Consider the following 72,089-nt stretch of genomic DNA (forward strand, 5'->3'; position numbering starts at 1 on the left):
CACACAGTTTATTTCCCAGAAGTGTGACTCAAAGTTACAGCCGCACTATATCAGATATGTTGGTGCTTTCAGGGTTTGAAAAGTGAAAACAAATTTCCTTTAAAAATAGATAAATAAACAAACAAAAATTAAATCCCAAACTCTTTTTTTTTTTTTTTTTTTTTTTTTTAAGAGTACCATAAATATAGGCTTTCCAGTCTCACCATGTACACCTCACTTAGAAAATTGTCCTTTAAGAGCTGTCAGAGCTAATCAGTTCCTTTATCTCTAAGGGCAATTCCCCAAGGGATTTAACCCACTAGTTCTTTAGAAAACTGGAGGTTTACTCTTCTAAAATGTAAGGTCATGACTTTTTTGCCAGGTCTACTTTCTTCAAGAACATGAACTTCACCAGGGTGTGATCACTGAAGGGTGTGATTGCCTCCATTTGTAACATCATTTGTCTCTCTGCACAGGAGAGAAACAAGTCCAGTAACACTTCACAGAATCACAGAATCACAGAATTGTAGGGGTTGGAAGGGACCTCTAGAGATCATCGAGACCAACCCCCCTGCCAAAGCAGGTTCCCTACACCAGGTCGCACAGGTAGGCGTCCAGGCGAGACTTGAATATCTCCAGAGAAGGAGACTCCACAACCTCCCTGGGCAGCCTGTTCCAGTGCTCCGTCACCCTCACCGTGAAGAAGTTCTTACGCACATTCATGCAAAATTTCCTATGCTGCAGCTTATGTCCGTTTCCCCTCGTCCTGTCTCCACGTACCACTGAAAAGAGACTGGCCTCACCACTATGGCCGCCACACCTCAGATATTTATAAACCTGGATCAGGTCCCCTCTCAGTCGTCTTTTCTCAAGGCTAAATAGACCCAGTTCACTTAGCCTTTCTTCATAGGGGAGATACTCCAGGCCTTTCACCATCTTTGTGGCCCTCTGCTGGACTCTTTCCAAGAGATCCCTGCCTTTTTTGTACTGGGGAGCCCAGAACTGGACACAGTACTCCAAATGAGGCCTTACCAGAGCAGAGTAGAGGGGGAGGACCACCTCCCTCCACCTGCTGGACACGCTCTTCTTAATGCACCCCAGAATGCCATTGGCCTTCTTGGCCACGAGAGCACACTGCTGGCTCATGGCCAACCTGTTATCCACCAGGACGCCCAGGTGCCTCTCTGCAGAGCTCCTCTCCAGCAGCTCATCCCCCAGCCTGTATTGGTGCATGCAATTATTCCTCCCTAGGTGTAAGACCCTACACTTGCTTTTGTTGAACCTCATCCGGTTTCTTACTGCCCAGCTCTCCAGCCTGTCCAGGTCTCGCTGAATGGCAGCACAGCCTTCAGGCATGTCAGCCAATCCTCCCAGCTTCGTATCATCAGCAAACTTGCTGAGGGTGGCCACTATCCCCTCATCAAGGTCATTGATGAAGATGTTGAACAAGACCGGACCCAGCACAGACCCCTGGGGGACACCACCAGTTACAGGTCTCCAGCCAGACTCTGCACCACCAACGACGACCCTCTGCGCTCTGCCAGTCAGCCAGTTCTCAACCCACCTCACTGTCCACTCGTCTATCCCACACTTCCTCAGCTTTGTTATAAGAATGTCGTGGGAGACAGTATCAAATGCCTTTCTAAAATCAAGGTAGACTACATCTACTGCTCTTCCCCCATCCACCCAGCATGTGACAGCATCATAGAAGGCCACCTGGTTGGTCGAGCACGACCTCCCCTTGGTGAACCCATGCTGACTACTCCTTATAACCTCCTTTTCTCCCAGTTGTCTGGAGATGGTATCCAGCACAAGCTGTTCCATCACCTTTCCAGGGACAGAGGTGAGGCTGACAGGCCTATAATTACCCGGGTCTTCCTTCTTGCCCTTTTTGAAGACCGGAGTGACAGTGGCTATCCTCCAGTCTTCAGGGACCTCCCCTGTAATCCAAGACCTCTCAAAAATGATGGAGAGCGGTTCGGCAATGACCTCCGCCAGCTCCCTCAGCACACGTGGATGCACCCCATCAGGTCCTAGTGGGGTTGTGGACCTTAGTACTGCTTTGGTGCTCACGCACGTCCTCTTTCCTGACTAAAGGGAAGTCTCCCATTCCCCAGACCCTCTCACTAACCTCCAGGGTGTGGGATTCCTGTGGGAGAGCCTTTTCACTGAAGACGAAAGTAAAGAAGGCATTCAGTATCTCTGCCTTCTCAGCATCCCCCATTACCAGAACCCCCCCCTCACTTAGTAAGGGGCCCACATTCTCTCTAGTTTTCCTTTTGCTGTTAACATACTTGAAGAAGCCTTTTTTATTATCCTTTATCACTTTAGCCAGATTCAATTCCAGACGGGCTTTAGCCTTCCTCGTTGCATCCCTGCAGGCCCTGACTACATTCCTATATTCTTCCCAGGTGGTCAGACCCTTTTTCCACATTTCATGGACCTTCTTCTTTCCTTTGAGCTTGCGCATGAGCTCCTTGCTCATCCACACAGGTCTCCTGCCACCTTTTCCCGATTTCTTGCTCACAGGGACGCACCGATCCTGAGCTTGGAAGAAGAGCTGTTTAAATGCTGACCAGCTCTCAGAGGCCCCCTTACCTTCTAACAGCCGAGCCCATGGGATAGGTCCAAGTAGGTCCCAGAAGAGATCGAAGTTGGCTCTCCTAAAGTCCCGGGTAGCAATCCTACTTATTGCTTTGCTTCTTCCAGTCAGGATCTTGAACTCCACCATCTCATGATCGCTACAACCCAAACTGCCCCCAGCCTTTACTTCCTTAACAAGTCCATCCCTGTTGGTGAGAATAAGGTCCAGTAACACCCCTCCCTGCGTCGGTTCCTCCACCACCTGCATCAGAAAGTTGTCTTCAACACACTGCAAGAACCGTCTGGACCGTGCGTGCCTGGCCATGTTGGTCGTCCAGCAAATATCTGGATAATTGAAGTCCCCCATAAACACCAGTGCCTGGGAACGTGACGCTACATCCAGTTGCTTATGGAAGGCCTCATCAGCCTCCTCATCCTGAGCAGGGGGCCTGTAGTACACACCCATAGCAGTGTCACCCTTACCAGCCTGCCCCTTGATTCTCACCCATAAACTCTCCACTGCTACATCACTCTTCCCCAAGTGAAGTTCAATACATTCTAGCTGCTCTCTCACATAAAGAGCAACTCCACCACCCCGCAAAAAAAATTTTTTTACCCGTGCCCAAAAATCCGTTTAATATAAAGTCCTCTCATTGAGAACGTATCAGATATTAAACTGATAAGAACAGATACTACACTTCTCCTTTGGTTGTTTACAGATTGTTGTGCTGTATTGTTTTCTAGAAGATATACAGTTGATTGAAATTCCCTAGCAGGATGAGATTTTGTGAGCATGATGATTTTTGGTATCTAGAGCAAGAAATCTTCGCCATGGTAGTGTGGCTTCTGGTTCCTGGAATTAAGAGTCTGGATAGCTCTTCTAGTCCTTGGGATATCTATCTGGGTGTACATGTCCATATAGTGAAACACTAGCACTTCTGTCTGGATTTCAGCCTAAGCCTTGGATATCTTTTCCCCCCTCCCCCCTCCCAATTTTTTTCTGTTTATATGTTCTAACTTATCTCTTTTTGAGTCAAGAGAGTCATAAATAAAATTGGGAGACAAAATGTAAATGCACCTTAGAGTGATACAGTTAGGTAATTATTATTTCTGTTTTGTTCCTTTCCTAGTTATTCACAGCATTCTGATTTTCTAATTGTATTTTTTTTTTTTGGCCACTGCTCATCTTCAAGCTGATAAGTTTGGTTTGTTCCTTTTTATTTATTTATTTATTTCATTTTAATGATTTGTAGTGACTGCAATTAATGTAAGTGGTAATCGTTAAATTAAAGCAAATAATTATACACATGCAGTTTATGCTGTTTTTTCTCGTGTGATCTTGTTCAGCTGCTGACACTGAATTTCATCTGCTATTTTATTGCTCAGACACTTAACAGTGTCAGACCCTTCTGCAACTCTTCTTAGACCGACTTATTTTTATAGCTCTCAGTAACTGCACATCATTTTAAGCACAGAATTATTTATCCTCTGAATACACTGACCAGCAAATTGCAGAAGTGATTCTGAAATTTCCTTGTTGATTCTTCTACACTTGGATTCCACAGGTGAAAGACCTTTGTTGTTCCTTTTATGTCTTTATTAATCCAAATGTACAAATTCTCTTTGCTGCTGTGAAATGTAGCAGGGACTTTTTCAAGAGTCATTCCAAAAAGCTTTCTGGAATTCTGCGTATAGCAATTGACCTGATATATCAAGTCCAAATGTTATTTTTCTTTCATAATGAAATTTAATAGATTTAGCGCTTATTACCCATATCTGCAAAAAATGCTCCCTGCCCTTCTCCCCCCCTCCAGTACTTTATATATATTAGTTCCCAGGTGTTGCCAGTATAGTCCAACTGCTACATTATTCTATTTGGGCTCAGTATTTCAATACAAAGGAATGTGGTGTTCCTAATTTACTTAGCATATTTCAGTCCAAGCTTTCTTTTAACATGTGAATTCATATTCACACACACAACTTATTCTGTCACTTGTAATGCAATTTATATGCTAGAATTTGAATGACAGTGCTGCAGCGATTATCAGCCTTCCATCAAGTTACTCAGTGTCTACTATTCCAATAATTTTATTTAAAATTCAGCTTGGTCATTTAATTCTTTGCATTTCTGTAATTTATATTAAACCACTTATCCATTTGGCCCTGTTCTGTTAGCCTGTTTTGATGTTCTCTGTACAGCTGAATCTTATTTATAGAGATTGCTTCTATCTATTACCTTCTTGAATGTTATTGACTTCTATTCTGTCAGCTTTTGTGATACTGAAGAGATTTTATTACTTCACCCTTGTGCACCTGTTGGATTTTCCCCAGTCTTTAGTTTAAAACCTTCCCATAAACTTTATTTTAGGTTTGAGTTTTATTTGTTTTAGATGGAACTGATCCTTTCCTTATAGGCTATTTTAAAGATTTCCCCAGTTCCTAATAAATTGAAATTTTACCTCCCTAGGTGGTTGCAAATACAGTATAAGGAACATTTCAAATAGTAGAATCTGAGTTTACGTTGCCCTTTAGGAACTTTTTCATGCATTTCTCCCCATATTGTTCAGCAGCCCAGAATGATAATTTGCCTCCTAGGACTTACTATAATACTGTGTAGACGTCTTGTGTTTTTTGCCACCTACTGACAATTTACATCCTCTCTGGCAATGTAAGCTGAGTGTACCTAGTGGAGGACAACCTCTTTATTTATTATTGTATCTTTACTGGCTATCAGATAAAATATTGATTTCCAAAGAGATTTATTAAAAACATGTTGCCATATTGCAACTATGAGAAAAACAAAACAAAACAAAACAAAAAACACTGAATTCCAGCAGTTGGATAGACTTCACCACCAGGACTCTCAGGATATAAGTAGAACATATTACTTAGCAGAAATATATATATATATATGTATGTATGTATGTATGTATGTATGTATATTTGTATATATATATATGCAAGGCTAGACTTCTGTTAGTCTTCGTTGTTATTAATAGGCTGAAACTGTACAGTGAATGTGGGGATGAAATGGGTAACTGTTTGTTTTGCTTAGGAGAACAAATAGAATGTATTTGTGGTGTCACATTTCTTGTACTTGCACACAACTTTTAGATCTCTTCCAAATATGTTCATAATGGAAAACAAAATTGATAGACAATTTTTTTTTTCCCCACATATTTATCATATGTAAGACTTGAAGTATCATACTTAAAGACATATGCCTCCTTTAGCTCAGAGAGGTGGAATACCTATATTATAAGAGAAATATACAAATTATCCATGTACGTGTTGTAAAGTTACTTGTCAGTTTGGTCTTGATGTTCAGCATTTTTCTCAAAACTTGAAGATTTAAAGTGAGATTCAGGTCAAGAGAACAAACACAGAGCAATTTAATTATCTAAATATATAGATACTATTTGATTATCCAAAGCTGTCATGGACATAATATGTCATAGAAGCTGCCAGAGTTAACAGAGCATATATAGAAGACTAAAGTCCCTGTGCGTCAGCTGCACATTAGATAGGATACCAAAGGTCCTCTGGAACAATACTAGATACCTATGTTAAAATAACTTTTTAAGAAACAAAACTATGATTGTCATGGAGTTAACCAGATCAGTCTATGCCCTTGACAGGGGGGCAGTAGGACCCTGGGCCCCCTTCCCAGCCCCACAAAATGGGAAAGGGAAAGGGATGGGGAGACGGGAGCTGGGCTCAAGGAAGAAAAAAAAAAAAAAAAAAAAAAAAACAGTGGCAATGATCTATGGAGGAAAACTTATTTTACTAATTATGATATTGGAATGCAAGATAACACAATATAATATAATATTAATATATTATATTAATATATATAATGTAATTGAAATTGAGACTAATCAAATAAGATAGGAGAGAGAGAAAAACCTGAAACCTGAAAAACTTGGAACGACTAGGAAAGCACCCTCCAGCACCCACTGCAAGGCAGTAAGAGAGAGACCGCCCACCCAGAAGGGCCAGATCCCATGACTTCCATAAATGTATAGGGGAATAGGTACCTGGAATTGGAGCATTAACACTAATTCCCAGTGTACTACATGATGTTATGATGTGGAATACTGAAAACCGAAAAACATAAAACCATGACAATTATAAAGCTCTCAAATTAACTTTGCTTGTTTGTTTGTTTTTCATATCTTTACGTTTCTTTTTGTTGTTGTTGTTGTTGTTATTTTGATTTGTTTATTTGTTTGCTTGTTCTTTTCTTTTTTTTCTGGATAACTTGTCTTTCTAGATCATGATCTGAAAGCTGATTACCAAGATAATGTAAAAGGTATTCTCATAAAATGCATCAAAAGGCAAAAGATGTCCTTAAAGATAAGACACTTTTATAAATTAGCAAAGACCCAACCAGGTGATTGGAATGGGAAGGCTATTTGATTTTTATATATGCATGTTTTGGTGACATGAATTTGAAGAATGAACTATTAGGTAGATATGTAGATGATTGCATTAGAAATCATCCCCCTCTACTCAGCTCTGGTGAGGCCATACCTCGAGTACTGTGTTCAGTTTTGGGCTCCTCACTACAAGAAAGACATTAAGGCCCTGCAACTTGTCCAGAGAAGGGCAATGAAACTGATGAGGAGTCCGGAGCACAAATCTTATGAGGAGCGTCTGAGGGAGCTGGGATTGTTTAGTCTGGATAAGAGAAGGCTCAGGGGAGATCTCATTGCACTCTACAACTTCCTGAAGGGAGATTGTGGTGAAGAGGGGTTTGGCCTCTTCTCTCAGGCAATGAACAGGACCTGGGGAAATAGCTGCAAGTTGTACCAGAGGAGCTTTAGGGTGGACATGAGGAAAAACTTTTTCTCTCAGAGAGTGGTCAGGCACTGGAATGGCCTGCTAAGGGAGGTGGTGGAGTCACTGTTCCTGGCAGTGTTCAAGGGGCGCCTGGATGAGGAGCTGTGAGATATGGTTTAGTAGCTTGTGGTAGCAATGGTAATGAGAAGATGGTTGGACTAGATGATCTTATAGGTCGTTTCCATCCTTGTGATTCTATGTTTCTATGATTCTATAAGGAAATGATTGGAAGGCCACAACCAGAGGATTGTGGTCAATGGCTCCATTGATGATAACTTTCTGGTCCAGGTATTGGACAGACTGACCAGAGGTGAAGCGTTGCTGGACCTGCTGCTCACCAATGCAGAGATCATCAAAGGTGTTAAGGTTGGAGGCAGCCTGGGCTGCAGTGACCACGCCCTGGTCGAGTTCATGATCTTGAGGGATGTGGGCCTGGCAAAGAGTGGCATCAGAACCCTGAACTTTGGAAGAGCGATTTTTAAGCTGTTTAAGGAATTGTTGGCCGAGATCCCCTGGGATGCTGTCTTTAAAAACAAAGACGTTAAGGAGAGCTGGCTACTCTTCAAGGATGCCTTTCTGAGAGCACAAGAGCTCTCCATCCCTCTGAATAAGAAAGCAGAGGAGGTAGGAAACCGGCATGGCTCAGCAAGGTCCTGCTGGGCACACAGAGGGTAAAGAAAGGTGTGTACAAGCTCTGGAAACAAGGGCATGTCACCTGGGAAGAATACAGGGATGCCGTCCGGACTTGCAGACGTGCGATCAGGAAAGCCAAGGTGCTGGCAGAACTGAACTTGGCAAGGGATGTGAAAAACAATAGGAAGACATTCTACAGATACATTGTCCAGAAAAGACAGCCAAAGCGAGTGTACCTCCTTTGGTAAATGTAAAAGGAGAACTGGCTTCAACGGACGAAGAGAAGGCTGAGGTACTGAATGAGTTCTTTGCCTTGGTCTCCCATGGTGGCCAGGATTCCAGTATTTCTCACATCCCTGAGCCCTGAATCCCTAAACCTCTAGGTGCGGATCGGGGCAGTAAATCCACCCCCACTGTAAGGGCAGAGAAAGTCTGAGACCGCCTCATGAGACTGAATGAGTACAAGTCTATGGGCCGGATGGCATGCATCCCAAGATTCTGAAGGAGCTGGCTGAGGTGGCTACCAAGCCACTGTCCATCATATTTGAAAAGTCGTGGCTGTCAGGTGAGGTCCCAGATAACTGGAGGAAGTGTCATGTCGCTCCCATTTACAAGAAAGAGAGCAAGGAAAACGTGGGGAACTACAGGCTGGTGAGTCTCACCTCTGTGCCTGGGAAGATCGTGGAACAGATCCTCCTGGACGACATGCTTGATCACATGAAGAATGTGATCTGAGACAGCCAGCACGACTTCATCAGGGGAAGGTCATGTTTCCCCAAGCACCAGAAATCTGGTGGCCTTCTATGATGGAGTGACGGCAATGGTGGACAAGGGAAAGGCAACCGATGTCATTTACCTGGACTTGAGCAAGGCCTTTGACATGGTCCCTCACCACATCCTTATCTCTAAGTTGGAGAGGTATGGATCTGATGGATGGACTGTTCAGTGCATTAGGAATTGGGTGGTTGGTCAGAGCCAAAGGGATGTGATGAATGGTTTTATGTCCAGGTGAAGGCTGGTCATAAGCGGTATCCCTCGAGGGACTGTCTTGGGACTGGAGCTCTTTAACATTTTTATCAATGACATCGATGATGGAATTGAGTGCACCCTCATCAACTTTGCTGATGACACCAAGCTGAGTGGTGCGGTTGACATGGTGGAAGGAAGGGATGCCATTCAGAGGGACCTCAACAGGCTTGAAAGGTGGGCTCAGGTGAGCCTGATGAGGTTCAACACAGCAAAGTGGAAGGTTTTGCACTCGGGCCGGAGGAATCCCAGGCATCCATACAGACTGGAAGGAGCGGTCCTTGAGAGCAGCCCTGCAGAGAAGGACCTGCGGATCCTGATGGATGGAAAACTTAACATGAGCCAGCAGTGTGCTCCTGCAGCTCAGAAAGCAAATGGTATCCTGGTCTCCATCAGAACAGGGATGGCCAGCAGAGACAGGAAGGTGATTGTCCCCCCTGTACTCTGCTCTTGTGAGGCCCCATCTGGAGTACTGTGTCCAGGTCTGGAGCCCCCAGTACAAGAAAGACAGGGAGCTGTTGGTGAGGGTGCAGAGGAGAGCCAGAAAGATGATCAGGGGACTGGAGCACCTCCCCTATGAAGACAGGCTGATGGAGCTGGACTTGTTCAGCCTGGAGAAGAGAAAGCTGTGGGGTGACCTCATTGCAGCCTTTCGTACCTAAAGGGAGCCTACATACCGGAAGGGAGTCAACTCTTTGAAAGGGTAGATAACAGCAGGACAAGGGGAAATGTTTTGAAGTTGAGAGAGGGAAGATTTAGGTTGGATGTCAGGGGGAAATTATTTACAGAGAGAGTAGTGAGGTGCTGGAACAGGCTTCCCGGAGAGATTGTGCATGCCCCGTCCCTGGAGGTGTTCAAGGCCAGATTGGATGGGGCCCTGGGCATCCTGGTCTAGTATTGAAAGTGGAGGTTGGTGGCCATGCATGTGTCAGGGGGTTTTGGAGATTCATGATCCTTGAGGTCCCTTCCAACCGAGGCCATTCTGTGATTCTGTGATTCTGTGACTCTGTGAAGACTGCAGGGAGACATGATTATAGACTTTCAATATTTAAAGGGAGATTACAAACAAGAGGGAAATCAATTTTTTACAGGGCAGAGAGTGATAGAACAAGGTGGAATGGTTTTAAACTGTAATACGGGAGATTAGAAGTCAGCGGGTAGTTTTATACTGGGTGTGGTGAGGTCCTGGAACAGACTGCTCGGAGAGGTTGTAGAAGCACCATTCCTGGAAGTATTCAAGGCCAAGCTGGATGGGCCCTCATTTCAATCTGATCTAGTATTTGATGAAGCATCTAGGAACCTTGCCTGTAGCAGGGGGCTTAGAACTTGATGATCCTTGAAGTCTCTTGTATCCCAAGGCATTACATGCCACCAAGATTTCAAAGAACTTGTCCAGTTCTTTTTTCTTTTTTATGTGAATTAAATTTAAAGGTAATCTTTTTTTTTTTTTTTTCATTAATTATTAAAGATATTATATTTCTTTACACTTTAGATTATTTTTCCTGCTGAATGATTTGAATATAATTCAGAAAAATTAGAATAAGGGATTTTGTCTCATGTCTTCTACACTGATATGCAAAATATTATCTCAGTTTGGAAGGTTGGTTTTGTTAATTAATGCATTTGATCAACCATGACATAGAATTAATTGTATTTTTTGTTGTATATATGTTTTACCATAACACCATTTCTACCTTCTGCTTTACAGATTTTTTAAAACATCATATGCATGAGAATAAAATTTATGGAAAGGTAGCAAAGAACTTTCCCAGGGAGAAATGACTACAATTTTACCCATTTGATGTCATTATTTATTTATTTGATGTCATTTATTTATAATTTCTTCTACTCAATAATTCACATCACTTCTTCAAATGAACAAACAAATAATAAATAAAAAAAAAAAAAGATTTGGAAGTGAACATTTAGTATATTCATATGATAATTATTCTACAAGGTGCAGTGTCTTCAGGATATATTAATCATATATTTTGAAGGGGTAAATTCCATATCTTGCTCAAGAAATAAAGCCTGATACAGATCATACATGTTACAAAAGCGCAATTCATTTGTTTTCTAGTCAAAGTAATGCCCGGTTTAATATCTTATAGTGTCAAAAATGCATTGTATGATAAGAAGAACATGTTCATAACTATTATTTATTTTAAATTTAAAATGGATATTGTAGATGAGAAAGGCTGTAAACAAATGGAGAAGGTGCTGTCCTATATGTAAATTTGTCAGTCATTTGTGATTGCTTTTAGCATACCTTGATTTTAAAGATTGCTGCTAAATGTGTTCTAAATGTGTAGTGGTAACAGTAAAGTTGGTGGATTTTTTTAACTTTTATTTTAATTTATTTAAGTACTGATTTCACATCAGTGACCAACTAAATTGCACTCTTACTTCATCTCCTCTAGGGAAGATGTGGGGAGAAATTTTGATGCAAAAAAAAACTCACATTGATATAAGTATAATTTCATTGAAGGATAAAGGAAGAGAAAGAGAAGCAATGGTTGTGAGGAAACAAAGAAAGAGAAAGCAATTATTCTCTGCTTCCCATCAACAAGAAATATTCCATGTCTCTCAAGGAGCACCTCAATATGCATAGCAGTGGTTTGGGAGGAAAGACATTTTCATCAAAATATTCCTCCCCCCTCTCCCTGCTCGTTTTGTTTCTCCTGCTTTTATTGCTGAATGTGATGTTAAATGCTATTCTATGAAGTATCCCCTTTGTTGGTTTAGATCAGCTGTCCTGGATGTACCCTGCCTACCTTTTACCCACACCCAGCCTGCTGCCTTTGAGGGGCTTCATAAACAGTCTTTTAACTTCTTTGTTTTAACTATGTGTTCTCTTATTTTTCAATTCTTTTTTTTTTCCCATGTGATTTAGCGTTTAATTTTTGAAAACTCATTAAGAATGAGCATTGCTTGTAACAGTTTCCTTTCTTCCCTGTGCTCACAACCAAAATCTTTCTAACTCAAAACCAGCAAGCTGCAGTCACATCTTTGCTGTTCACTTATGGCAGTTTGGCAGATCTCAAGTCTCAATCATCACATCTGGCAAAGGAGAAAAATAAGTGACTGCATCAGAAATACAGACTATCAGCTCATTTAACAAAACAGCACAAGGCTGAGAGCACAATAACCATTCCTGATCTCCTAATCTACAGACCATATTTTTGGGTTTTTATTAGGGACAGCTGAGGAGTATTGAAATCAAAGACAAGAGGTTAAAATCGTGGAGATGTGTGCTGTAGCTGTGATGTTAACGTGTACAGTTAACATGATGTTAACAGGGAAGAGTATAAAAACAAGTTCAAGGAGACGCTGCTATGCAACATCTTTTCTTTCAGCCTGATGGGATACAGAGAAAATATTTTTAATTAAAATGAGGAAATGATGATATTTCATTTTATGACATCTGTTAGTTGACCACATTATTTGGTGAAACATTTAATTCTTGAGAAGCTTTAGAGGAGCCACTCTATAGATGACAATAAACAAAACCTCATATTAACAATTTTTTTTTTCTTGGAATATAAAATAATTTCACTGAGTTTTAGAGTTTTATTGATTCTGTTGTTACCAGTTCTTCTTAATATATATATATATACTTTATATATATATATACTTTGTATACATTTATTTATGAAATCAACACAAAAAGTGCCTTTTATTTTTGACCAATGAAGAGAAAAAAAATTGTGTTCCCCACACGCACACAATCACAAAAAGGTTTGGTATTAGTTTATACATTGTGTGCTCTGTGAATCCATACTTTTTTGGGGGGGGTGGGAGGGGGAGGACGAGTGGGGGTGAAGGAGAGGGATTTCCTTTTTAAATTAGTGTCCAGATACTTTGGTGATGATCACCTTATTCAATTAATATTAATCCTGAGATAAATAAATTAATATATAATTCAATTTACATAACAATATATTATTTAATTAAAAAATGAAAATATCTTTACATGAATTCATTTTTAAAGGGTTTACTTTATTTATTTATATATTTATTATTGCTATGGTAGAAGTTGTAACAAATTTATATTATTCTCTGTATGATAGGATAAGTTTAACAAGTAATATAGGAAGTTAAAATAAATTATAACAACAACTAGCTTTTATGGTAGTCATTTAAGCAGTGCAGTAAAAAATGGTACACAATGTGAATCATACATCCAGCAAGCAGGTGCAGGCTAGTTCTGATCCAAAACTTTAACCCTGCTGGTACTTCTCCAAAGCAGAGTTAATAAACCTTGCTGAAAGACAGCAATGTTAGCCCCTATTGCAGTGTTACTGCAGAAAGGGCTATATCACGTCACTGTCCACCAGTTACTTATTGCCACCTCTCAGCTGGGTGTTACCACCTCAAATAACAGTCATCCAGTTTCAGTGTAAAGCATCCAGTTTCATGTAAAGTCTTTGAAATCAGTTTCCCATTTGCTCATTGAAAGAATGGCCATAGAAATTTAGATTGTAGGAAAAAACCTTGAGAGAGAAAAAATAAATAGTACTTCAGTATTTAGGACTGGAAAAAAAAAAAAAAAAAAAAAAACAGCTTTCACAAAATAAAATAAAATAAAGTAAAATAAAATAAAATAAAATTACTTCCTGTAAATTTTTATTTATGTAATTTATATATGAATTGAATTTACATGAAATTTGATATAAATGTTTGCTCTTATAATAATAGGAAGTGAAACCAAATGTATTTACAGTATGATATAAATGCACCACAAGAATGTATTATCACTTGCAGATTAAATTTACAATATCATTTTCTGGACAAGTTATGCTTCTGAAAATCCATATGTCAAAACTGTGGTATTAATCTGGAAGGACTGAACAAGACGGAAATATGCTTTGACCCTTTTTATAGATTTTTCAGAGCTCTGGTGTGATTTTTGATTCTGCTCCTGCAACTCTGTACTTTTACTAACATTTTAATCAAGAGTGGGATTGAACAATTATTTATTTATGATCAATATCCAGTACAATCCAGAGAATTGATGGCATGACACAGAGATCTCTGGATCCCCTTGTGCCTTTTTATTAATATTACACCTACTAGTTTGTTCTTACTGATGTACTAATTGATCTGCCAAGTGTTGTCTCACCGTTGTCATTGTTAGTCTTATGACTGCTTTTATTAAAAAGTCAATCTTGCTCCCCTCTTACTGAGGCTTTTGCTTTATTTTATTTGGACATTGTAACTACAACCCTGTTAACTGGTGAAGTGTTTTGTGTTTTGTTTTGTGTTTTGTTTTCCGGTTTGTTTTGTTTTTAGCATGGTAGCCAACATGGGAAACCCTGAAGTTTCTACATGCTTTAAGGGAGGCAAAGTCAGGAGGAGGATCAAAAAAAGTATGGAAGGCTTAGTTGGAATAAGTTCAGTGTGGATATATAAGGGATGCTTTTGGAATAGGGACAATACTTTTCACGTTTTTATCTTCTCTTTTCCTACTCGAACTTTTAAACTCCTTTTGCCCTCTTATGCTTTTTTAGAAACTGCTTCCTTGTCTATTTAAGTCAACAGGGAACTACTCTATCTGTTAAGAAGGTGGGAAAAGTGATGGAGTATCAGCAGGGATATGCATAGGGTTCCATATTGTATGTTGTTTTAAACAAAAGATTTGAGCTCAAAAAACAAAAGCCTGATTAGAAAATTGATAACCTTATCAATAATACATAATACAACATTTTTGTGTCTATTACTAAGAAAACTGTTTCAAAAATATATCCAGGAATACATCTGTATGATTTGACTATTGCTTGTTATACATCTAGGATGTATTTTCTGCTCTTACTCAGAAATGTAATATTCACGAGCTGTTACAGAGCTTTTAACTCCTCCTTGATGTGTTCTTTATATTATAACAAATGAGGAAAAGTTCTTGATTTTGATTAACAAGGATATGTACATATCTTATCCTCTGGAGGTGTTGTCTCTTGTCTGTACACGTGCTTTTCCACTGAATAATGTCCTTGGAAAAACTGACAGAAATTACTTCTGTGAAAATCTCTATGACCATGAAAACTTCAAAGGCCTTTCTTCAAGTTTCTATCAAATAGAAAGAAACAAACTGTTAGGCATGGATTCAGCAGCCCAGGAATTGTGATCCTACTATAATTTATGTCCATGAATCCCACCAGTAGTGAGACGTAGAACATAATACTGGTAGGTACAAACACACATATGCAACATAGATACGTATATATACATACATAGCTAGTAGTACAGATCAACAGTCAGGCACATTCAGCACACAGCTGAATGTGGACAGCACCAACATCCTCATTCTGCTCCCTTTTTCAGCTGAGCAGAAGGCAGCTATGGAGAACATAAAAATATATTCACACTCACGTGCAAAGTTCACTGCAAGCATTCATCTTTGAGAATGGCAAACACACAGGCCTTGCCCTGCAGAACTGTAGATGTTAAGCTAGGTGGCTAGGACTTCTTCTGGCCCTTCTGGTAGCCAGCCCCTCAACGGGTCTCTTCCCTTGAAGACTCCCCTTACTTACAGCCCACTTCATCTACTGAACAGTTAATCTAGCTTGATCATCCCTAGCTGTATTTGCTCTGTCTGGAAAAGAGTTTACTTTCTGCATAGCAGCTCCTATGGCACTTTCCATTGGTGGCTAAAACAGTTTTGATAAAGCACAGTGTTTTGCCTGTTGCTGAACCATGACTGCACAGCATCTAGGCTTTCTTTCCTCTCCCCCACAAAAAGCTGTTAGTCTAGAGGTGGATTAAAGAGTGACAGAGGACACAAGCAGGACAGCTGACCTAAACTGACCAGTAGATTATTCCCTACTAAATTACAACATATTCAGAAACAAGAAGCTCAAGAAAAGATGGAGAAAGGGTGGAAATTTCTGATTATGAATCATGACTTTGGTCAAGGCTCAGTGCCCAGGTGGACAAGAACGCCAATGGTATCCTGGCTTGTATCAGAAATAGTGCTGCCAGCAGGGAAGTGATTATCTCTATGTACTTAACCCCAGTGAGGGCACACCTCAAGTACTGTGTTCAGTTTAGGGAGTCTCACTACAAGAAAGACATCAAGTCCCTGGAGAGTGTTCAGAGAAGAGTGATGTAGCTGGTAAAGGGTCTGGAACACAAGTCTTATGAGAATCATAAGAGAGAGCAGAGATTTCTTAGTCTGGAGAAGAGGAGTCTCAGGGTTGACATTGCTCTCTACAACTACTAGGAGGGAGGTTATGGTGAGGTGGGAGTGAGCTTCTTCTCCCATGTAGCTAGTCATAGGAGTAGAAGGAAGTTGTGTCAAGTTGTGCCAGGAGAGATTCAGGTTGGATGTTAGGAAATACTTCTCCAAGAGAGTGGTCACATGCTGGAATGAGGCTGTCCAGGGAGGTAGTGAAGTCACCATCCCTGGAGATGTTCAAGAAACATTTAGATGTTGTACAGAGGGACATGGTTTAGTGGGAAATATTGGTGATAGGTGGACAACTGGACAAGTGGATGATCTTAGAGGCCTTTTCCAACCTTGATGATTCTATGATTCTATAATTCCATGGTGCCTGGGAAGGTTATGGAATGGATAATCTCGGGAGCCATCATGGACCAGTTAAAGGTCAACCAGGTGATCAGGCTCACTCAGCGTGGGTTTATTAATGGTAGATCCTGTTTGAAAAACCTGATTCTATGACAAGGTGACCCACTTAGTGGATGAAGGCTGTCAGTGTGGTCTACCTGGGCTTCAGTAAGGCCTTTGACACTGTCCCCCACAGCATTCTTATGGAGAGCCTGGCTGCCCATGGTTTAGATGGTTTACAGCATACGCTCTGCTGGGTGAAACACTGGCTGGATGGCTGGGCCCAAAGCATGGTGGTCAATGGAGTTAAATCCAGTTGGTGGCTGGTCACAAGTGGTGCCCCCCAGGGCTCGGTACTGGGTCCACTTCTATTTAACATCTTTAATAGCGATCTTGATGAGGGGATGGAGTGCATCCTTAGTAAGTTTGCAGATGACACCAAGCTGGGAGGGAGTGTTGATCTGCCAGTGGGGAGAAGGGCACTACAGAGGGACCTGGATAGCCTGGATCATTGGGCCAAGGTTAACTGTGTGAGTTTCAGTAGGATCAAGTGTTGGGTCCTGCATTTTGGTTACAACAACCCCAGGCAACTCTACAGACTTGGGGAGGAGTGGCTGGAAAGCTGCCTGATGGAAAGGGACCTTGGTGTACTGTTGGACAGTTGGCTGAATATGAGCCAGCATTGTTCCCAGGTGGCCAAGAAGGCCAATGGCATCCTGGCTTGTGTCAGGAATGGTGTGGTGAGCAGGACTAGGGAAGTAATCCTGCCCCTGTAGTTAGCATTGGTGAGGCCTCACCTCGAGTATTGTGCTCAGTTTTGGGCATCTCAATACAGAAAGGATATTGTGGTACTGGAACAGGTCCAAAGAAAGGCAACAAGGCTTGTGAAGGGCTTGGAGAATATACCCTTCGAGGAGAGACTGAAGGAACTGGGACTGTTAATCTGGGGAAAAAGGCTGAGGGGAGACCTTACTGCTCTCTTCCAATATCTGACAGATGCTTACAGCGAGATAAGAGGTTCTCTTCTCACTGATGACAGGTGACAGGAGGAGGGGAAATGGACTCATGTTGTGCAAGGGTAAGTTTAGGTTGGATATCAGGAAACACTTCTTTAAAGAAAGGGGTTGTTAAGCACTGGAATAGGCTCCCCAGGGAGATGATTGAGTCACCATCCCTGGATGTGTTTAAAAACTGTTTGTCTGTGGTGCTCAGGGACATGATTTAATGGAGTGTTGTTAGAGTTAGGGCAGTATGGTTAGGTCATTGTTGGACTCGATGATCTTTATGGCCTTTTCCAACCTGAGCGATTCAATGATTCTACGACTTCCCAAGTAACCATTAGGTGAGCTGAGATGCTGCTCTTCTGAATGTGCCTAAACATCTGCCTTTTGATAGGAAGTAGTGAATTAATTTCTTTTGCTGTTTTGCATTTCCTATCAGATTCTTATTACCTCAGACCATATGTTCTCTCAACATCCTTCCATTTCAGCCTCATCCTTGGAGAGAGGAGAGAGGGAGTGTTAAGTTGCTGGCAAGGGTCATCGCTCCACAATGGCAGTCACATAGTCCCCTGTACACCTACTTTCAATCTTTTTGCTGCAGCATGATCTCATGGGCCCACGTGACCCCTCATTTGACTCTAGTTTCTGTCACTCGGAACCACATAATTCATACACCAAATAGATTCAGAAATGAATTTTAATAAGGGGATAGAACAGACTGCACTGATCATGTGCAGACATATAATAAGAAACAATTTTTATTTGTTGTGTGAAAAATCTTTTTTTGTTTCCTCCATCCCTTTTTTTCCCCATGATTGTTGCTGTCCTGATCTCTGTCCTTGGTTTCTCATGTAAACATATCAAATTAAGTCCTATGTAGTCCCCAAATGCTCTTCCCCTGCACCCCATAATGTGTCCGATAAATCTAGTCAGTGACTCCCTTCAGTTCAGGAGATGCTCTAACATTCATTCATCTTGCAATATTTCACCGCTGGACAATGGGGCTGATGATTTCCTGAGAAATCTCTGAGAGAAGCTCAGACAGGGTGCCCCTTCCACTGAGTCCTTACATTACATTCACACCTCCTGCCATACTGTCCTTGTACTCTGTAGAGATGGGCTTTTTAGTAGGCTGATGGTATCTGTGATGGGCCTAGGAGTAGTCAGAGCAAAGCATTATTTGGATCCTCATTTTCCTATTATCTACCTCTGCTTGTTTATGGGTATGAAGACAAGTTTTAACCGCATAATCTAATTGCAAGTAATGAATTAGGTCCTTTTTAAAAAAAAAAAAATCCCTAGGACACACTTTTTATTATAATATGGTTAAGAAAGATGAGTTTCAAGGGCCTTTATCAACATAAAATCAGAAAAAGAACTATTCGATTAAGTAACACAGGCCCTGTCCAAAGAACCTTTAGAGTGAATTGTAGACTATTGTCAATCCTCTTAACTAAATATGATCACTTGGAAAGGGACAGTGTTTCTCAGTCTCTACTGAAATACATTTCCATGTGGATTACTGTTCAATTAATTAACCGGCCAGTCACTATTTACATTTAGGTCAAAAATTCAGAATGTATTACTATTATTGTTATTAGTAGTAGTACTTTGCACTGAAATGGATCATGGAGCATAATGTGTAGTGTTATTATAAGGTCATTCTTTATACAGAGTTGTGCAATCCATGTTCTGCGGACTTGCACACTACTACTGAATTGTACTAGCACAGAGGATGTAATTTATAACACAACTTTTTAGGATGTTCTTGCTAGAGGTGTAGGAAAGTAGTGTCTCTGAGATATTTTGATCTACTTTTGGACACCACAGAGATATCGATTTAAGGAATGATGTGAAAGGCAGCTTTAGGTTACACTCAGGAACAGAAATCTCTCCTACTTGTTGGAGCAGTCACGCAGTCAGCCAGATCATCTAGAGTCACTGTCCAATCCCCATCACTGGAAGTATTTGAGAACAGATTGATAAAAGCAGCAGAACAGGACAACACTAGTACAGTTACTACGGACTTTGGGCAGAAATAAACTAGTCAACCAGAAATGCTATTCTCATCCTTTTTCATTAGAAAATTAGATCTCTTTAATTCTCACAGTTGTATCCCGAATTTCCGAAGCAGTGACTGACAAAGATATTAGAGACAATCTCATTCCATTTTCACTAAGGAAAAAATAAAGGAGTAGTGATAAATTTTGAACTTTATTTCCATGTATGCCAATCATAATTACAGAAAACTCACAAACATGCCAGACTGGTCCAACAATTAGCCTCAGAAATTATATTCTGCAACTGAGTCTTTGAGTACAAAATAAATTCAGCTTCACCACATGAACTTAGAGACTGAGTAAAACATGAAGATAAATGTATTTTCAATGCATATATATTTTCCTTTCTTTGTAGGATATTTCTCTAAAGAACCAAGAGATCACAGTTTTTTTGCTATCATCATCTAGTGACACTTGACACCTAAGAGAAGAACCAAAGATAACCTAAAAGGCTTCAACATTCAACACTACTCCTGTGTTGAATGTTTCAGTTGGAAGATTTTCTCATGGTTGACTGGTCCATTTCAAGTTACAGGTTATACCTTTGTGGAAATGCATCTATCTGTGATAGGATCACCTTTTCTGTTGGTTTTAAAAGTAAATGAAAAGATAATACTATTTATAGGGTTATTTATTAATGTTATTTATGCAGAGAAGACTTAACAAGTGTTAAATAGAAACATAAAGGTAGAAGCATCTAAATATTAATAAATATATTAACAGTGAAGTCTTTTTTCCTCCAGGAATAGAAGAAGAATTGCATCACTAGACTAAATATAGTTTCACTGAGGGAGGTTTAGTATAACAAGGACTGCAGCTGAGTATGGAGCTGCCACGCTGCTGTTGTGAATAGTGTGAAATCATTTCTCTTTGTCTGATATTTTCCACCTATATGCAAGTGAACAATATCACCCCGGGAAAAGCTCTGTTTCACTGTGGATGAACTATTCTCGGGAATAATATTAATATTATAACTTGGTGAAACTTGCAGGTATCCCTTTCTAGGATCAGTTTCTGAATCCTTAAGAGAGGAAAGAGAGTGGGTGACAAGTTTTTGTAACAAAGCACATAATATCTACAGAGGAAGGAACTTTAACCAGAGCTATTCCCAATATTTTTCAGCTGGGTTTATTTGGGCTGAGTTTTGATAGGTCTTTCTTAGACACTGGATGTAGAGTGTAAATGTGCAATTTAAGGCTGGTGATTGCACTCCAAAGGAGAATTCTGGATGTCTGCCACTAGTCCACTAATACCTAGAGACTCTGCTGAACTTTGGCTTCTGCAACAAGGAGTACGCACTGTATATTTACACTATATGCTAAAAGTGATAAAACACATGCTACCACTGCTAACATGTGGTATGTATAGTATATGTACTATAAAAACATTTCTATTCCATATAGTGACCCCTGTATTTAATTTACAGTGTATTGTATACCATGTAAAACGTAGCATATAGTGTATAATATGTAATATGCAGCACATAATATAAATGAAATGAAATATATATGTAGAATGCTGGAGTTGCATCAGTTAACAAGAGCATTCGCTCCTTTTAGGCTCCTCCTATGCCTCCTTCCTGTGTTTGAAAAATTCCCTACATTTATTCTGAATGCAATAACTGATTAAGTAACAAACAAACAAACAAACAAAAAAACCTTTGTTCTTTGTATGCAAGGAAAATCCTTAAATGGGGTGCTTTAGGCTGTGTTTGATTTTCTGGTCTTGCAAAAAGTTGTTTAATCACTTTTATTTGGCCAGCAGGGACTAGAATCCTTGTGTGCAAATGCCTCCTCATATATGTAGAAGAATGTATGTGTAAGGTGGGCCTTTATTTCTCCATTGATTTTGTTTGACTTGTTTGAAAGCATTTTTGTTCCTCTTGCTGTCTTTCTTGGTTTCAAAAAATGAATGTTTTACAAAAAATACAAACCCCTCAAAACCAGTACATTTAAATCAGTCCATCATTAAAAAATCATGGCTTTAATTAATTATTAATTATTGAGAGGAAAGACAACATGCTGTAGCCTCAGGCTTGACAAGCTGTCAAGAATGCCTGCCAAGGTTGCCAGGATAACCAAGCTCCTGGGTAGTCGCCACATTAAACAGAGAAAGTTAAATGACATTTCCAGGAACCTGGAGAAAAGCAGTTGGACACAAAAGAAACTTTTTTTTAAAAAATATTATTTTAGATTGATATCCTTTTTTTGTTTCTTTTTCTTCTCAACAGATAAAAAACAATGGAAAATCTGATAAGCAGACAGTAAACAGCATCTTAGCAGTAGAATGGCTAAGAATTTCCTACAACAACACCTTGAGAAAACAGTTTGGAAAGCCAGTAATCACAAAATAATAAATTCCTTTCCTCAGAAATAAACTTTAGTTTTAGATATAAATGAAAAAGTGACCACAGTCCATTAAGAATACAAATGGTTCACAGCATGAAGAACTGTCATCCTGTCAACACAGTTTTCAGTATAAGGTAATTTTACATGTCCGTTGATCATGTAATTAGGTTTGACTAACTGCCTGGACATGGACTGTAGCATAGAAGTCTCTGACCATTGTAGTGTCCTATACAATCTATGAAATGATCTTCATTCCATTATCGTGAACAGTTAAGGAAAGAGAGATATTTACTTCAAAATCTTACTATTAGCAGCCTTCATGAATAAAAAATATGGCTGGTGAATCTCTGTTTGGAAGGTAAATTAAAGAATGAGAAGAGGTACAAAATGTCTCATTTAAAGACCATTAATGAAAAAGGATTTGGTACACTTTCAAAAAATGTATTAGTATTGGAGAGTTATCAAGCTAACAGCTAAAAGGGTGTTACTACTTGTAGTAGGCAAGTTTATTTGAATCGAGGGAAAAAAAAAAATTGAAAATTGCCCTTCTGCTTTGTACTTGACCCTCTACTCAGCTCTTGTGAGACCCCATCTGGAGTACTACATCCAGTTATGGGGCTCGTAACACAAGAAGAATATGAGGCTGTTGGACTGAGTCCAAAGGAGGGCTACAAAGATTATCAGAGTTCTCAAGAACCTCTGCTATAAGGACAGACTGAGACAGCTGGAACTCTTCAGCCAGGAGAAGAGAAGGATCTAGGGAGATTTGATAGCCATCTTCCAGTACCTGAAGGGGGGCTACAGGAAAGCTGGGGAAGAAATTTTTATAAAAGCATTTAGTGACAGGATGAGGAGAAATGACTTTAAACTGAAAGAGAATAGATTTAGACTAGATATCAGGAAGAAAATCTTTACTGTGGGGGTGGTGAGACACTGGAACAGGTTGTCCAGTGAGGCTGTGGATGCCTCCTCCCTGTAAGAATTCAAGGCGAGGCTGGATAGGGCTGTGAGCAACCTGGTCTAGAGAGACATGTCCCTGCCTATAGCAAGGGTTGAAACTAGGTGATCATAAAGGTCCCTTCCAACCTAAATCATTCTATGATCCTGCGATTCTGTTAAAAGATTATTTTTCAGGAAACAAAAACAGAAAATAGAAATCAATCAATAATTTAAAGCAAAATTTCGTTAAGCAATTGAGAATAAAACATACAGTTACTATGAGATTTTGTAACAATATTTAGAACTCTAGAAAAATTTACAGTCAAATATTTTCTTAAAGCAGAATTTATAGATTCTTGACATATTTCTGACATAGATCTCAAACTTGAGAAACTTTTCCTGAACAAAAAAAAAAAAATCAGAATGTTTTTACCTTAGCTATATATATTTAAAGAGATTTAAAAGACATTTATAAAGTACAATCTCCATGTAAATTGGATAACTGTATTTTCCATAGTTTGAATAAAAGTAAAAATGTTTCAATATTAACACTGATGAATGATCGGGATGATCATTTTTGTGTGATCAATTATACCTTAGATAATTACATTTAGAAAGAACTAAAGTGGAGATTATTGTATCATTACTATGATAAAATGCTTTATTGGGAAATGATGCTTGCTGATGGAATATTACAATGTAATCTTTCCCAATACAATGATCTAAAATCAATGAAAACTCTGTTATTAATTTAAATGGGATCATGTCTTTAATGTCTGCATTACAATTATATATATGTATAAAGAATAAAAATTTATAAAAATAATAAAAATAATAAAAATATTTTAAAACCAGGAATGGTGTAATGCCACTTTCATTGCTCTAGAAATTTCTATCTGCAGTAAGGATGCACTTGTAAACTGAAATTACTTTAATATAAAATCCATGAACTTTTGCTTTCTATAAAATACTTCAAAATTGTCAACTTGAACAAAAACATGCCATGTGATCATAGTATGTATAGTATTATTAAAAAACAAAACAACAACAACAAAACAGTATTAGTAAATGGTATCAGTAAAAGCAATTACATATATCACAAAAATATCCTGCAGCAAATGATATAAACAATTACAAAAAAAATCAAAAAAATCCTACAAAAATCATGTAGAGAAATCATAGAATGCATGTATTCACCAGGGTAAATAACAACTGGTTTTCAGGAAATCTGTTGGAGTTAAAAAAAGAACATGAAAAAAAACCAGCATAGCCTGCATTTTTTTATTATAGATTACTTTGCAGAAAGGTTTGTATTGAATATAGTAATATCTACAAACAGAATAGACTGTAAGTGATTAGATTCAGCAGTGTAATGAATTCTGGTCAAGACAGATGTTGACATGCACTATTGTGTTGTATTTTACTCTACTCTGTCATTACCAAAACACTGTGTCATGTTTCAGTACCCTCCTGAAATGCACATATACTTTTATTGTTATTGCCCAAGTATTCCAAAGCTAACAGTTTCAAATTAAATCATGACTTTGGGCATCATACTTTCTATGAATTTTTACCTTGCCAGAAAAGATTACTATGATGTGCACATGATTTTTCTCAGACAGTCTTCCTCTCAGCCCTGTTTAGAAATGCTGAGAATCTTCCATTCTTTAGGGAATTGCTCTTTTATTTAGAAGGCAGCCCTGAGACTTTGGCTCTGTTTTTTCCACTCTCCCACAGCCATTCAAGTTACCTCTATGAAACATGTGCAGGCGTATTCTTTCTGTCACTGTGGGCAGAATCCTGGCTTGAAAGAGACTTTTTTCCTCACTAATGATCTCTTTAATCTCTTTTACGTTACTGAATAGAGTACCTATATCCCAACTACATCTTGGGAGGGATACTACTTCCATGTAAACTCACAAATCACAGCCAAGAATTATTTGGCACAGGACAAAATCATGCCTCAGATTAAGTTAAAAAATTAATAGTGTAAATGATTATGTTTCAGTACCTGAGAACATTGCCTGGCATAGTTTAATTTTCTAGTACAGTTATAACCTCACAGTTTTCATGAGATATAATAAGACAAGTCTGAAGAGGTCCTCAAAGGTATTTATGTATCCAGCTTCCATTTCTTTCATGAATTTAGCCCCCAGAACTGCCTTTGGGAATTGAGCCTAATGCATAGGAAAAGCATGTATACCTTTGCAAATTGATTTAAATTCATGTGCCGTTTAGTGCCATTTAGTGAAAGTTTCCTGGAATTCAGGACAAACAGAACATCCACTGTTGTAAATCAGCTGTCTGTTACTCCTTGTTAATTTTGGTCTGCTTTTCAATACACAAACTTCCTTTGGACAAATGATTTTTTTTTTTTTTTTTTTTTTTTTTTTTTCCCTGAAAACATTCTGAAGAGCATTATCTTGCTCTCCTAAGCTTATGTCAAATCAATTGTGGCATTTTATGTCTCTAGCAAGAATGTTACATTTACTAAACATTTGGAAAATACTGAGAGAATTTAAAGCAAGTATGTTTAAAAGCACAATCCTCCCATCCCAGCAGACTTTAAGCATATAAAGATTGATGGTTACTGTTTAGACAGAAGTATAAACAACACGAAGGCAAACTATTGCTGCCATGCATAGGCATTTGAGAACAGCAGTAACACAGAGGGCTGTGCTTTGAACTCCATAATATGTACTGTTTTCTGTGAGGACAGCAATATCCTGAAAATCTCTCTCAACAAATTTCTACACTATCATTCTACCGTGGCTGGCTGGACCTGCCAACTGAGATTATTTCTCATGTTCTGCCTTTGTCTCAACTTCTGGCTGTTGTTCCTCTCCCTAGGCATTTCTGGCTTGATTCTTTGTTTCGTAAGAAGTTTTAACAGTAGCCCTATCACATTAAGCTACAAAACAAAACATAACAAAACAAAACAAAAACCCTGCGCTCAGCATAAAACAAGGCTTTGAATAAAATGATAGCAAACAAACTCAGACCTACAGCACAACTATACAAGACTGTATGCTCACCGGAAGTTAATTATGAAACAGTTACTTTAGATTAATGAATGATGCATGCAAAGAATCGTAAGGTTTTGAGACAGATGTGATCTTAAAAAATGTAAGAAAGAAAAGGAAGAAAGTTTTGAGAATAAATAAGGGGAAAAGAAAATCTTCATTTTGAATGTTTTAAGAAAAACAGCACTATTTTTTCCCCCCAGAGATCTTTCTTGAAGATTCAGTCATTTTCAATTACTGATTATCTAGATAATTCATTTACTAATTCTGTGTGCAGAAGGAGAAGGGCAAAACTCATACTGTTTTAATTTCTAATCTAATGTAAGATTCATCTCACTAACTTCAGCATCTAAAAGTCATTCTTTTTAGTTCACAATCATCACACAATTTCTTTCGAGTGAGTCAATGGAGAGGAGCTGGCATCATCACAGAATGATTACTCTGCTCTGACATCGGCGTCTAAAATAGGTGAAAGAATCATCCTCTGGAGAAGCATGTTGTTCTTTGTAATCTGTAGACACCACGAGTAAGTCACTAACAATAAACATCCAACTTGGAAAGCTTATATTCAAATCTGATCAATCCCATCTAAATTCACTTTTATTGTAACAAACCATGATTTCTTGAACAGTATTTCCACTGGTGACCAGTGTTCTTTGTTTCAGCATTATAAATCATTCAGATTCACATTCTGCCATTCTGACCTACAAAGAATCATACTTTATTTGTGCTGAAGAATGATGCCAGTCATTGTAGAAGGGTGGAAGTACTTGATGTGAAGTTACTAAGTTCTTGTAGAGAAGTCTAAAGCATTTACCTGCCAGAAGTTCTTTTGCTCTGTTAAACTGCACTTCACTGATTGGTAAGTGCTTGAATTTCCTGATTGCTTTTGATTCAGATTATCACACAGTGGATGATTTTCCCCTTTTTATTTCCTCATATGACTGATGTTTTTTGCAACTTTCTACCTGGTCTTTTTTACCTTGTGTTCAGCTTCAGTTTTGTGAATTGATCTATATCGTTCCCAGGTCACTTATATGATACTATCTCCTCCATGTTTCACAAAATACCCTGAATTCAGACTTCTTTCCAGCGTTCTTCTCTGCATGACATCTGGAATTTCTATACTGCTCTTCTATCTTTGCAGCCTTTGGGACACTATACTTAAATTATCCCTCTGAGATTTTTCCTAGTAACATGAGCACTTATTTTTCCTTTACAATGCACAAGAAATTTCTAACATCTGCACATTATATTGAGTATTTGAAGTGAGAGAATGAATGTGTGATTAGAAACACCTTTCAGCATTTCATGTCCTTTGTGAAGGTGTGGAAAGCATAACTGTTGCATTCTCTTAACACTCCTTTGAATGTGTCAGAGATTATCTCATCTTATCTCATTTTACATGGGATCTTTTTATGATCTGCCAGTTACATCTAGTATCTTAGGCAGTTTGTTCAGCTTTTTGGCCATATACATGGTTTGCAGTTCTCACTCAGGTCTTTCATAAATTATTTCTGAACTCAGTTATCAGCTTTATGGCAAATTGTACTAAATTAGCTTGTGGTGAGTACTAAATAGAGTTTTATATATTTACATATTTGATGCTGTGGATTTCATATATTATTTAAGCTTTTACTGCTTTAGAATATTTTATTCTTTTAATGGTGCCATTAAAGGCTGCAGTCCTTTTATACTCATTTGTTCATCCAGAATATCTTATTTCAATTGTCCTGTGTTCAGCCCACTTACAAAAACAGGATGATTTCATTTTTCTAGAAATAAGGGTAACTGTCAAAACCCTTTATCCTTTCTTCCCTCGTGTATGCATGGTCAGTATCTGGCCTCAGAAGCAAATTAGAGATAGTGTTGCCTGTAGTCTAGAAAGAAAGAGCTAGAAGATACATCACTGGAGAGTTTCCCCCATGTTGTCCTAATAAAACCCTCAGAAGAGCTCTGCTCTTCTAATCTGAGATATCTGAGGTGCTGGGCAACCTGATCTAGTGCCTGATTTAGTGGTTAGCAGCCCTGCCCATGGTGGGAGGGTTGGAACTAGTAGATGACGATTGAGGTCCCTCCTAGCTCAAGCTATTCTATGATTCTATCATCGTAAGCTGAGGCTCCTTTACTTTATGCCCATCTGAGCTCAGCCCCTTGTCACATCCAGCCATCACTGTGCCCAGTCATGTACTTGATAATCCACACACAGGCCAATAGTCTAGCCTCGGTCAGTCCCCACTACCAAGGAAGTACCTGATACCCAGAGCTAAGGCTACCATGGTGCCCCTTCCTGCTCTGCTCCTGGCCGGGGTTGTGGAACAGGCCTGGTTCCCCTCTCCCATAAGGAGTTTCCCAGTCCTTCCCACCTTGTTCCCTTCAGGGCCACCTGCCTTCTTAGAACCCTGGCGATTACCTCCCTAAAGTAAAATGTTTTGGTCGATCAGGTCTGTTGCAGAAAACCAAGCTTTGCAGTGCTGCAGAGAGGGTTATATGCATCAAAGCATAGCATACATCCAATAAAATGCCTTTAAGAAAGTCCTGAATAACACATCATATGAAAATTAAATGCAAACGTAAAACAGAAGTGAAGGAAGTGAATTAAAATTATTTGTTTACTAATTTCAGGATTTTGTAATTTGACACACTTTGCTTCAGTGATTCCCTTCATTCTTAACAGTTCACTGAACTGGGATACTAATAGACTGTACAATAAATGTTCCTTATGTATTGTACTGATTTCATGTATGGAGATGATTTTGATGAAATTTGTTGCTTATGAAATTAATCAATAGGCAGTAATAGCCTTATTTGGATCAGGTACATGGAAGAAAGAGGCTATACAGACATTGACAACTAGGTCTGCTGATATATCTCTATTCAGCAACTTGACTCTTCTAGTCTAAAACATGCTGGAAGGAGTGTTAGAGATCAATTTTTGATTGATAAACTGCCAAATACAATCTATACCTTAGAAATCACCCTGAAAACAAATCTGACTATTGGGATCTTTAAGAGCCTGCTCAACTAGTTGATGAAACTGTTCTTTTCACATCTGATGAAATTTATTACAGTAGTTCCAGTAGTCTATGTTCTCTTTCCTTCCTCCTCCTCCCCCTGCTGCTTCCCCTCCCCCTAAAACTCCCTCCTCATCCCTCCCTTCCCCTTCCTTTCCCTCCCTTTCCCTATACTTCTCTCCTTTTTCCTTTCTCTGATACCACCAGTGAACACACATACTACCTTTTTGCTTGTACTTTTGTGTATGCATTTTTATAAATATAAATTTACATAGCTTTTTGTATGGAGAAATAGTTTGCAAAAAATCTGAGGTACATTTGTTTCTTTGCAATGTATAATCACGTCAAACTATTGCATTCAAATGTTCATTTGAACTAGAAAAATATATATATTTTTAAAGAAAAGTTACATCACTAGAGATAGTGACTCTTCATCGGAATAAGGAAAACTCTGTGACTGAAGAACACTTCGTTTTCTTTTTTTAGGGAGAACATGATTTTTTTTTTTTTTTCTCCCAGAGAATATTAAGTCACAACTCTGCAGTGGTTATATCTGATTGTAAAGATGAGATATTTATTTTTGTAACAGACAAAATTTTTAAAGTGAGGAGAGGAGAAAGATCCTGGAAATACGAATGACTGAAAATCTTTACAAGGAAGAAATCTGTAGCCTTCTATTTTGTCATTTTTCTTTCTTTCTTTTTTTTACATAAGCATACTGTGAAAACAAAGTACTTTGACTTCCAGACATTTCAATCAGACATCTTTGTGCTAACTCAAATAGTCTAACTCTCCATGCATTTATTTACTTTATTTATCTATCTATCTATTTATTTATTTATTGAGAGGGAAAGAAAACCAATTAGTAACAAGCTGGTCTGAAGTATGGAGAAGGCCCGGTAGAAAGAAGAATATATGGTTAGGTTATAAAAAAAATAAAACCTGAGGCTTTCCTGTCTCAGTCCAGACACTGATATTTTGGGGTAATTTTTAACACACTGCAGGAAAATAAATAAATAAATAAATAAATAGATAGATAGATAGATAGATAGATAGATAGATAGATATCATAACCTCTGTTAAAAGCTGCTAACGAACTACACTATTCTTATTTCTATGTATGCATGTTTGGAATAAAAAATTTCAATTTTTTTGGTTGGTAAACCATAAACAACTATGTAGTGAAAATTATTTGTACTCAGAACTGAACTGAATCCTAAATCTACCAAAGTGTGCAATCTTAAGTCTGCTAAGAAATAATAAAAAAAGCATACTAACTACAATTATTAACTATAATTTTGTTACAATTTATAAAAGATAATTATAAAAACACTTTTTCTCCCATTTTTTAACATTTACAGTTCTTCAAAGCTAAGAATTACTTTATTTTTTTAGGCAAATTACAGGTCTTTCACGAGGTCAAAAATGAAGCATCGATCTAGTATCATGCCTGCATGTTGACTTCTTATTTTGTGTCCAGCATACCAATATAAAGTCATCCCACTTCTATTTTTATCAGAATGCAAAGATTTTATTGAAGATTGTGAAGATTGTATCACTTTCTAATAAATGCATGTTAGAGCATATTGTAGAATTGCATGTTGGCCTCAGACTTGGAGATTTTCTGTGATTATCATGATGACATTTAAAATATGGTTAAGGGAAGTGATCTTTTCATTTCAAACAGGGTAAACGAATCTTGAAGCTGCCCTAGAAAATGAATCATGATCTGCCCCAAAGTGAATAAGAACTCATTCTTTATCTATCTTCCCACAAAGAATATTTCCAGACTGCACAAGGCAGAAATCTGTAAATAATTAAAATGAAAGAGCAATGAATCATAAAAGTAGGCTTCCAAGAGGTAAACAACTTTTGATATAAGGCAAAGTGGTTTCATGTTGGTCAGGAAAGACACAAGAAGCTGATAAATTTCTCTCAAGAGGCTGATAGCAATACTGAAAGGGAAGAAATACCAAGTCAGTTGATGGTCAGGTAGCAAGCAGGAAAAGAAAGATACATATTTTCAGGTACCTGAACTCCAAGGGTCAAACAGACAGCTGCTATGACAAAGAATCAACCAGAAAAGTACCTTATCAAAAAAATATTTACCTCCTCACACTCAGATTATATCCAATTCTTTCCTAAAAAAAAATCGTATGAGGATACAAAATGATTCAAAAGGCATCTACATGCTTAACAGAGATGAGTCAGGGGCAAAAGAAAGAAGATGGAATTTTGAAATAGAATAATATATAATAAAATGTTTCTCGACATTTCTTCCCTCATCCCCCAGTATGAAAGATCTAGACATACTGGAGAGGGATACTAAGATCATCATGAGATTGGAACACCTCTCCAATGAGAAAAGGCTGAGAGAGTTGGGGTTGTTCAGCCTGGAGAAGAGGAGGCCTAGGGTATATCTTTTCAATGCCTATAAATCCCTGATGGAATACTGCTGTTTTTCAGGACAAGAGGCAGTAGGTACAAATTGGAGCACAAGACATTTCATCTAAACACCAAGAAGCACTTATTTCTGTGTGGGGTGCAGGAGCTGTTGCACAGGTTGCCCAGAAAGGTTATGGGTTCTTCCTCTTTAGAGTTCTTCAAAAGCCTTGGACATGAGCAACCTGCTGTAGTTGTTTCTTCTTGAACAGGATTTCTAGAGTAGATGACCTCCAGCGGTCCCTTCTGATTGGAAGTTTAGAGTTAGATTACCGATTTATTCATTTAAATGTCAAATTATATAAGTATTATTATTCATACTGAGTCTAGAATTATAATGTTCAGTTAATATGCTCTTACAGGAGTACTAAAATGCTGAATTGAAAGGAAAGATTAAATTTGTGTGGATGAAACAGAAAATTAAAATCCACAGTAAAAGAATTTATGTAAACTGCCACTTTTATGCTTCTTAAGCTTAGTATAACATTGACCTCATGGGAATGTAATACAGATCATTAAGAACTTTAAACTTACTGGCAGCTAATGATGTGAAAGTTTCCTGCTTTACCATGGAAATTGTGAATTTCCAATCCCTTATTAATGCGGCTGATTTTTTTTTTCTTTTGTCTTGGATAGACACTTCTGCTAGAAGCGTACTTCTAAAACATCTCTCTTTTTTTTTGTTTTAAATGTTTAAGAAGTCAATTTACTTCTGAAAAGATTTTTTTATGTTTTTTTTTTTTTTTTTTCCAAAAAAGTCTGTATTAATATTTTCCTCCCTCCAAACCCCAAGTACAAGAGAGTACAAGAGAGATCTAGATATACTGGAGAGAGTCTATTAAGATCATCAAGGGACTGGAGCACCTCTCCTGTCAGGAAAGGATGAGAAAGCAGAGAAAGTTAAACCTGGAGGAGGCCCAGAACATCTTACTAATGTCTATAAATCCCTGAAGGGAGGGTACGAAGAAGATGGAACCATGCTATTCTCAGTGGTGCCCAGTGACAGGGAAAGGAGGCAATGGATACAAACTTGAAAACTATATATAACAGTAACTTGAAAGGATTTGCAGACAGAGAAGATTGATTCATCCATAAACTTCAACTCTCCCTTCTGTTAAGAGTTATGCGTTCATCCAACAGTATGACCTGCAGAGTATCTTCACTGTGACATGAAGGGAGCATAAACTGATATTGCTGCTGATATGTCTATATAATAAAAAATCATCCTTACTATCAAAATTTCTTTTTTGCTATCTCTTGCACAACCTTGCAATAATGTCTAATTAATACATCTATTATTAGTGACATGAAAAGGTGCAAATGTATTAGAAGCTTCAATTCTGTTGGAATGCTTAACTTTAGATTCAGCAGCACATTAGTAACCATTTAACTGCAACATCAATATTTTTTCCATTTTATATGTTTGTGTGTAGGGGAAAAAAAAAATGTAGAAGAACAGTAGACAATCTGTCTATCAAGTTGATGAATAATGTAAAAGAATTTCATTTTGTGGACAAAAAATGTAAGATCACAAGGTCATTTTTCCCTATATGCATTTTTTGTGAGATTCCAGCTTTTGAGACCTACAGAACTGACAGTTCTTCTAATGAACAATAGCTAAACAAAAATTGTGTGTTTTATATCTTATGAACTGAACTACATGAAAAAAAAAAAAAAGCATCCAATAAGAGGATGGCTGAACTGATGACAGGTTTCCACTTCAAGTTTATTTGTAATAGATTTATTTTGAATAGTTTTCTTAGTATTGCAATTTTCTTCAAATACATTCATAATTGCTTCTATATTTGTAAATCGCACATTTTCTATTGATTTTACTTCCATGTTACAACATTGCTAATGTAAAGGGTTCTGCCTTCAATCAGTTGCAGAATTTACATTGTTAGAAATTATTAAAATGTTATATTAGACACCTGTCTGCTACTGAAAATAGTGTTTGTGCATATAAATGTCACATTCAAAGGGAGATGTTTCTGCAGTAGCCCAGGTTGCTTCACTTTATCCATAATCTTAAAAACCTGCCATTGCTTCCAGAGGTAATTCTATTTGGAGTCTTTCAAAAATGAAGCAGATTCTCTCTACTCTCCAGCCCTCTCTTTTTGAGCTAGAGACCAAATAAAGCATGTCATTATATTCAGCCGTACTGAAGGTCAAGTCTCAGTTTAGTTTGCAGGTGATAGATCCAGTCTCTGAATCATATTAGCAATCCTTTGTTGACCATTCCTCTGGACTGGCAGCTTCAGATTTACACCAAATCACTGACAAAATCCTTTTCCCTCTAGAGTAAAGTTTAAGAGGTAGAAGAGACTGCAACACATCAGCATAGGGAGCATTATGAATGGCTGTTATTCATGTAAAAACATTATGAATGTTTTTACATTTCAACGTCTCTAATCTGAGATTAAAATGTATCTATGGGAAGGCCTTTATTAGTGCTTACGAGGCAATTCTGAACTTTTGGCACTGGTTGTCTCATTTCACCAGTGTGGGACATAAAGCATCACCCTCCTTCACTCCATATTATGATGTCTGAAATCAGAAAGAAGTGAGCATAAGTTGAAATAGAGTTTTGTGCGCTTAGATCAGTTCTTTGGTCTCAATGAAGAGATGGCAATATTATGAGATTATACAGTCAGTCTCTGTATATATGAAAATAAGTCTGCAAAACCAATTCTAATAATTGTATATGACTGAGAAAAAATATTTACAGAGTAGCTTAGTCAAAACTAAGTATTTCTTATACTAAAAATGGCTTTACATTTCCAATATTAAAAAGAAAAATCACTATTACTACCAACAAAAAAAAAACCCACAACTATGTAACAGCATGGGTTTGAGGTTTCAGTCTCTAGTAAAATACATTTAAATATAAAACACATAGAAATATAAAAAGACTTTAAAAAGGGCATTTAAAGAGAGAGACATACAAATTATTTGTTCTATGCTTATTTTTAGAAAAATAGTCCTCCTTTAAATAAACAGACCTGTAGATACAAGGTCAGTGTTAGGTTCTGAATAACATTCTCTCACAGCTTCCAAAAAGAAAAGTCTGTACTATGATCTTGACGTGCCAGGAGTGAAAGAAAGTTAATGCCCCTTACACTTCTGTTCTGCCACTAAACTGTCATCAGCAATTTGCCTTTCCAGCCAGTACTATAGATGAGATTTTTCAGTGTAACGTTGGTCAATCAGTTGAAGCAGAGAAGAAGCTGTTGGAAGAGCCATTTGCCGATCTCCTGATGCAACTGTCATTTATTTCCCAGGGTCCTGCAATTACAGTGAACATCTTAGTTCTATGACAAAACTTTCAGCATTGCTGTAAAGAAAGGAAAACTTATTTTTGAAGCTACAAATTTCGAAAGCATCCAAATAGATTTATTTCTGAACTCTGAAACAATCAAAACACATCAATATTTTTTTTTTACCCCATAATACCTTTTCAATACTATTGAATCTATCTAATATCTGTCAAAAGTCAACCTACTTTTCACAGCTGACCAGGGGCAGTAGTTTCTGAAAATATGGAGTATACTAGCAATTTCAGGACAAAATCTGGGGAAGTATAATATGGAATGTAATATGTTAGTGCTGTTATAGCAGATTTATGAACACTAATGTGAGAGTGTCAAAATCTACTCTGTGGCCAACTCTCATGCCTCTACTTTTCAAAAGCAAAGATTTCCAGGAAAGCTTTGAGTCACATCATCTTACTTCTTTCTTGTGTGCTTTTTACAAAAACACCAAAAAAAAAAAAAAAAAAAAAAAAGTAGTTGAATAATTAGCACTGGATGTTTATGCTCTTTCAAACTCACTGTTGCAATTAATAGGCATTTCAGTGCTGTGTTTAGTTTATGTTTAATTCACACAAGTTACATGATACAGTAGAACATGGTAGCATTTTGCTTCTCTTGTGCATGAACATAAAACAGCAAGCCTGGAATTCAATGTGGTAACAGATCAAATTAGGCCTGCTGTACATTCTCAAAGCACTTATTGATTAGAGAACATACAATCCATGATAATTGGAAAGACAGGTTATTCAGAATACTACTTTTGTTATCCTAATAGAATAAGGCAAACAATGATTTTTCCTAGCAAGAAAGACTTGGGAATCTCTTTCTTTCCTTAGTATTTGGGTATTTTTTATTTTTTTTAATAGTATCTTTTAAATTATAAGTCCATTTAAGTCTTAAACTTCCATGAACTTAAAACAATAGAATTCTCTTTTACCTGGAAGACTTAAGTTAACAATAAAATGGAATTTAACAAACTTTAATAGTTTACTGTATTGGTGTTTTACTAAAGCTGGCTCTAGCTCCCCTTTTTTTTTTTTTTTTTTTTTTTAACCTCCTAATCTGTACAGTGAATGGATTTTCTTTAGATTATTGTTGGATTTCTTTTGGATACCATTATTTCATAATCACACTACATTCATCCTGCTTCTGTAATATGAAATATTTTCAAATCATAGAACCATGTCCAAATACATAAGTAATTAATGGAAGCAAGACAGGTCAGAGTGGAAAACTGTAAAAAAACTACTGAGTAGCCATTTGAGTAGATGAGAACATAAAAAAATAACAGTTAAAAATAAGAGGAGAAAACAGGATGTTAGAACAAAGAAACCTTTGGAAGAAAAAGGGAAGGAAAGAAAGCTAAATGTGATTGTAACGTCAGATAAGTTTTGTTTTCTTTAAAATTTGTCTGATCTGAAAGAGGATAAATCATAATTTTTAAAAACTCTAATGACAACACTGACTGCCTATCAACTTCAGCAGTGCATTGCAAAGGATTATTGCTCTGTAACAGATACTGACAGCAGCCAGAAATTTTTCTGGAAACTTTTTGCAACAGTCATCCACGCACTCTTATAGGGCTGTGCTAAATTTTACAGCAATCATAGCTGAAAGGCATTTTCAGCTGAAACGTTGAGGGCTTTTATTCTATCATTTCCTCGACAGAGACTATGAATATCATCATGCTTATTTTTTCACGGACTGTAAGTTTTAGTTTTCAGAACTCTGACTTTTGGGCAACATCTGTATCTGCCACATAGCTGCAGGAGGAGCAGGACCTTACAGTCTTGTTATGTATAAGATACATTAGCTATCCTGTTCAGGGGTTCAGAACCTCTGGCTGTCTAATGCAAGATATTCCTTCAGAGAGTTTGATTGCACCTAAAATCTTGAGTCACTTCCATTTCTTCTTAGTGAAGAAAGACTGCTGAATTCTCAAAAGTGTTCTGTACAAGTTGAGAGTAGTCTTGGGTAGACAATTTATGAGAAAGCAGCTTGGACAAAACACATAGATTTCTTAAATATGAAAGGTTTCCTTCAGAACTGTATGAACTTGAAAGCCTTTCATATTAGACATGATCACAGTGGAAAGTGCTTTTGAACCTGAAGTTTTGCCTGTGCCATGGTACACTGTGTGTAAACAACTCATTAAGTTGTTGTAATGCAAAATTTTGTTCTCAGCCTCTGTGCACTGTGAGATTGCAGTGCCTCTGTCTAAGGTACAAGCCTGCAAGACAGTCTGTCCCAGTGGAGCACTACCAGCTGGTCAAGCCTCCCACTGGCTAACACCCAAGTAGTGCATTCTGATGGAGCTTGATACTTGGTGACAGAGTCATTCTTTATTAAATATTTAGTTTAGAATGAAATACACTGTCCTCTAGAAGTACTTTTCTTTACTTAGGCAAGCACAAAAAAGCCTCGGGTGATATGCCCAAATGTAGACCTTGACACTGTAGAAGTTAAAGTTATAAGAGATTAATCCTACATAATATATTTGTGTGAACATGGGCTATGGAAAAGTAAAATGCACTCAGATGTTTTCAATCTCACAAGATTATGAAAGATTTCACAGGATTTTTGAAGTTTTTATTTCTCTTCTAATGTTCTATATCAGTTCCTTGAAACATTTAGACATTACTTTTGCTCTTACATCATGAATATTTTGTATAAAGAAACATTTTTACAATAAAGCAGTATAGATTTATACCGTTTTCAAATAACCCACTAAGAATACCCTATGTAGGATATAAATATTCTTTCTAGTACTTGTTATAGCTATTTCCAAGCTATAGCTACTACTTGTAATATGCAAGAACTATTCTAAATAAATTAATAATTTTGTATTCATAGAATTATTAAGTTAGAACACCATCACCTATTTTTTTTATTTGCAGATATAGCAACAGGGTTGTAGGGTTTTGTTGCATGTATGTTTGTTTGTTTGTTTGTTTGTTTTTGCTTTTAGGAAGGAAAACTAACTATTGGAAAACTAAACTGCTTTTAAATCTGTAAATTCAATTATTTCTCTGGAAACAGTATTTCCCTGAAAATCAGGAATAAATTCAGATTCATTGTATAGGAGGATGAATTACAAAGTTTTGTTTAAAGCAGTTTCATACAAATTTAATGGGACTTACTATCTATCAAACTATCAGATTTTCAAAACTGTTAAAAGGCTAATTCTTTCTCAAAGTAAGGCTCTTTTTATCATCCTCACTGTGAGTGGTGTAGAATTTTTTAATATGTACTCTAAATTGCTTAAGTAATAGAAGTATTTTTAATGTAAATGGCAGTCATCTCTTTGAAAAGTAATGTAACACGAAATGGTAAAGATTTTATTATAACCTACAGTGCTCGGGTCTGGCAAGTCTTATAGTGAACTTGGTTATATATGTTCAGTGAATACAAAAGTGCTTACACTTCTACAGTCTGCCATTTCTCAGCCTTTGTATCTGCCCTGGTTATCAGTCCTCTGATTTTACCACACCTTTATTAAAATTTGTTATTTCTGCTTGTTATACAGGTACACTTAGATCTATGCAGTACTACTGAGAAAGCTTCATAGGTACAGTTGGTCTTCCAATATTTTTCTGCTTGGAACATCTGCAATACTTCACCTTCATTGCTTGTGAAACCTGGCCATTTCCCACATAAATCCCCTTAACTGTCTATGAAATCTGGCTGGCCATCCCTCATGGCACTATCTGTAACTTTTTTTCAGCTTCCTCCTCTTCTATTTGTTATGTACAGCAAATTCTCATTTCCTGAGAATATCTAATATCATATCTCATAACCATAATTCTCCATGTTTTGAACAGTTAGTTAAATTTCACGCTAGGGTCTTTATAATAGTATACCTTGACACAATTCCTAAAAAGAGACACATACCGGAGTCAAGTAGTTTTCTTGATATTCCTTTGAACATAAAGGGGAAAGACATATGCCAACAGAAAAAAAATATACTGAAATTGTTGATGGTTATATATTCTTTGGGAGGAAAAAAAATATGCAAGATATATCAAACAAAGCACTTAATTCCATTAAGTTCCATTCTTGATTGTTAAAAAATATGTCCTTTTCCTAGAGCATTGTTCAAAGGGCAACAAAAATGGTAAAAGGTCAAGAGCAGAAGACTTACGAGGACAGCTGAGGCTCCTTGGTTTGTTCAGCCCAGCGTAGAGGAGGCTGAGGATTAGGCCTCATGGCAGCCTGCAGATCCTCATGAGGGATGCAAAGGGACAGTGCTGAGCTCTGCTCTCACATGACAGTGACAGTGCCCAAGGGAGGGATGACAAGGAGTTGCATTGGGGAGGGTCAGGTAAAGGTTAGGGAAAGGTTCTTCACTGAAGGTGTTGTTGGATACTGGAACAGGATCCCCAGGGAAGCAGTCACAGCACCTACTTGACGGAGTTCAAGGACTGTTTGGACAGTGCTCTTGGAAATATGGTTTGATTTCTGAGTGATCCTATGTCAGGATTTAGACTCAATCCCTTCCAACTTCAGGTATGATACCATGATTTTATGATTCTGTGATCAGATCTGAAAGTGTCTGTACTTAGAAGATGTATTGACTAGACATTGACTGATGTTAAAATATTGTTTTACCTAAATAGAACATTCATATTAATTGTCCTTTCCTTCAGACATGAGTTAAGATATTTTTTCTAGTGAAACCATTTGCTTTACAGAAACCTGATGACTAACTTTCTTAAATATTTATACCTTCTTCTCTGACAATTCATCATAATCATATATTATGAAATTATCTTCTCCTTCACAGCTGTCATACCATTTCTCCTTAATACAGATATACATTTTACTATATTATGTAAACTACATAAATATGTAGGAAGCATGAGAGAAATAGAAACATGAGACATCCAAGCAAGACAACATACTTCATTATACTACATACTTAACTGTCTTTTAAGCCCATTAAATAACAATTAAACAAATACCAGAATCTCATTATATATAGCTGAATAAGACAAAAGTAGCTTGACACATTTTCTGTTGTAATTTAAATGATAAATTATTATCACAACTTTGAAATCTGTAGTAAAAAAAAAAAAAGTGTATCTTCTCTGTTTTTTCCCAATATTTTGTTCAGTTTCCACTTCAGCCGTTCTCACTGTATGCTGCCATTGATGGCTTTGGCAGTTTGTTTCTTAAACCAGCTACCTTTGCTCAATAGAAAAATATGTCTAAACTTAATAGACTGCATGCTGTTGTCTTTTCACAGTTATCTCATGTTTTCCATCAAATTATTTAGACTCCTAAAGTGCTTGTTACCATCAATACTTCAATACTTTTTTTTTTTTTTTTTTCCTGTTAGGGTTTTATAAAATGACATCTCCACTTAGTTGTTATCTCTTCTGAAAATGTCAATATGTAAAAATTAAAGTTGTATTAGAGTTCTGAAAAGTATTCTCAGCAATAAATGTATTCAACAGTTTCCAAATTTAGGAGACTTCAAATTATCTTGGAGCAGAGTATCAGTTGTCATGTTTATGCTCTGTTTTACTTTTGCTATTACAATAGCTGTTCGAAGCACTGAAGAAGCGACTCATTGTGATAGACTTCACAGATACACAGCATTGCCTTAAAGGCTATGTACAAAAAGTAGGAAAAAGGATCATCAGTGATATTACTACTTAAGACAAATCTAATACAACCTCTGATCATATACCCTAAAATTTACCAGAAAGACTTTATCTTAAAAAAAAAAAAAAGATATATGGAAAACCATGTGTCACCAACAAACCGCAAAATTTTTTAAGACCAGATGAATATTACAGATAGTGTACTAATCAACAAGGTAATTGTTAATGTCATCTTTTCTTTTTCTCAGAATATTATATTCAGAAAAAAAAGCACGGTTTAGCTCCTCAGGACACCTCTTGATAAGATTTGATGAATGTTTGATCACGTAAGTACAAGAGTCATTTGCCTGACAATTAAATTCTTCTGAAATCTTAACTAAATATGCAAAGGTTCTTTTGGTCTTTATAGAAGTGGTGCACTTTGAGTCTGCCTCTTTATATCCCCAGTCCCTAGAAACATCAAATGATGATGTGAAAGTCTTCAGAAAATAAAATGTCTTGCCAGCATTCAGGTGTACTGTCATCATATTGGGAAAAATAAAGAAATAAATGAGAGACAGATCTGTAAAGTTGGTAAGAAGTAACAGATGAAACCTCTCTCTTCAATAAAAACTTATTTCAATATAATTTGACCAAGTTTTTTGAACTCTGCAGTTAAAACTGAATATTTCTGCACCCAAGGCTAAGGTAACTGACCAAAGTCATCTAAGGGAGGAGAAAGATAAAGAAGAGAGATGGAGCTATGACACTAAGATTTGAGAGAAGACTTCTAAGGATTTGTATTTGAATTTTCCTTTGTGCCACAGAGAAGAGCAATAGCACCTGGAGCAGTGACAGCTCTGACCGATAGAAATAATCATAGACACACACTGTAACATCTCATGATGATTGTTTCTGTCTTAGCACTAGGATTTAAGGCCTTATAGTAATATGCTAAGCAGAGGGACCATGTTTTCTCTATCTGTCCAAAGAATTATGCTACTTTGATAATGTTTACATCTGGATCTTACCTTCTGCCTTATCCAAATCCATAGTAATGTGAAATAGAAGTTAACTCTGCAAAACTAGCACTGAAAAGCATCTTCAGCAATGGGCAAACAGTGCTAGCATTAAAGAATATGATATTTACAGTTTCTGAGTTTTCAGAAATGTTATTCAAGATTATCCTGAAATATATGTGTACTATAACCATGATAGTATTCCAGCTTTGCAGACCTACATTGTACAAATTTATGTGATAGGGAACCCAAAAATTCCTACTGAATAAACAGAAATAAATAAAGGGCAATTATTTATATGGCAGTTCAGACAATTTCTTTAGGATAAAAAGAAAGTTCTAAAAATTCTTGTTTTTCTTGGCAGGCCAGAAAATATTAGATGTCTAGTTTAGATGTAAGCATTTACATTTAAGAGGATTTCTACTGCAGAAGTTTTTGCATTATTTCCTCATCTGTATATATATATAAACCGATAAAACAAGCATATATATATTATCTCCAACTGAATAAGGTATGTTGGAGTGCTGATTTAAAGAAAGTGACAGTATGAGCCTTTTAGATTATATGTAATCTGTTCTTGGAGATGAAACGAGGTTCTCCATATTATTATATGAATTACCAAATTGATCAAGCGTACTTCTGGGCTGGAGCTCCATGAAGAAATTTTATGAAGATGAGATCTTTACCACATTAAGGATTTTATAGTTTCAGCAAGAATATACTCACAGTGTAAATACTTACAAGGATACATTTAAAATTGAGTTGTTAAAAATATTCCAGATTGCTTCTGACAAAATTATGGACAAAAGCAGAATATATATTTACTTCCAAAGAAAGTTTAAGTCAATAGTAAGTATTTAAAGAACTCAGCAATAAAAAGTTGTAAGTATAAAAAAAATTAAAAGTTCAATCTGAAATGTGATTTCCCTGAGAATTACCATAGCTTAAATTACTATAATAATTTGAATTTTACACCTTCCAGTTATTTCTAAATTCATTTGAATTATTCTCAGCACATTTCTTATCAATCTTATTATGAAGTCTTAGGAACAGATTAATTTCCATAAATTCTAATGTTTTCCACCTTACTTTAATCTTGAATAGTATATGATTATCTGAGCCTACATCTGTACTTGAAAATTAAAAGAGACGGCTATAAGAATATGGCATATATATGTATATATATGGCATATATATGGCATATCTGGCTATAAGAATAAATGGCATAGAAAGGCTCTACTTCAGAACAATCTAGAATAAATACTTTTTCCTCTGACTATCAGTAAAGTTTCATATGGGTGAAAATAGTCTCTAGAGAGACATTTTCAGGGGGAAGATCATTCAAATAAGTTAAAACTGTACCCCAAAATTGCCCCTCCGGTCTACTTGCTGGCAAGACAGTAGTAGATGAAAAGCTGATATGATCTTGGCTCTGTGCCACACTGTTCTGCAACAACTAAAACATTGGTGTTTCTCCTAAAGCCAAAACATAGCATCATACCAGACACTATGAAGAAAATAATCTCTGCCCTCAATTTAGAACAGTATGAAAAGCCTTCAGTCTTCTTTGCCCAGGCAGCTGTATACGAACATGTGAGTCTGCATGCTGCAGAAGTTGCACTTTGAACATGCTTAAAACTGAATTTGAATATGTACTTTATTTGAATGAGTTGTGCATATTTTAAACATACAGGGAAACTTTCACCATTTAAGTCAGGCTAATAGTATTTTTGTTCTGAAAAAAAAAAACAAAAAAAACAAAAAACAAACAAAAAAAACCACCTGAAGACTGTACTATGAGATTGTATGTATATGAGATCATACAAACTCTCATGATTCGAGCTAATTAGTAAAATTAGTTTAAAGTAAGTTATTTTCCCTTACAATAAACAAAAATTTCTCCTGTCTATGCTTGAGTAAAATAATTTGAAAAGAGATCATACTTGTTTTGTCCTTTGCAAAGTCAGTTTGACATCAAAAGAAAGAATTAAAATGTCTAAACAGATTTTTAGATGAAATGTACTGTCAATCTCATTCTCCAAGCTTAGTAATAATAATGAAAAAGATCCACAAGACAGTCCTATCTAGTGGATGCTCGAGCAAGCAATAGAGTATTTGTTCCTGTTTCTAGGAGACTCTATACATGAAGCTAAAATTTATCAATATTTATCATGTGAATATTAAAATTTCTAGGTTGTTATTAGATCTCATTTAAGGAAATATCTGCCATAATTAATCTTAATACTTATTATTGTTGCTGCTAAATTTAGCTGTCAACTCTAGGCCCTATGGTCAACCCATTAACTATTTCTTACGATTGATAATACTGCTCTTAATTTTACACAGTAACTTTTTTAATATTAAAATTCACATTAGAAACAAATACACACTTATTATTTTCTAAGGATGGTTATTATACCAAAAAAAAAAAAAAAGAAAAGAAAAAGAAAAAAGAAAAAAAGAACAACAAACCCTTTTGTCAGGAGGAAAGATGTTTTATTTAAGCCTTTCTCTCCTGAGTGTGCTTCTTAGATGAAAAGAACTGGTTATTATTGGAAAGATGAAGGTGGTGTTGGAAGACTCAAATATTACTCTTTCCTTCAGTTTCTATATAGCAAAAAAAATTACTCATAATGTCTTTGGTGTTTCTCTCAGTAGTTTCAGAACTTTTGGTACTTCAGGGAATATCTTCTGAGCCGCATGCAAACTATTTTGGGATGTGTGGAGAAAGCTAATGTGATTTGCCTTTGGTAATCTTTCCTTTCATGCTTCTGGGCATGAATTATTTTGATAGAGTTAACTGCCCATCATTTAAAGAAAATATTTTGCTGTGGCATTTAGTTTCCGAGAGCATATTACTGCACAAATTTTGTAACCTTATGCAATTACATTATCACAGCATACTATGCAAAGAAAATATTTAAAAAGAGATATTAAAAAAAATTAAACAGATTTTGGACTGCAACTCAATAATTTTTGTCAATTGTTCAACCCTAAATCAATGAATGAATAATTATGTATTTAAAAGAGGCTTTATTTCAGTATATGATGTTTATAACTAGAGAGTTTATAGACAAATTCCAAATTATGCTAACGGAGCAGTGGAAGTGAATATCCTGTCTTCAGGGAAGTTTAAATCAATGAGAAGTTAAAAAAAAAGAAAAGAAAAGAAAAGAAAAGAAAAGAAAAGAAAAGAAAAGAAAAGAAAAGAAAAGAAAAGAAAAGAAAAGAAAAGAAAAGAAAAGAAAAGAAAAGAAAAGAAAAGAAAAGAAAAGAAAAGAAAAGAAAAGAAGTGAAAGTGAAAGTGAAAGTGAAAGTGAAAGTGAAAGTGAAAGTGAAAGTGAAAGGAAAAACTTTAGGATCTTCATAGAATCATAGAATGGCCTGGGTTGAAAAGGACCACAATGGTCATCTGGTCATCTACTTTCAACCCCTCTGCTATGTGCAGGGTCGCCAACAACCAGACCAGGCTGCCCAGAGCACCTAAGGATGAATTATGTTTGAGAGATACTAAGCTACTACACTCTACTACTACAACAATAGTAAAACACAGGTCATTATTAACTTTAAAAAGAAAAATATCTGAATTTTTAATGTTAGGATAATGTCCCTTACCTAAAACAGCAGATTAAATAAATGAGCTTTTAAAATTGTATAAATACATGTATAGATTAGCACACATTTCCTATCAAACAGTAAGCAAATCTTGTGATACAGTGTGTTTTATTAGATAAGAAAGATTGCACAGATAATCAAAACTCTCCTGTGAAAGACTATGTAAAACTTAAAGAATTTAGCTTTTCTTACCTATGAAAGAACTGAAAAATAAGCCACACAACTAATTTCATCTTCCTGGAAAGTAGGGTATGCCAGGTCATTAGAATTGTAAAAAGAAGTTTCAGATCTCATTCAGGTTTTTTTATTATTTTTATTTTTATAATAAGAAGTATCAATTCATGCTCCAAAACTACCTAAGTACTACCACAACCTGCAACTGAGATTTGCTGTGAATAAAAAGACATAACATCGGGTTGCAATAGTAGTAGGAGCAGAGGAGCAGAGAAGAGGAAAATTATCCTGCATTTACAAAAGATAGATTCACTTCTATTTTCCACTGCAGAAAACATGCTAGAAAATGCCTCTTCATAACCATACTTAGAGTTAAATCAGTATCCCTTTTCTTTATCATTCTGATGGCTAGAGGAAAATTTCAGCAAGACAATCCTTTCTAAGAAAAAATGGAAAAATTAGAAAGTCTTTTCCTATGTGAAACTCATTTCTATCATGAAAAGCACATCTTCTATTTTCAAGAATAAATTAATATTACTATTCATAGCACCAATTAGTCTTTAAACTAATCAGTGTAAGTCAACCATACACTTGCAAAGATGTTACCTGAAATAATCTTAGTCTCTACTGTAATCTTAGCAAAGCCTTCTCTCCAACTCAGTTATACATTCTGTCAAGAAGAAACTACCTCATCCACAAAAAATTAAAATAAGTTTTGTAATTTCACAACTCTATAAAAAGTTTAACTAGGTAACTTAGAATTTATTTTTTAAAAATCTGTTCTGGCAAATGTAAAGAAAAAAATATCTTTAAGTGTCATCTTACTTTCAGTGCTTCATGTATTGTACTTTCCTAAATAGAAGGAGGTTTGATGTTTGATTTTCAATAACTTGCTTAACCTTTCAAGTCTGCTTGATGTTTCTTGACACTGACTAAACATCTGGGCAACATGTTACCTAAGCACTGAGATTTTTGATGTATTTCTACTTTTAATTGTTTTCCATTAGAAAAATAAAATCTATCCTGAAGACATATTTAAAAACATTATATTTTTGCCTTCAAATTGTCAGAATATTGTTAAAATCTACAGACTACAACTGAACAATTTTCAAATATATCAGAGACAGAAAATCTGAGGACTTCTTTTGTTTGTATCATTATTGCACAGCTATTTGATGTATTAATAATCAAACCACTAATCTTCAACAGCTGTATGGTGCAGAAACTCACTCAGTGGACTTTTTAGTCTGAGCTTCAAAGTTCTTTAGAAGACTAACGGAAGATTTTTGAGTATACTTCAACTTCTGAAGGGAATATTGTAGAGTGATCTGTCTCTCATGTTCTTATTTTGATTTGGTATCTGTTTTGTTGTTTTCCTTATACAGAATAGTTGAGACTAAAACCTTTTTGTAACAAAAAGAAAATTTCAGCCTTTGATTGAAAAAGTTTGTAATTAAAAAATGCTGCTGAATAAAATTTTAACACATCACTTTCGAGCAATTTGTCTTTAAAAATTCATATTAATTTTAGAGACCATACAGCAGAGTAACTGCTTTTCACTGCTTTGCATGAAGGTGTCATATGAAATGAATTACATTAACATGAGCTATTTCATTATCTTCTTGTACAAAATGACTATTAAGAACAAAAAGTTCAGCAGAAGAATATAATGTCATCATGGGATAATGACTTGATCATATCAAGTTTTGTCTTTTCTAAAAATGTGTTTAAATCTTCAAAACACAATGGTACATGAGGAAATCTATAACATCAGGACAGCTTTGAATTTGTTTTATGCTGTTTCATGTGCTGTTCTTTGATAAACTACGCTAGCAGAATGCTGTTCTTCCTAGCAAATAATTCCACCAGCCATTCTTGCTATAGATTTTGAGACGGGTTCAAATGAATGTTAGCAGACAAAGATCTGTTCTTTTCACTTATCAGCAGTACCAAAAATTAGTTCAATGTTTGTATTTAAAATTCCCCAGAAAAGTATTTTAAAAATGTAAGAAAACGTAACACATACACATATTTATGCATAATCAGTATATTTAAGTTAAAATCACAGTTTAACATGATATAAGCCAAGCGTAAAGCAAGTCATTTACAGATGACTTTGCCAAACATATTTTGATAGAAGAAAAGTAGTGGGATATACTTACTTGCTTTGGGGGCTTTTCATTCAAATACATTTTTACTTACTAAGAATATTTCATTTTCAAGTGTTTCTGAAGTTTCTTGTTAAACTAGTTTCTTAGAAGTTCATTTGCTTAATCGTTCAACTTCCAGGCTGGAGTTCTCCATTATCTAAACATTCTTAGATTTACAACTCCGGAGTTTCTAGACTCTCATTATCAACCAGCTCCCCTAAGTTTCCAACTGCTGTCTCAGTCAAATTCTTAAGTCCTAATTAAAAAGCATTTTTAAAGCCCTCTGACCTCTACACTGGGAAAAAGTAAATAAGATATCTAGTTTCCAAGTTTTGCAATCTCATCTCTGTTTTACGAAATCAGTGATCTATGCATCTTCTCAGAATAGCTCAGATCCCTAACCAAACTTCACTAAACTAAATTTCCAGATACACTAGTACCCACAGTTACTTCTATGGTGAGATCAGAGAATAGCTAGACTCTATTAAATCAACAATTAGAGGTAAACAACTATAGAATTCTCAAAAGTTACATCAACTCCTAGTACTTCTTGAACAGATAGCTGAGCTGTAGTCCGGAAAGAGGAATAGTAATAGCAATGAGCAATTGTTATCTGAGAAACACCCTCCATTTTTTCAGATAAAATGCTGTGAACTGCATTTGGGAGAAATATTTTAAAATTCTATTCTCTGTTTTATAAAGAACCAAACACATACACAACAAAAATGCTTCTAATTTAAGTTTAAATGCAGTTGGATTTGCTAAGCATAGCAGAGCTAGGCTTAAAAAGGTCCTAAGACTTTACCAGATCAAACTCTTATAAGTGTGTGAAGCCACTGCTTTTTACCACTTGAGTTATACAAAAAGGTGATATCAGAGTCTGTGTGTTCTGTCTTCTTTGTCCTTTCTATCCTTGAAAGAGATTGTTTCAGTTGTTCTTTAAAAATTAAGACCTACTTTTAGCATGTTAGATCAGACAGGGCTGTTTCCACTATTTTTCTACTTTTTCCAAATGAAATTCATCTGAAAAGGCAATTAAGGTCTACATAGAAGGCAGTAAATTTAGAAGGAATGTGAAAGGGGAAAAAATAATCAAGAGATAAATTTTAAATATTCCATATAGTCTATATTTTCTTGTGAGTATAATTAAAAAAAAAAAAAGATTTTTAATAGTTTAATGAAAACTTAAGGTTGTGATGAAGCAATTGATAAACTGATTCATATCACATTATCACTGTTAAAAGAAGTAAACCAGAAGTATATTCCTGAAATAGTTTCAGGTGCCTGAAGGTTAGTTGGCAGAAGTTGTGTCACATGGCACTCAATATGTGTATTTAGCCAAACTAACTGAATGTCTTACTAGAGCATAGGAAAAATAAATAAACAGAAAGGAATTTAGCTGACAAGACAGAAAGGAGTTGATTGTTTTCTCCATGTAAAAAAACAAAAACAAAAACAAAAAACCCACAACAACAAAACCCTATATCAATTGTCATTTGAGATGTTAATTGAGTGTTCTGCCTGACTTCTATTTGTACTCCAGAAGGGCCCAAATATCTCATGCATTGTATATCCAACTCCATCAACATGTCTGGAGTATCTTAGGACACTTCTAATTACTCTTGATGCTTTTATATTCATAAATGACTTGGATGCTCAGTAACTGCTGGAGGACAAGTTGAATTTCTCTCCAATTTACATCAATACTACAAAGAAATGTAAGGACATCAGTGTTTAGACAATTATATTCCCTGATATAAATAGGGGATTAGATTCCTAGTTCCAAATGTAGGCAACTACATTTAGATACCTATTAAGTGTATTAATTTCATAGTCAGTACATTTATCTTATTAGTCCTTCTTCTTCTTTATAAGTATAGCTTTAATTGGCAGAAGATATTTTGCAACCAATTAGCTATTTTCTGCTTTTTCCAAAAAGATATGAAAACGAGCCATAATTGTGGAAACTGTCACACTAAGCATTTGGTATCTAAAGAAAAAATAGTGTTTCAGGATTTTATACCATTAATTTTCATCCCTAATCCCCAAAGTGAAAATTCTGAACAATATTCATAATGATAATTATATTAGCAATATATATTCTATTATATGAAATAATATGTTTTGTGTCTTCAAATATGACAATACTGGACAATACTCCACTAGCAATTTCAATTGAAATTTGTCACGGAGTTAACGAGATCAATCTACACCCGTGACAGGGGGGAGGTAGGCCCCTGCCCTCCCCTTCCCAGCCCACAAAATGGGAAGGAAGGGAGGAAAACCAAAAAAACAGCGGCAACAATCTATGGAGGAAAACTTATTTTACTAATTATGATATCGGAATGCAAGATAACACAATATAATATAATCTGATTGAAATTGAGACTAATAAATCAAATAAAACAGGAGAGAGAGAGAGAGAGAGTTCCCGATACCGATTCAAACCTGAAAAGCTTGGAACGGCCAGGAAAGCACCCTCCAGCACCCACTGCCAGGCAGTAAGAGACCGCCCCACCCGGAAGGGCCAGATCCCATGACTTCTGTAACGTATAGGGATAGGTGCCTGGAATTGGAGCATTAACACTTTAACTCCCAGTATACTACATGATGTATTGATGCGGAATACTGAGAACCAAACCAAAACAAAAAAAAAAAAAATATAAAACCATGACAAAATTGTACGAGATCACAGAATCATGGAACCATAGGGTTTCTAAAGGATGTCAGGAGATCATCTAGTCCAACATTCCTGCTCAGACAGGTTCCTTAAATTAGGTTATATAGAAAAACATCCAGATGTGTTTTGAATATCTCCAGAGAAGGAGACTCCACAATCTCTCTGGGCAGCTTGTATCAAAGCTCTGTCACTCTCAAAGTAATGAAGATCTTCCTCATGTTCATATGGAACTTTTTTCTGTTCCAACTTGTACCAATTCCCCCTTGTCCTGTCACTGAGCAAAGCTGATAAGAACTTGGCCCCATCCTCTTGACACTTCCCTGTAGATATTTATAAACACTGACAAGATCCCCTCTAATCTTCTCCAGGCTGAACACTCTCAGGTCTCTCAGCCTTTCCTCAAAAAGGAGAAGCTCCAGTCCACTAATAATCTCTGTGGCCCTCCCCTAATAATCTCTTTGGCCCTCCACTGGATTCCGTCTAGAAGTTCTCTGTCTTTCTTCAACTGAGGAGCCTAGAATTGAAACAGTACTACTCTGGCCTCACCAGAGCAGAGTAGAGGGGGAGAATCACCACCCTCAACCTGCTGGCAACACTCTCTGTAGCACACCTGAGAATACTACTGGCCTTCTTGGCCACAAGGACACACTGCTGGCTCATGGTCAGCCTGTTGTCCATCAGGACCTCTTTGTCTTTCTCTGTAGAACTCCTCTCTAGTAGGTCATCCCCTAACCTGTACTGACATATGTGTTTTTTCCTCCCCAGATGAAAGACTCCACACTTGTTAAAGTTGGTCTTGTTAAAACTCGTCAGGTTCCTCCCTGTCCAACTCTCCAGCCTGTCCAGATCTTGCTGAAAAACAGCACAGCCTTCTGGTGTGTCAGTCTATCTTCCCAGCTTTGTATCATCAGCGAATTTGCTGAGGTTGCATTCTAACCCTTCATCCACACAGCTCATTGTTGAAGATGTTAAGCAAGACTGCACCCAGTACTGATCCCTGTGGAACACTGCTACCTACAGGTCTAAAACTAGACTTTGCATTACTGATTACAACCCTCTGAGATGTGGCAGTCAGTCAGTTCTCAATCCACCTCACTTTTCATTCATATATACCACACTTACTAAGCTTACCTATGAGGATGTTAATGGAAGACAGTGTCAAAAGACTTGCTGAAGTGAAGGTAAACAACATCCACTGCTCTTAGAGGGATGTATCATTAGAAAAGTAGAGGGACATATAATTAGAAAAATCTCAGCAAATAGATGTAATATTTTGGCATTGCAGTGGTATTGTATTCCCAAACAAAATGCTTGAAGACACCTAATACGTCCCACTGGTATGCACTAGACTTATACAGCATTCAATATATATTCTTTGTAGTTCCACTTAATTCAGTATCACTTTTTTTTTTTTTCTCCCTAGCTTTAATCATTTTAATAACTTTCTTACACCATCCTTTTTTTTTCATTGAAAAAAAGTATTTATTTTATTTTTTATTTTTTAACAGAATCACAGAATCGCACAGAATGGTCTGGGTTGGAAGGGACATCAGGGATCATGAATCTCCAACTCCCCTGCCACAGGCAGTGATACCAGCCTCCCCATTTAATACTAGACCAGGATGCCCAGGGCCCCATCCAATCTAGCCTTGAACACCTCCAGGGACGGGACATGCACAACCTCTCTGGGCAGCCTGGTCCAGCACCTCACCACTCTCTCTGTAAAGAATTTCCCCCTGACATCTAACCTAAATCTCCCTGGATGCAGTACTCCAGATGGGGCCTCACAGAGCAGAGAAGAGGGGGACAATCACCTCCCTATCCCTGCTGGCCACCCTTCTTTTGATAGAGCCCAGGATACCATTTGCCTTCCGAGCCGCAAGGGGACATTGCTGGCTCATGTTAAGTTTTTCATCTATCAAGACCCTCAGGTCCTTCTCCACAGGGCAACCTGTGCACCACCCACTGCCTCACTGTGCTCACATCCACTGTTGGCTCTCCATAAAAAATTAGCAAGTATTGATGAATATCAGTAGATGCCATTTTTTTCCACATGGAGGAATTCAATTACACCCCTTTTCTTCTTATGCACTTCCATGTTAGGCAACATTTTGTCAGACTGCCCCTCTACTGCCATCTGTCTCACGACAGCAAAATGAAACAAAATATTGGTGTGAAAGTTCAACATCTATAGTCAACCACCAACAACCGCTTCTGACATTATGAGTCAACATAATAAAATAACTATTGACCAAATTGCTAGACTCTGTCTTTGCCTTATTCCTGGGGTATTTCACAAAGCAACTTTCTGGGTGAAAAAGAACAACAAGAACATGTCCTCAAACTACAGCAAATAATAACCCAAGGAACAGGTGTTTTGAGTCGTAAGTAGGATTTTCTTTCAGTACTACCTGAACCTTCAAACAGATAAATTGTAAGCAATTAGCACCTTCCATATGTACTTGGTACATATTCTAGACTAGTCTTACAAACTATTTTTTTTCTATATAATTGCTCTCTCTGTTTCCTAGACAGCAGAGTATGAGCTGAGTCTATAAAGAGTGAGTGATAATGCAGACTTTAGTGGCCACTATTATTTTCATAGCAGATTTATATTCACTGAGAGGAAAAAGAATCATCAAACTCCTGAAACGGTACAAAAATTTTCTTACAGCTGATGACACCAAGCTGAGTGGTGCGGTTGACATGGTGGAAGGAAGGGATGCCACTCAGAGGAACCTCGACGGGCTTGAAAGGTGGGCTCGAGTGAACCTGATGAGGTTCAACACAGCAAAGTGGAAGGTTTTGCACTTGGACCGGAGGAATCCCAGGGATCCATAAAGACTGGAAGGAGCGGTCCTTGAGAGCAGCCCTGCAGAGAAGGACCTGGGGATCTTGGTGGATCAAAAACTTAACATGAGCCAGCAGTGCACTCCTGCAGCTCAGAAAGCAAATGATATCCTGGTCTCCATCAGAACAGGAGTGGCCAGCAGAGACAGGAAGGTGATTGCCCCCCAGTACTCTGCTCTTGTGAGGCCCCATCTGGAGTACTGTGTCCAGGTCTGGAGCCTCCAGTACAAGAAAGACAGAAAGCTGTTGAAGAGGGTCCAAAGGAGGGCCACAAAGATGATCAGGGGACTGGAGCCCTCCCCTACAAAGACAGGCTGATGGAGCTGGACTTGTTCAGCCTGGAGAAGTGAAGGCTGTGGGGTGACCTCATTGCAGCCTTTCCGTACCTAAAGGGAGCCTACAAACAGGAGGGGAATGAACTCTTTGAAAAGGTAGATAAAAGCAGGACAAGGGAAAATGTTTTGAAGTTGAGGGAGGGAAGATTTAGGTTGGATGTTGGGGAAGTTCTTTACAGAGAGAGTGGTGAGGTCTGGACCAGGCTGCTCAGAGAGGTTGTGCATGTCCCGTCCCTGGAGGTGTTCAAGGCTAGGTTGGATGGGGCCCTGGGCATCCTGGTCTAGTATTAAATGGAGAGGCTGGTATCACTGCCTGTGGCAGGAGGTTTGGAGATTCATGGTCCCTGATGTGCCTTCCAACTGTGGGAATCAAATGTTGTTTCTGCATTAGAATTGGATAATATATATTTTTTTATTTCATGATCTCCACTGTCATAGTTCTTTCTGGGAGTCTTTCTGCTTAACTTGGGGAAGATCTCTGATAGTTTACGTCACTTATCGTCTAGATAACCCTTCCCAGGGACGCACACTCTGTATATAGGTGTATATAGGTGTATATATGTATATTTTGTCATACACACTGCAAGAATATCCTGCACCAGATCAAACCATAGAACAAGTCATGGCATGCCCGAGGAAGCGCCTGAAGAGACATGGAAGGCCTGGCATCATCCCCCGCCCCGGTGCTCCTTGTTTAACGAAGACTTGGAAGCAAATCACCACATCAATACGACAAGAAGAGCACTGAGACATCTTGGAAACAACAGGATGGCGACTGACTGGCACCAGATAACAAAACAAATTAACAAGTAAATATCAAATGTAAATCCTCTGATAAGATTGTGAACCTGGAATACCCAGCCAGTGGGGAAACAGGGGAGAGGGGGGAGGCAAGGGGGAGAAAACAGGGTATAAAGGCTGTCATGTTGTGTCCATAGGTGCTCTCCTGCTTGCGGGACGCCCGCCATTGCAATCGCAAATAAAATCTGCTTTTATCAGAGATACCGTCCTGTCAAAATTATTTGGATATTTCCAACACAACCCAGGCCATTCTGTGTGATTCTGTGATCCTGTAAAAATCTGTAAAAATTCTGTATAGTGCCTTCTGTTCCTCTCAGAAGGGAGTTGCCTATGACAACCACCCTTCTGTCCTATTGGGTGGAAGCAGTCTTGAGGCGTGGGGTCGACCGCTTCACCCGAGGCCATCTCACTGGTGCACCCTCACTCACCTCTCCCTCGAATTCCAGGGCCTCAAACCTATTCCACAGAGGCACCTGCTGAACCAAGGATGGTCACGGTGGGGGATGCCCACTTCATCGAGCTGGTATGCGTTTCCACTTCTCCTCCTCTCTCAAATTGTTGCTAGGGGGAGGAAAGGACAGGGGGCTCGCTGTAGCATCATCTGCTTGTGGGTCCACCTCTCCCACCTGTTTGCAAGGTGGCAGGGGGTGACATGCTCCATGTGGAGCCTCATGTATGCCAAGATCTCAGGGCTGATAGGGACTGATACCACCAATCAATCTCCCTCTATCATTCCTTTGTAGTCATCAGTCTCTCCACCTCCTCCTTCAGGTCAACCACAAAGCTGAGTAAGTCATTTATCTGGTCACATCTTATGTAAGTCCTGGCTTCATTGCCTGGCACTGCAAAAGTCAGACTCTGGCACTCATCACAGCCAGTGACCTGAGTACCTGCGTCTTGTGTTGGGACCTCAGTCTGAGTCTCCACATTCTTCTTGCTGCAGCCTTCCTTCTGCATGAGCATGGGACTTCTGTCTGGGTCTCCACAATTTTTGAGGCAGTTGCCTACTGCCAGGGTGCAGCCATTGCAAACCAGCAGGCACACTAACGCTACTGGATAGCTTTGTTGGGTGTGACTGATCAGCCCCATTGCCAGATCGTTAACAGGAGCCCCTGCACTTATCAGTCACTTGACAGTGATAACAGCCCTCCTTGCTGCGTAGTCCCGTGTATGGGTGGCTTACAGCTTCTCCTCATTAAAACAGTCCACGTGATTTACACACCCTGACTCCTCCATGCTTGAGGCTTTTTCTTGGCAGGAGGCGTGTATGCAGAGCCATTGCCCTGGCAACGCTCATGTCATGTCAGCTGTTCTCATGAGAGCTGCCAGGCTGCTCTGTTATCTTGGGGATCCCTGGATGAGGGAACCGACTGAAACCCCCTGTACCTCGTGGTCAGTCGTTGCGGTTCTGGCTGGGACAGCTCCAAAGCAGCTAACCGTGGCGATCAAGGATTTTAATTATTAAGAAGTTAGTGACAAAACACTGTTTATTGATGTTATTTTTAATAATGTCATGAACATTCTGTCCCTTGCAGTGTGACTAAGCAGAGGGGTTCCTGACAATCAACTGCTGTTCCTGGCAGTCAAAATGATGCTACAAAGAGGATAAAAATGTTAATAGTTCTGAGGAAGAGGGAGCACCCCCTCCACTGAACTGTAGCTGTACAAGTCAACGAGATGTTGCTGAGTTGTTCCCCTCCCAGTACAGACGAATAAGACATCACTGGATCCATGATTGTGACTCTCTCAATTTATAAACCATTCACTAACTTCCCTATCTTCCCCTCATTCTTTATCTGCATTGAATTTGTAATACATCATTTGGACAGCACTCTGACTCGTCTCTCTCTGGGTATACATATGTTGAATCATCTCTTCCATCTCTTCCACTCTAAGGTAGAAGACTGATATAAGACTTCTCCAAGTATCCCAGAAAAGAGTATTATGAAGTCTTAGCACATTTTTCTTCAAAAAGAGATTCAAATCACTAACATATGTTATAGTAAGATAACCACAACTGGGAAGTCTCATCTATATTCCTGAAGCAATCTCCATATATATCATTATCCAATAAAAACTAACTAGAATTTATATAATCTCTCTGTACTGTGTTTGTGTCTAGCTAAAACTTGAATGGTGTATTTGGACAATAGATATACAGCTATCAATGGTGCGCTTGGAGATGGCTCTCACATTTCTCACATTTCTCAAAATTCTGAATATTTTACCAATAAAGAGGGCATGACTCAGACTTCTTGTAACCTGGAACTATTGTACTGCTTTTATATAGATTTCTACTAATTTTGTTTTTGCTTCCAGAAGAAATAAAATATTTTCCATTAATTATGATCGTGATGTGCACTGAAATATGAAACACAATACTACAATTTTTATTTGTTAGAAACGACCCAGGTAATTAATATTGAATGAATGTTAGAAATTTTTATGACATCTTCACTAATTCCAGAAGAACTCTTTTGGATTAATGATATTACAGTAAATATTAAAAGAATTAATAATGATTAAGCTATCATTTTAAAGTGGCATCCTCACTTAAAGAACTGGCAGTTGTTATATATTTTTAGCAAGTTTCTATGGCAAGCCTCTAGAAGAAGTTACAAATCATCATTACATATTTTCATATTCATGTGCTAACATTAATCAGGATAGCTACTTATGCATGCGTGTAGATCGCAATGCAATAGTGGATCTCAGAATTCCAGAGTAATTGAGTGTCAAGTACTTTTACACAAGACATTCTTTTGAAATATTTTCACTGTTGCTTTTCATTAAAAAACAAACAAGCAAAACCCTCCTTTCCTCTCTTTTGTTTTGTTTTGTTCTGTTTTGGGTGAAAAGGCATCAAATGATTTTCTTCAGGAGAAAACAAGTGTTTGTTAAATCCTACTGTACTAAAATTAAAATGGATTTCAGAGAAGAGATTGTTTTCAATGGTCAGTCTGAAATATCTTGAAGATAATCCAAAGGAGGGGAGTGCTCCACTACTTAGGGTTTTCACAATATCAGCTAAAGTTATTCAAGATGCATAATCAAAATGTGGGACACCTTGAATACAGTGCAGTGTAGTCAAACACATTCCCTGGAAGCTTTTCTTGACAGCTAATGCTCTCCAGACACTGCTTATGAGCAGATCACAGGATAGTCACAGACAAGTCATTTTGTCCCTAAGTGTCAAAATGTGGTATTTTTATATTAGGGGAGGACAGAATTCAACTGTAGGTTGAACAATTGAACTGAACAATAACAGAGAAGTGCTCTGCTACTCATCTTTGGTAGCAAAGGATCTTACTGTATTTTATTATTATTATTATTTTTTTTTTTTTTACTGTGAATATAGCAAATATTAATGTCTGCACATTCTTAAAAATGTAAACAGTACTTATTTAGTCTATTCTCACCTGGTAATGTCTGGAGTGTATTTTAAGATATGTAATTTGACATTGCATATGGTCTCAAAAAAATTTAGAATTTTGTTACTTAATTACATAGTGAAGGAAGCGATATCTCATCAAATTCTTTCTCACCAGAAATCTTTTCTGTTTGTTTGTTTGATTGATTGATTAGCTGGTTGTTTTTTGTTTTGTTTTGTTTTCTGTTTGTGTTTTGTACTGCTTTGTATACAGAAAGCAATAATTATTGGCAAAGATAAATGATTTACACAGCATGTTAGAAACAGTATTTTTAGCAAGTAAGCTATTTGTTCTTTTAAATATTAAACAGTGGCATGTACTGAAATGGTAAAATATAAGTCTACTTTAAGATAACGGAGAAGCAACTTCCAGTTTTTATTATTATTATTTTATTATTATTATTATTATTGCAGTTTAAAGGAAGGCAAAAGTAAAATTTCTGTATTTGAATTAAAGACAGTTTTTAAAACCTCTATAAATAAAACTGACAATGTTGCAGTAAATCAGAATATCATCTATGTAGCAAAAATGAATTGCTCCAGTAATTATGACCTTTGTTTAAATCAGGCTCAATAAATCAACATCAGCATAAGTTCCTAAGATTATCTACACTTCTGGCCTCCAAAATCAAGGTAGGTTTTTTTGTTGTTGCTTTTGTTTTTGTTTTGCCTGTTCTTTTTATTTTTTTCCTTTCCAGAAAATTAAGTAATTAAAAGCAGTAAATGAAACAACACAATTCCCTTCCCTTCCCTTCCCTTCCCTTCCCTTCCCTTCCCTTCCCTTCCCTTCCCTTCCCTTCCCTTCCCTTCCCTTCCCTTCCCTTCCCTTCCCTTCCCTTCCCTTCCCTTCCCTTCCCTTCCCTTCCCTTCCCTTCCCTTCCCTTCCCTTCCCTTCCCTTCCCTTCCCTTCCCTTCCCTTCCCTTCCCTTCCCTTTTCCCCATTAATTACACCATTTATTTCATTTGTGTATCTGGCACAGCACAATATTAACTTTTCCCTTTCCTTGCAGCTTTCCTTTCTGAAAAGGGTGACAAAATGAGGACTCCTGAAGCTCTCTGAGAATTCTATCACACAAAAGATGGTATACCTGTTTGATAGCTTCACTGCAACACATGTCTATATGATAAATTGAAAATAAAGTATCCATTGCCAATTCTCTTTGGTGAAAGGAAACAGAACATACAATTGCAAACAAAATAACAGTAACAAGGTAGTAAAATGTAAGTAAAGAAGATAGTGAAATGTAAACTGTAAGATTTCAGTGACACTTCTATTTCCTTCAGCATTATCATGTGGACATTTTAAATGCTTGCCTGTGCCATTTTTGACCAAAATTTCTTAATAAAATATTTTAAAAAGACTAGTAATTTAAAATTGATTATATATATATTTTTTTCTGAATTGTAACTGCAGTCTAATGTTTTACAAAGCTTAGTGAAAATCCTGAAAATTGGAAGAGAATATTTGAATGAAACAAATCCTACTCAGTTCTAGATAACCACAATTCATCTTCATGTTTCGTTCATCTGAGAACAAAAATCAGCAGTTGAAGAAGAGGAAATAGAATAAAAACATTTTAAATACCCTTTGTAAATCAGTGTTAAAGGAGACAGAAGAGGCAGAAAGTGTGCAGGAAAGATTAAGATAATTTATGTAGAAAAGAAAAAAAGACACTGAGAAGATTGAATTTAGTCTTTTCTGGCAGTTTCATAGCAACAAGTTAGAGATGGAAAAGACCTATTAGGTTATTAATTTAATCTTTGTCAAGCAGGATTTCCTCCAACTATTTTTTTTTTCCTGTACTTCGTCCTCTCTAGTGTAAAAAATATCTGGAGAATCTTCTGCCACTACTTTTAGGAGACTCTTTCAAATCTTCATGCATCTTTCGATCAAGATATCCATCCAAGTTAAATCTGAATTTTTCTTTCGTTAATCTCAGTTCCTTATTTCTAGGATAGCCTGTTTTCTATATAAAATGATTCTTCTTTTCTTTCTCCATCATTCTGTCTCATTTCCCTTAGCTACTCTTTAGCTAAACCTTTTTATTTTTTCACTTTATTCATCATTACTGTGAAGTCATTCCCTCCTGCTTCCAACACCACTTTGCTGCCAATTTGTTTTTATTTTCTTGATTACACAATATCTAATATTTCCTGGTACATAAGATTGTAAACTGGTTAAAGTTGAACTATAGGCATGTTCTACCTATATTATACCTATATTTTCTACCTGTATACCTATATTTTCTACCTATTTTCCACCTATATGCAGTAATCAAATTAAAATTGAAAACTAGTTATTTTTGGGAGCTGTGGTGAAAGGAAGCCATGATGGTGTACAAAATGTAATTTTTAAAAAATGCAAAGTCATTGTAGACAGAAAAATTATATAGAGATTAAAATATTTATTTCTCATATAGTCAACACTAGTTAAGACCATTGGGAGACGTTCAAATAAATCTAAATCTCTTTTAAAAATTCCTGAAAAAGAAAAAATAAAATAAAATAAAGAAATCTTGAAAAAAAAAGTAATAGGAAGTTTACGTTGAAACTGGTGATAACTTCTAAATAATCTATAAAGATGTCATGTAAGAAATTTTCTTTGTGACTAAAAATTATTTTTAATAAGATATCAATATGTGAGAATATGGCATATATATATCTATATGTAAAAGTAGCTATGTAAATGCTGTATAAACCAATATTTAATATTTGTCATCATCTGCTTGTGAGTGGTAGCTTTTATATGTGTTCATAAATCTTTTTCAATAAAAAATTCTGCCATACTACATTTTGAATGATCCCATATGTATAAGAAAACTGTGAGCTAAAAATAAACCACAGATAATAGATCAGCCTCAAGGTAATATAGCTAGTTTATTTAAATGCTTTGTTTCAAAAGATAAATTATACTTATAGAAATTAATAAATCCTTCCATATATTTGAAATAATACTACCAGATTTAATACATTTTTCTCTCTGTAAAGCTGTGGTCATCTAAACCACAATTGTGCATATTGATGAGTGCATGAAGTGCATATTTACGAATTGTCTAAAATAGAAGGCTAAGATATAAGAGAACTTCTTTGGATGTGGTGGAAAATGTGTGAAATGTGGATCAAAATTGGAGGCTATCATTTAAAAACAAAGACAATAATCTAAAATTCCAGGCAGCATAATAGGTCAGACAACTGATTATTTGTATAGACTTAAGAAGCTGTTAATACTTGGATTTTTGAGTCTAGATGAAGAAAAAGTTTAGGTACTGAAATGACTAAGCACAATGATGACAATGAGGAAATCGCACTGTAGAATCGAGAAGAGTTTCTGTGCTCTGTTGTATTAAAGAACGTAGCTTTTTTCAACAAGAGTTTGCTCATTTAACTCACTGAAAGAAACTCTGATAGTGATCTAGTCTCAGTATTTTCTTTCCATTGAATGGATTGGAGACTATGAAGATGGGCGAGTTTTTTGCCGTTGTTTTGACTTTAAAATGATACCTTTGAGTGTATGAATGGAACATTTTAGTTACTACATTGTGATATTTTGCTAGGAGAATGAAGTTCAAACTGTTCACAATGGAAACTACTGTAAAACAAGGAATTACTAGAAAGCATCTTGTTTAAAGGGAATATAGAGATATAAGCTTTTAAACAGATCCATGATGTTTCTCTATATGTAAACCTTGGCTTTAAAATGAAATCTGGAATAGATACTTGATCTTAATATACTCATTCATTTTTGCACTCTTTTTTTCCTATTGTTTTATGTTTTACCTTTCTTCTTTTGTGCTTTTCTTCTTTTGAAACTTTCTTGGTTTGTTAAGGTAAACAAACAAACAAAACTAAAAACAAAACAAAACAAAAAAAAACAGAACCAGAACTCTTAATCTTAAAATTTAATTTCTTCTTTCAACTGCTCATTCCATTCTGGAAGTGAGGGAGATGAAAGTTTGCAAGAAGCTGGGAAGGGACAGAACCCATCGGGCCACAGAAGGCAGCAAACCTCTATATAGTTATTGTGTATGACAAACAGATTTTCTCAAATAGTGTCTCTTAGCAGGGAGTCTTCAATTACTAGTGCTCTTCATATGTTTCTGGTAGCAGTGGTTCTAATGCAGGTGAATGGTCGACCCAATTTTGTACACTGGTCCTCTCCTTCAGTCTTTACTATTTCCTATGTGTTCTTCTTTTTTCAGCCCCAGAGCATCATGTCTGCTGTGTAGGAGCACTTCAGTGCAAGGGGGATACTTCTCTTTCTGGACCAAGCAGAGACAAGGATCTAGTATCCCTTGTCTTGTGCATCAGTTCAGTCTGTCACCTCCAGTATGTATACACATACATCTTCACCATATGTACACATTCTCCACATGACTTATGTCTGTTCTACTTTTGTGTTTCCAGCTCAGTTACTTGTTTTATTATATCATAAATGCTTATCTTATGTGAAGTCCTGGAAGAAATGCTTTTTGCTGAGTTGTTATGAATTTTTCATGTTTCTGCTCAACATGAGCCATACTGTAGCTCATGTTAAATTTCAATGCTTCTTTTACAAGTTATTTTTTTTAATTAATTTTATATCTTTTCCACATCATAGATAAACAGATTTTAATAAACAGATCCCGCAATCTATGTATATTTATATATTTTAGAGCAGCAATACAAAAAAAGAGCAAACAACTAAATCATTTACTGTGTAAAAATACACGTATATATAAAATTTCAAGGCTTTTTTTGCTCTGTATTTTACTGAAAACATAGGAAAAATAAAAATATTTTTTTAACTATATGTTTGACCAGGATTTATATAAAGTTGCCAGTATGAGAGTTTCCTACAAAAAAATTAAGAAAAGAAAAATTTATGGGACATAAATGCACCACATTGCACTACTCAACTTCTCTCATGCTCTTCTGAGAAATCTATTTTAATTTACTTAATGTTTGTATTTTTAAAACTGTCTAATAATTTGGTCTTCTGCACAGTCCCAGAGAGCATTACTGCTCATTCTATCTATTTTACATTACATAGAAAAGCTAAAGAGAACATCAAAACTCATTATCTACATTTGGATGGCTTCTTCCAGATTTCATTCTTTTAATAATCTATCCACTAAAGATCTACTCAAATATATACATACATATATATACATATATATATTTTTTTCTCCTTAAAAAAATAGATATCTTTTCAGTTAGCAAGAATTATGTCACCAAATTGCTATCAATGAATGTTCTCAGGTAAATTTCTTCTTTCAGAGTTCTACTGAAAAGTGTATAACTGTGTCTATCTCAGTGTGCCTCATTTAGAACAAGTGGTGTCAATTGTTAAGAAATATATCTGGTATTTGTGTGAAGAGGTAGTCTCTCAGGACTCTTTAACGTGACTTTCAAAGAATAAAACAAAAAAAAAAAAATAGTGGTAGAAGATTACGGAATCCCATAAAAACTGTACACTGAGGATATACAGCTCTTCTGGGAAAATGAATAAAAAAATAAACCCACCACCACAAAAAAAAAAAAAAAAAAAAAAAAATCTAATTTCTCAAAGGCTTTTATTAAGCCAACATCATTTGAGACTCAATTATAATTAAAAAAAAAAAAAAGTTAAAGGAAAGTTGTAAATAGGAAGTGTAGGAGAAGAAAACAAGGACAGAGAAGGTATGAAAAGGAAAATCAAATCCCATACCAATCAGTGAAGGAACTTTCTTCATTATAGTTACCAACTGTGACATTAATAAGGCTTTATATTTTTTAAAGAACAACCAAGCTTTTGCTAGTTAAATAAAATCAAAAGGGATGGAAAATATGACAAAATTGCTAGAGAAAAGTACGACATCTCCCAACTCCCACTGCTGTTTTACTATTACCATTCTGAGCATGAAGTGCTTAAATCCATGACTGCGTCAATGACTCTCATATGTATGAACAATATATATTATAATTATTTTAATTCTTGAAATTTAATTAATTAATACTAATAAAAGAATTCCATGCAGGAAATATGTACTTTTGTAAAAGAATACAGTTATTTTCACATTTTGTAAAAGCTTATAATAAGACAGGTAAGGGGAGGTCCTTTTTTTCTAAATAGCCAATTTGAGGTTGTGATTAGATATTAAACCTTTTTGTACTCAGCACCTGCAGAAATAGCTCAGGAGCTAATGTCCAGGTCTTTTAGCTCATGAAAGTTAATTAGTTTTATGATTAGAAAATCACAAATATTTTCTTTTTTTATTTTTTTTTAATGTTGCAAGATCATAAAACAATACAAATAAATACAATAAACCTAATTCTTCAAATGCCTGTCTTCAAATCTCAGTGATACAAATTAGAATACTAATATCTAATTATAAAATAACAAACCAGCATGGCTAGTGCAAGTGTCCTTACTATTGAAGAGCAGGCATTCTTAAAGACAATAGATCTTAAAATGTAATATAGCAAACCTAGTTCAATATTAAGTAGACATCATTCAATTTTGCCTGCAGAGGATCATGCTTTAAATATATTTATGATGATCAGCCATCAGAAGAATCTAAGATTTTATTATCACTTATGAAAATATCCTAGGGAAGGATCTTCTAGGAATCTATCAGCCCTTAGTAGAATTTGACATGATTTTAATGTTTATTTTAATTATCGATTAATTCAGTGTATTTAATGATCTGAGGGAAAGAACAGAAAAATGCATAGAAGAAAACCTAGTGGTTATAGCTTTCTTGTTCTCAAGCTGAGTCTCTGTAACTGTCATTGAAAAATGGCATATTGATTTCTTTGGCATAATGAGACCGAGGGTTCCCTGTCCTGCTTCCTGGATGATGTTGTCTTATCTTACTTCTTTTTTTCCCAAGATTTACAACTGTAAAGCATTAAAGTTTTGTTAGGTATCTCTAAGGAAGTGCTGGATCATTTTGTAGATGTCTTGATATGTTTTCAGAAGTAAAGATCACTAAACAAACTCCTAAAACTGCACATAACTGCAAGAACAATATGTCTTATTGCATCTTACAGTCCAACTTCTCCAATCTTTTTTAACACTGCACCAAGTATTGCAAATCATGTTTCCTTTCTTGCTGTTTCACTTACTTCCTCTTCCAGTAGGGAAAGGAAAGGAACTGGGCAGAGAAGAACAAGTTTTGTATAATGCTAAGGATTATTTTGTTGTGTTCTCTTGTTTTCTGGAGATGGGAAATGCTCCTGGATAACAGAATTTAAGTTTAGACTGAATTGTTTACAATCAGTGCATGGCAGTTAGCAATGGCTTATAGCACAATATGCCATCATTAGAAGATGGATCTTGTTGTTTTTTTTCCACCTAGGAAAATACAGAGACTCTCTTGAGACTCTCTTGTGCTTCTGATAAAACTAGCACCTGAAGTATGAGGATGTTCAAGTAGAGGCACAACTGATAGTATCCTGTCACTGAAAGCAGAGGTCTTCTATCTCTACCTTTTAATCCAGTTCTAATCTTCCAGTATCTAATAAGGAACTAAAATAAAGAAGGGGACAGACTCTTCCACAGAATCTATTGTGATTGAAGAGAGATGAGATGGATGCTCCATCCCTGAAGACACCCAAGGTGAGGCTAGGTGGTGCTCTGAGCAACTTGATCTGGCTGTAGATGTCCCTGTTTATTGCAGGGGAGTTTGACTAGATGACCCTTAAGTTCTTTCCAACTCTGATTCTCTGATTCTGATTCTGTTATAATGGACATGTTCATCCACAAAAGTGTATATACCAGGTATGTAAAGAATTGTGCACTCTAAGAGTACATTATGTTAGATATTATGAAAAAAAATAGTGTAAATAGAAAACTAAAAACATTATGCAAGTGATTTCCTAGGAAGATTTTGTGATGGGGCCTAAAAAAAAATTTATTTGTCTAAAGGTACAGTTTATTGGAAATATTATTACAAATTTGAATAAATTAAGATTTTAAAAGAAAGTTTGGAGAAATATCTGATGAAAGTTATTTGAGTTCTTTTTCTTGGAATATAATGAACTGTGATTTTATATTTCATACTGCTAAATATAGAGGGATCTTAGGAAGTCTAATTCAGGTGCTGGAATTTTAGATATCAACCTTAAAGTATAGCGTCCTTCTCTAGATGACATTTCCAGTTATCCTCTAGCTCTATTATATATTTTATACAATTTTTAATCAACTATCATTATTAATCAAATTTGTATTTTGTTCTCTTATTCATATCTATCTAGTCTTCATCACTACTCACTATATATAAACACAATAACATATACTATTGCATTTCCAGTTACTAAAAGCTCCTGAATGAGATACTTACCCTATGTAAAAAATAATAGTACTCTCAACTTAAGCCCACTAAGTTACTGTCTTCTGTAAAAGATTATGGATTTTCTCAAAGACATATCTTGACTGTTAATCCATCCTATGATTTCACAGTTACGCTATGATTTCCAGCAAGTGTACTCTTTATCTGGATAACACAGTTAGAAATAAAAAGGAACCTTGATATGTACTGTCTTGGTTGGAATAATTTTTCCTTTTATGCTTAGTGATTTGCCTTCCAAGATAAAGTTTTTAATTATATCTTGCACTTCTTTAAAGCACATTAAACATCTAGAAATGTAGAATACTGTAAACATAATTATACTTATGAACACTAATTAATTGAATGGATTTTCAGTCTACCTCATCTACTCAACTGCAATCTATTCCAACTTATAATACTATTTCACAGCAACAGCACAAGGGGCTACATGTTTTCTTCTGCAGTAGTTTTGAGTTTTGAAGAAGTAGTTTGAAGTTGAAGAAGAAGAGGTGAAAAGGAAAAGGAAAAACTGTCCAGTTTTGGGCACCTTGCTGCAAGAAAGACATTGAGACCCTGGAGTGGATTCAAAGAAGGGCAACAAAGCTGGTGAGGGGTCTGGAGCACAGGCCTTATGAGGAGTGGCTGAAGGAGCTGGGATTGTTCAGCCTGGAGAAGAGGAAGCTCGGGGAGACCTTATTGCTCTCTATAACTACCTGAAGGGAGGTTGTATTGAGCTGGGGTTTGGCCTCTTCTCTCATGTAACTGGTGATAGAACTAGAGGGAATGGCTTCAAGCTGTGCCAGGGGAGATTTAGGCTGGATGTTAAGAAATACTACTTTTCTGAAAGAGTGGCCAAGCACTGGAATGGGTTGCCCAGGGAGGTGGTGGAGTCACCGACCCTGGAGGTGTTCCAGAAATGTTTGGATTTTGTGTTGAGGGACATAGTTGAGTGAATACTATTGGTGATATAAGTGAATATTGGTGATGGTTGGACTGGATGATCTTGAAGGTCTTTTCCAACCTTGGTGATTCTGTGATTCTGTGAAAAAAAGAAAAGGAAAAAAGAAATAAAATACTTTAATAGATTTCTTTTCCTAACTGGACACAAGTAAGTAACATAGCCAGCTAATTAGAACTTAGCACTTAGCTAATTAACTTAGAAATCTAATTAACTGGACATGTCTTTGATTTTTAGCACTTTAGAATATTTAAAGTTCTCGCATTTCTCTTGTTCAAATATTTTAATGGTTTTCCTTAGTAATACCAATAGTGTCATTCTGATACAGTATCACATACTTTGGAGAAATATAAATAATTGCATTGGAGAGACATGAGTGAATTAAAAATTACTGATCTTCTAATAACCACTAGCAAAGAATATGGATTCTATGCATGGAAAGTGATGGATATAGTTCAAATTGGTTCCAACGAATAAAAGCTGGACTAAAAGAGGTGTCTTATGCTGGGTTTCCAACATGTTCTGACTTAGTACTGTACATTAAACAACATGGATTTGACATTCCTGTTGACATTGCTGTTTAGGAGTTTAGGCTGTAGTAAAGTCTGCAAAACTGAATCTTCTGGTTTAGTGGATGAAATTTGTTCAGTTTTTATTTCTTTTAGATTCTGACTGTTGTTTCTTGACCACAGTTTTAATTCATTTACAGTGAACAGAATGTATGTATAAGTAGTATTCAGATTTGAACCGTTTCAGTGCTTTGGATCTCTTTACTTTTCGTCTAGTATATCACCTACAGCTATAGCAATATTAATATATTGATGTTTAAAAATGTTTTTAATTAAGTTGTAAGCACAGACCTCGTTTCAGCAAGGTCTATATTTTGTTCTCGTTTAGATCAAACGTAGATTGCTTCAAGTAGAAAGTAAGTACTGCTATTCTAGAAAAAGAAATGTTTCCAGGAATAGTTCAGGAATAGTTATTCTGGAATATCTATTCATGAATAGCTAATTTAGATTGCCTCCATGTGCTGATTGGTGATTGTCTCGCTCCGATTTATAGGAGGGAGGTGAGGTTCTTTTAATATTATATACCCGGCGTGAGATTAAGAAACAACGGTTCAAATGTTGGTCCGACCAGTTTATTATAAATCTTAAATAGGGAGATGGGGAAAGGGAGGACGGACATTATTATGAATTAGGGTAATGGAGAAGGGAAGGAGGGCGATAGAAAAGATAGAAAAGAAGAAGCAAGGAGTCTTTGTAGTCAGCAAGAGGGAGATAGTCACCACCATGGATCCAGCGTGGTTCGTAGTTCAGTCATTGATCTTCAGTAGTGGTGGATCGTCGGGCATTGTTCTGTTGACAACGACGGCAACGACCACGATCATGGCGATGATGGCCCTTTTCAGTGCTTTCAAAGTAGTCGAGTCAGCTGCCTTTGGAGTGACAGCTCAAATCCAAAGTGGTTGAGTCAGCTCTCCTTAGAGTGGCAGCTTCTGGCTCTGGGATATCAGCAGAAACTCTTTTGTTCCCACCTTCTGGGCCTTGCCAGCAGTTAAGAGGGAGCAGGGATGCCCATCTGCATCCTGTTTTTCACAGGACACGATGGTATCATTCCCCAATTTTCCCATACCAAGCTGGAACTATGTAGTCACAGGCCAGATCTTCTGCCAGTAAACACTCCTGAGCACCCTCTTCCCGAGGCAAGCAGCTCTGGAGGAAGGGGCTTTCAAATGTTCCCAAAGTGATGTCAATTGTCACACGGTAGCACCCATCATTTGGCTCCTCAACAAATCAATCAGTGTCTTATCACAAGAAATACCTCAGGAAGCAAGCTTTGAGCCAAAAAAAAACAAAGAAGGATTCTCACAGTGATACAGAATACAAAAGAACAGAATTCAAAAGGAGTTTTCATTCATTTTGTTTGTTTTTCTTTCTTTGAGTACACCAGAAACTTTTAAATACTTGTGATTTGGTTAATCATTTAAATCTTATAATCAGGTTAATCCGTAAATATTACAAGTGATAAAGTTCTCGTAGCTAAAGGAAAAGTTGTTTTGTGTAACAAGTATAAAAGTATATGTTACTACATACAAGATTTGGGAATACATGTATGAAGTATAAAAGATGGGTTTTGTTTTTGTTGTTGATTTTAATAATACTTTTATGCAGACTTTAAAGTAATCCTTGTCCTTAGAGCTTTTAAATATTTTTCCCTTTTTCTTTCTATCTTCTGATTTTCAATCAAGGTAGGCTTTGATTTAGGTAAGAAAAAACTGATTCCTACAATCTGCCCTATCCAATAAATGGATTAAGGCAAGAAGAAGCTGAGTGCTTCTGGATCTGACATCCAGAAGCCTTGAAGTTAACAATGAGATCTCCATGATCACAGAAATCACAGAATCATTTGAGTTGCAAGGGACCCTTAAAGGCCATCTGGTCCATCTCCCCAGCAGTGAAGAGGGACAGGCTCAGCTAGATCAGGTTTTCCAGCCTGGCTTTGAATGTTGCCAGTGACAAGGCATCCAACGCCTCTCTGGGCAGCCTGTTAGAATGGCTCATCACTGGACACCATTTGAAGCACTCAGAACTTCTGAATTTGCTCCCACAAGAACAATTGCATATGAGATAGAACCTGACAGTTATTTTTATGCTACAGCTAGTTAATAAGAAAATGACTAAAAGACCTGTACTAAGCCTCACAGCACTTCCAAAATGATGCTGGTATAAGCAGATTTGATGTGAGTTCTCATTCTCTACACTTCTCTGGTATGTCACTGTACACTAAAAAGATGGGGTAAATATATATATATTTATTAATTTGTGTCCAGCAGCACATCAACAGAACTGTATTATTATTAATACTTAAAACACCCATTATTTCCATATGAACTGTTCTAAGATAAAGTGTTTTCTGCAGCCTGTAGCAAACATATTGGAATTATTTTATTTTTTATTTTTGACTGAAGTATTCATATATACTGAAATAAATAACTGAAGTAAAATAAGCCCAACAAAAATAAGGAAGCTTGTGAAACTCATCAAGAGCAGAAAATCATCAATAGTTAGGCATTATCTAATTAATTTTAAGGGGTCATAGGCTTGAGATGGGCATTTATCACACCAAAGAGTGGAACAAAAAGTATTTGAATAGGCCCAGTCATAAAAAAGAAGAAAGATTAAACAATAAGAATGAAAATATAATTGATTTTAGTTTCCTTAAAAATATATATTTTGTTAAGAAAAACTTTTAAAAGATCAAGCAAATAGGCTTTATCAAACTGCTATTTATGATAATAAATGAATCAAAATTTTAAATACAATTTTTGTGTGTGAAATTGTTAATTTAATTAATTATCGTCTTTATTATGTATATCTAATGCACAGAATTATGCATTCAGTACATTGTGTAATATTCCTGCCTTTTAAATTCTTAAAGAGTTAGCTGATATAGCTACGCTGTTAAAAAAAAGGAATTGTACATTCATTAATCCACCTGAACAAGAATGAGCTCTGCTGGCTAGTGGGAGGGAATGCAGAACTGACAGACAACAACTACTGGGGGATATTACTTCTGTCTCTTTGATAAGCCTCAGTGCTTCAAGAGTTGCCATTTTAGTACAGATTGCATGCATTTAGAGACAGAAAATAAAAAGTGTAATGAGTGCAGACAAATTAGGTAATCAAACTATTATCTCTTCCATCTTGAAATCTTCACACTGTGAGTCAAGAACAGAGGGCTAGATAAGAAGAGCTAAAGCTCTCATACTCCATGTAGGCAGCGTTGTACATTCGCAGCTGATTCTACTGTAGACAGTAAATGACTATTTAATTCTTGATATAAGTCATGTAAAATGATATAACTTTAATGAAAACAGTAAATGACTATTTAATTTTTTAATATGACAGTAGGTGACTATTTAATATCTAAATAAAATACTGCAGATATGGTATCCACCGTTCTACATGGTGGAGAAAGAAATACACAAGATACTTTCATATAGTTTATTTTATATTCAGATATTTTTGTCTGTTTCTACCATCACTGTGAATATAGATGTTTTCTATAGATGTAGGTCAGTCAGGCTACTTGACTTGTTGAATCAGTCCAGGAGGCTGGAAAATGTCAGTGTGTTTGCTCAGTGAAAATAATTTCTGCAACAACCATTCCATTAAATCCTATTTGAGTCAATTAACCATTTATCATCCCTTTTTAACTCTTGATACTTCTATTATGAGTCCAATATTTTGAGTTTAAATATCCACCAGTGACTCCTAGCACTGGAAGCACTTATATAAAAAAAATTTCTCAGTAATCAAAGCAACCATCTCTGTGTGACAGATCTTTTCTCAGTTTGGTTTTGTCTGCAGTCTGAAAGAGTGAAGAAAGGAGGATGAAGATGTTGGTGCTGCTTTCTCTCAATAACATGTTGCTTTCCAGAGTATTTTCAATTTTGGAATACTGCCTTATTTTGTCCATCCTGAAAGCATACATAGGCTGCTCCAAATTAATGCTTCCTATTTATTTCCATGGGAACTACTAAAGATACAAAGGGCACAGTAACACTGTTTGGTAGAGCAAGTTCTCAGCTAAAAAAACACTATTTTTCAACATAGTCAACACTATTAGCTGTGGATTTTTTTGCAACCAATGAACAATATTGCTCTTGCAAAAACTCCTTCAGCAGAGGAGTCACACTGTTACTGAAATGCACTACTCACCACCTCTCTGTGCTTAAATCTGCTTTTTGGTCTCCATAAAGCAGTAAGCATTGATGAATATCAATGGGTGTAATTTTTCTGCATGGAGAAATTTAATTACACTCCTTTTCTTCATACATACTTCCATGTCAGAGGTCATTTTGTCAGCCCCTCTGCTGATGTCTGGCGCACAGAAACAAAATATAATGGAATATTGGTGGAAAGGTTCAGTCTGCTGCCATAACACCAATGTCCACCTCTAATGCTGTGGGCTAACATATTAAATAGGAGACATTGCTTTTGGAGCATATCTTATCAATGTTTCCACTTCTAAAAAAATGTTTTGTATGTGCTCTTTATAGAGAGCATGGTAGAGTACAGAAAGCACTTTCATTGTGCATGTCATTCAGCAAACAGCTCTACTCTCTTGGATCTCAGAAATCATATAGTCCCACTGGAATTATTTCCAGCATGATGACTGGAACAATACTACATCCATTCCCATGCAGATGGAAATTAGTCTTAGTCTTGCAAAAGTAGGGACATCTATTTTGAAAAATTTTAGAAGTAAAAATTGAAAAATATTATGCGCACTTAAAGTTTTAAGAGTATTTCTTAGGTCTACTGTGAAAAAGAGAAGATAATACCGATTAACTACTACAGCACCTTCAAACCATTTCTGTCATGAAATAAACATTTTTACCACACTAACAGAAACCAGCTCCTGATCCTC

General features: G+C 36.6%; 1 long non-coding RNA gene and 1 pseudogene across 1 annotated transcript; both read right to left on the reverse strand.

Annotated features, from left to right (window-relative positions):
• Positions 1-3,136: 3,136 nt before the first annotated feature.
• LOC116217799 (U2 spliceosomal RNA) lies at positions 3,137-3,313 on the reverse strand (annotated as a pseudogene).
• Positions 3,314-11,929: 8,616 nt separating this feature from the next.
• Positions 11,930-50,192, reverse strand: LOC146545757 (uncharacterized). Its single transcript, XR_014880975.1, has 4 exons — positions 49,757-50,192; positions 34,574-34,739; positions 14,990-15,129; positions 11,930-13,556 (listed from the first exon to the last, which is right to left on the reverse strand). It is a non-coding gene; the product is annotated as an uncharacterized LOC146545757 (long non-coding RNA).
• Between the last annotated feature and the right edge of the window lie 21,897 nt (positions 50,193-72,089).

Source organism: Meleagris gallopavo, chromosome 1 (assembly GCF_905368555.1).
Source record: "Meleagris gallopavo chromosome 1, MGAL_WU_HG_1.1, whole genome shotgun sequence".
Lineage (NCBI taxonomy): Eukaryota > Metazoa > Chordata > Aves > Galliformes > Phasianidae > Meleagris > Meleagris gallopavo.